Source organism: Pantherophis guttatus, chromosome 5 (genome assembly GCF_059756535.1).
Source record: "Pantherophis guttatus breed Tessera chromosome 5, ASM5975653v1, whole genome shotgun sequence".
NCBI classification, from domain to species: domain Eukaryota; kingdom Metazoa; phylum Chordata; class Lepidosauria; order Squamata; family Colubridae; genus Pantherophis; species Pantherophis guttatus.
The window spans coordinates 5,406,577-5,478,408 of NC_142067.1; the positions used below are offsets into that span (position 1 = coordinate 5,406,577).

Consider the following 71,832-nt stretch of genomic DNA (forward strand, 5'->3'; position numbering starts at 1 on the left):
CTAGAACTCACCGTCTCCTGGTGTTTGGCCCAAAATCACCCAGCCATATTTCATGCCTAAGGCGGAACTAGAACTCACTGTCTCCTGGTGTTTGGTCAAAAGTCACCCAAACAGATTTCATGCCTAAGGCGGAACTTGAACTCACCGTCTCCTGGTGTTTGGCTCAAAATAACCCAGCCATATTTCATGCCTAAGGCAGAACTAGAACTCACCGTCTCCTGGTGTTTGGCCCAAAATCACCCAGCCAGATTTCATGCCTAAGGCGGAACTAGAACTCACCGTCTCCTGGTGTTAGGCCCAAAATCACCCAGCCAGATTTCATGCCTAAGGCGGAACTAGAACTCACCGTCTCCTGGTGTTTGGCCCAAAATCACCCAGCTGTATTTCATGCCTAAGGCGGAACTAGAACTCACCGTCTCCTGGTGATTGGCCCAAAGTCACCCAAACAGATTTCATGCCTAAGGCGGAACTAGAACTCACCGTCTCCTGGTGTTTGGCCCAAAATCACCCAGCCATATTTCATGCCTAAGGCGGAACTAGAACTCACCGTCTCCTGGTGTTTGGCCCAAAATCACCCAGCCATATTTCATGCCTAAGGCGGAACTAGAACTCACCCTCTCCTGGTGATTGGCCCAAAATCACCCAGCCATATTTCATGCCTAAGGCGGAACTAGAACTCACCGTCTCCTGGTGTTTGGCCCAAAGTCACCCAGCCATATTTCATGCCTAAGGCGGAACTAGAACTCACCGTCTCCTGGTGATTGGTCCAAAGTCACCCAAACAGATTTCATGCCTAAGGTGAAACTAGAACTCACCATCTCCTGGTGTTTGGCCCAAAATCACCCAGCCATATTTCATGCCTAAGGCGGAACTAGAACTCACCGTCTCCTGGTGATTGGTCCAAAATCACCCAGCCAGATTTCATGCCTAAGACAGGACTCTAACTCGCCTTCTTTCAGTTTCTAGGATAGCACCTTAGCCACTCGGCCAAATTTGCTGGCTGTCAGTTGGTAAAGGACTCCCCCCCCCCATTTATTTCATTTATTAATTTTCCGTTTGTTTGTTTTCAACCAATTTGTTGGATGTGCGTGTCAATTATTGCCATTCCTTAGTTTCTATATGAGAGGGAGGGCAAATTTTGGTCATGGCTCCTAATATAGAACAGAAGAGGAAGCAGTAGAGGTAGTCCTTGCCTTACGACCATTTGTCTAGTGACCATGCAAAGTTACAACAGCCCTGGAAAAAGTGACTTTTTTCCTCACTTAATGACCGTTGCAGCATCTCCATGATCATGTGGTCAAAATTCAGATGCTTGGCCACTGACTCATATTTGGGGGCGGTTGCTGGATCTCAAGGTCACGCGGTCCCCCTTTTACGACCTTCTGACAAGCAAAGTCAATGGGGGAGCCAGATTCACTTAACAACGGCGCGACTAACTCGACGGCTGCAGCGGATTCACTTAACAACGGTGGCAAGAAAGATGGCAAAACAGGTCAAAACTCACTTAACAACTGTCTTCGCAACAATCGTGGTCGTAAATCGAGGATTAGTAGAGTTGGCGACGGCTGGACGCAAGGGCCAATATTAGGAATGAAACCCTCAATTGTTTTTTCCCAGTAAACGGCCTGCCACGAAGAAAGACGCATGGCGTCTGCGGAGGAAGTTCAAACGTTTTTCCTTACCACCAGCTTCTGTCTCCTGACAGTGTCACTTCCTGATGCCAACCGCAGGATTTCTTCACTGTCAAGAAATCACACAGGCAACCAACACCGTTGGTCATGCAATCGGGGCTCTCTGCGTATCACTGGGGCATCCCTGAGCATGAGTGGCGTAGGAGCCTAATGCCTCCTACTAAGGCAGCATTTAACATCCAGCTGCCTGCAATTACTGCGAGTTCAATTCTCACCAGGCTCAAGGTCGACTCAGCCTTCCGTCCTTTCTAAGGTGGGTAAAATGAGGACCCGGTTTGTGGGGGCAATAAGCTGACTTTGTATAAAACATGCAAAAGTATGAAGGCTATTGCTTAACGCATTGTAAGCTACCCTGAGTCTCCGGAGAAGGGCGGCATATAAAAATAAAATAAATAAATAAAATCCCTGTCCAGTTTGAGCAGCTTATGAAAAGTTCTAACTCAAAGGGGGTCAAACCGTAGCTATTTGAAGAGGGATGAACTTCAACTCCCAGAATTCCCCAGCCAGCTTGGTTGGCTGGGGGATTCTGGGAGTTGAAGTCCACGCATCTTGAAGCATGCCGGCTGGGGGATTCTGGGAGTTGAAGTCCACGCATCTTGAAGCATGCCGGCTGGGGGATTCTGGGAGTTGAAGTCCACGCATCTTGAAACATGCTGGCTGGGGAATTCTGGGAGTTGAAGTCCATGCATCTTGAAGCATGCCGACTGAGGGATTCTGGTAGTTGAAGTCCACGCATCTTGAAGTATGCCGGGTATGGGATTCTGGGAGTTGAAGTCCACGCATCTTGAAGCATGCCGGGTATGGGATTCTGGGAGTTGAAGTCCACGCATCTTGAAGCATGCCGGCTGGGGGATTCTGGGAGTTGAAGTTCACGCATCTTGAAGCATGCCGGCTGGGGGATTCTGGGAATTGAAGTCCACGCATCTTGAAGCATGCCGGCTGGGGGATTCTGGGAGTTGAAGTCCACGCATCTTGAAGCATGCCGGCTGGGGGATTCTGGGAGTTGAAGTCCACGCATCTTGAAGCATGCCGGGTATGGGATTCTGGGAGTTGAAGTCCACACATCTTGAAGCATGCCGGCTGGGGGATTCTGGGAGTTGAAGTCCATGCATCTTGAAGCATGCCGGCTGAGGGATTCTGGGAGTTGAAGTCCACGCATCTTGAAGCATGCTGGCTGAGGGATTCTGGGAGTTGAAGTTCACACATCTTGAAGCATGCCGGCTGGGGGATTCTGGGAGTTGATTCTGGGAGTTGAAGTCCATACATCTTAAAGCATGCCAGCTGTGGAATTCTGGGAGTTGAAGTCCACGCATCTTGAAGCATGCCGGCTGGGGGATTCTGGGAGTTGAAGTTCACGCATCTTGAAGCATGCTGGCTGGGGGATTCTGGGAGTTCTATATATACTTTTTTCAGTGCTGCTGTGACTCTGAACAGTCACTAAATGGTACTACCAGAGCCTTGGTAGTACAGTGGTCTAAAGCATCCTGTTATTAAGACCAGCTGCCTGCAATTACTGCAGGTTCGAATCTCGCCAGGCTCAAGGTTGACTCAGCCTTCCATCCTTTCTAAGGTAGGTAAATTGAGGACCCAGTTGTGGGGGCAATAAGCTGACTTTGTATAAATATACAAAAGGATGAAGGCTATTGCTTAGCGCATTGTAAGCCGCCCTGAGTCTCCGGAGAAGGGCGGCATATAAATCAAATTAAAAAAAAAAAATGAATGGTTGCAAGTCGAAGGCTACTTCTACTAGATCCATGGCTGATGAGTCCATCTTAAAAAGTTGGAAGGACCAGGCCCCAACCCCCAGTTCAATGTCACTTCAATTGAAATGAAATAAAACACAGGTAACGTCATCTAATCGTGTTCCTTTTCTGTAGCGTGAAAACCTCGTACCCCGAGAAAAAACTGTGGAGAAGATTTGGCAGCCACGGCCACCGTTCTTTGAGGTGACACATATTTTTCTGAACCTCTTGTTTCCTTCCCTGGGCCTCATACTTCCAGGTCATAAAGGTGATGGAATTATCCCACAGGCCAGCTTCCTTAGAAAAAGCTGCTGGATTAGCTGGATAAACAATTCATTCTTCCATAGAGCCCGCAACATCCTACATGGCCACTAGAGAGCAGCAAAGAACTAAAGAAGATACTCACCTTTTGCTGCCCTCTAGTGGTGATCTACATCGTCGCAGGCCACATACAGGTAGTCCTCAAATTACATTTATTTACTGAATGTTCGGAGTTAGAATGGCACTGGAAAAAGTGACTCACGATGATTTTTCACACTTATGACCGTTGCAGCATCTGCAGGGTCATGTGACCACAATTCAGATGCTTGGCAACTGGCATGTATTTATGTCCGTTGCAGTGTCCAGGATCATCACCTTTTGCATCCTTGTGACAAGCGAAATCAGTGGGGAAGCCAGATTCACTTAACAACCGTGGCAAGAAAGGTCGTAAAATAGGGCAAACCTCACTTAAGAACCGTCTTGCTTAGAAATAGAAATGTTGGCTTCAATTGTGGGCGTAAGTCAAGGACTATCCGTACAGCTCATCTCTTACCAAAAGCCCTTCCGATGCAACAATGCTAAGCAGTCGTGCTAAAATCTTATCAATAAATAACCATTCTGAATTATTAAGTTATAATGACCGAATTGCATGCCACTTCTTTTCTTTACAATTTTTTAAAGAAAATTTCCATCCTGGCCAGCAAGATTTGTAGGGTTAAAGACATGAAATTTTGCACTCAAAAGCAAGCATATAGCTCCATGATCTACGAGCACATCAGAACCCAATATTTATGTTGCTAAGAAAGACAGATGATAATAATCAGAATAAAGCTGGAAGGAACCTTGGAGGTCTTCTAGTCCAGCCCCGTTCAAGCAGGAGACCCCATACCATTTCAGACAGTGGCTGTCCAGTCTTTTCTTAAAAACCTCCACTGATGACCCACAACTTCTGGTGGCAAGTTGTTCCATTGGTTAACTGTTCTCACTGTCAGGAAATTTCTCCTTAGTTCTAAGTTGCTTCTCTCCTTGATTAGTTTCCACCCGTTGCTTCTTGTCCTGCCCTCAGGTGCTTTGGAGAATAGCTGGACTCCCTCTTCTTTGGGGCAGCCCCTGAGATATTGGAAGACTGCTATCATGTCTCCCCTGGTCCTTCTCTTCATTAAACTAGACATACCCAGTTCCTGCAACCGTTCTTCATATGTTTTAGTCTCCAGGCCTTTAATCCTCTTAGTTGCTCTTCTCTGCACTTTTTCCAAAGTCTCAACATTTTTATTGTAATGTAGTGGCCAAAACTGGATGCATTATTCCAGGTGTGGCCTTACTTTATAAAGCGGTACTAAAACTTAACGTGATTTTGATTCTATGCCTCTGTTTATACAACCAAGGATTGTATTCGCTTTTTTGGCTGCTGCCGCACACGGCTGGCTCATGTTTAAGCGATCGTCGACTAGGACGATAGATGGATGGATGGTGGATGGATGGACAGACAAATGCCTTTGGGGGACTTTGCGTCAGTCTCTGCCTCTCAGTCCACAAACCGGGGGGGGGGGGTGGCCTTCTGGAGAAGATGCTGGATCAGAAGTGAAGAGATCAAGATTCTAGTCCTCCTTGATTGCCCCGGTTCCCTGTTACGCTCTTGTGGGAAAATGCGGGGAGTGAAATATCAGACTTGTAATCCACCTTTTTGCATGAAATTGGGAATCCCGACCTCATAGGAGCCTGAGTGGCGTAGGAGGCTAATGCCTCCTACTAAGGCAGCATTTAACATCCAGCTGCCTGCAATTACTGCGAGTTCAATTCTCACCAGGCTCAAGATTGACTCAGCCTTCCATCCTTTCTAAGGTAGGTAAATTGAGGACCCAGTTTGTGGGGGCAATAAGCTGACTTTGTATAAATATACAAAAGGATGAATGCTATTGCTGAGCACATTGTAAGCCGCCCTGAGTCTCCGGAGAAGGGCGGCATATAAATCAAATTTAAATATATATATATATATATATATATACAAAAGTATGAAGGCTATTGCTTAACGCATTGTAAGCAGCCCTGAGTCTCCGGAGAAGGGCGGCATATAAAAATAAATTAAAAAAAAAAATTCGCACATGCACACCCTAACTTCTTCTTCTCTCGTAACAAAGGCAGAAAAAAAAAAAACACACGCCTTGGAAATTGACAGCAATCTTATTAGCATTTTTTCCTCATCAGGAAGGAATGAATGGAGCGGCTTACACAAATGTTTACAGGCATTGCCAGGTTACAAAAAAGGCCAGGGAGATTTTCCTCCCTCCAACACGCTCCTGTGTGAAAGAGAATTCTTTTGGCTTGCCAACATTTTCTCCTAATGCAAAATCAGCAGAATATTGCCCGGTGCAAACCAGGAACCAAACGAAGACGGTGAAGCAAGAACTCAAAAGAGTTCCTTCGTGTCTGCCGGCTGAGAAAAATAAGGCCTCATTCTGATCACCGGTGTTGTGTCATCTGTGAGTCAAGCATCCCCACCCACCATGGCATCATGAGATGATGTCGTTCTTTTGGTATCGGTGCGAGCCGGGAAACAATTTATATGTTGCCCAGAGAAATTTTCCCACAGTTCCTTCTTCTCCAAATATTACAGGTAGTCCTCGGCGTACGACCACGATCGAGCCCAACATTTATGTTGCTTAAGGGAAACATTTGTTCGGTGAGTTTTTGCCCCATGTTATGACCTTTCTTGCCACCGTTGTTAAACGAATCCCTCCGCTTGTGAAGCCAGTCACACAGTTAAGTGAATCCGGCTTTCCCCGTTGACCTGGCTTGTCAGAAGGTCGCCAAAATCTGATCACATGACATTACAACCGTCATAAATAAACGAGATCTGAATTTTGATCATGCGACCTCAGGGATGCTACAAAGGTAAGTGTGAAAAACGGTTGTAAGCAGAGGTGGTATCCTATTTAGGCACATTTCTGAGGCCTGGTTCGCATGCGCGAAAGGCGGGGCACATGCAAATCAGGCACGCCCGCGCACGAAGCAAGCGTGCAGACGCAGGGCGAACCAGTAGTACCATAATAAGAAACCCACCGCTGGGTGTAAGTCACTTTTTCAGTGCCATTGTAACTTTGAATGGTCACTAAAGGAATAGTTGCTAAGTCGAGGACTATCTGTATTTAGGAGAGAATTGCAGGAAGATTTTTGTGTGCAGGGAGGGTGCAGCTTCCTTGCACCCAAGGCCAAGATCATCATAGAAAATAGTAAAGCTGAAAGGATCTTGGAGGTCTTCTAGTCCAACCCCCTGTTCAGGGAAGGGAACCTTATAATATCCCAGTCAAATAGTTCTTCAGTCTACTTTTGAAATCCTCCAATGATGGAGCACCCACAATTCCGGGAGCCGAGCAATTCCATCAATGAACTCACGATTATGATGGTTATTATTTAAACTTGCATACCGCTCAACTGCCAAGGATCTCTGTGGTTTATATCATCACCCAATTTTCTCACCAAACTCCCCTGGTTTCATCTCAATAAACACCAGAGGAATTTAATTATAGGTAGTCCTTGACTTGCAGCCATTCGCTTAGCGACCGAAGTTTCGACACCACTGAAAAAAACGTGACTCATGACTGGGCGTCACGCTTAATGACTGTTGCAGCATCGCCACAGTCACGTGGTCAAAATTCAGGTGTTTGGCAATCGGCCTTTATTTCTGATGCCTGCAACACCTTTGGGGTCATGTGATCACCAATCGACCCAGAATTCTTCTTGTTGCCTGGGAATTCTGGGAGTTGAAGTCCATGTGTCTTAAAATTGACAGCTGGAGATGTGCCAATGCAGTCCTAGGCTGCGTTAACAGAGGGACAGAATCAAGATCACGCGAAGTGTTAATGCCACTTTATAAGGCCACACTTGGAATACTGCATCCAGTTGTGGTCCCAACGATATATAAAAAAGATGTTGAGACTCTAGAAAGAGTGCAGAGAAGAGCAACAAGAATGATTAGGGGACTGGAGGATAAAACATATGAAGAACGGTTGCAGGAACTGGGTATGTCTAATTTAAGGATTGGGGGTGACATGATAGCAATGTTCCAATATTTGAGGGGCTGCTACAAAGAAGATGGGGGTCAACTTATTCTCCAAAGCACCTGAAGGCAGGACAAGAAGGCACCAAGAGCCTTGGTGGCGCAGCAGACTAAAGTGCTATTAAGTAGCACCAGCTGCCTGCAATTACTGCAGGTTTGAATCTCGCCAGGCTCAAGGTTGACTCAGCCTTCCATCCTTTCTAAGGTAGGTAAATTGAGGACCCAGTTTGTGGGGGCAATAAGCTGACTTTGTATAAATATACAAAAGGATGAAGGCTATTGCTTAGCGCATTGTAAGCCGCCCTGAGTCTCCGGAGAAGGGCGGCATATAAATCAAATTAAAAAAAAAAAAAAATACTGCAAGTTCGAATCTCACCAGGCTCAAGGTTGACTCAGCCTCCTTTCGAGGTAGGTAAAATGAGGACCCGGATTGTGGGGGCAATAAGCTGACTTTGTATAAAAAAAGAACACCACTTAGGGGGGCCCGAAAGCCCTACTAATTAAGCAGGTATATACAAAAGTATGAAGGCGATTGCTTAATGCATTGTAAGCCGCCCTGAGTCTCCGGAGAAGGGCGGCATATAAATCGAACCAATAAATAAAATAAATAAATAAATAAGAAGGATGGAAACTCATCAAGGGGAGAACTAACCAAGTACGAAGAAGACATTTGGGGAACTTTTCAAATTTGCACATGACACTAAAATGGCAGGAATAGCTAACACCCCCAGGGTTTCCTGCTTGAGTAGAGGGTTGGACTAGAAGACCTCCAAAGTCCCTTCCAACTCTGTTACTCTGTTAAACACTGATCTATTGCATCCCAGATTTGGTGAGCTAAAATTTCCAGTTAGCCTCATTCCCTACATCCAGTAGGGAGGTATGCTAGTAACTGTAATTCAGTGCTAACGGCCTGCTTCCAATTTACACCCCCTCTATTTCACTGTATTGCCGTTGCAAACAATGATTCCCCAGAAGCATCCCATTAATTTTAAAGCCCTTCTAAAGAAGCTTTATATTATTGGGAGAGAAAAAAAAAAGCATTTGGGCTTCTTCCAAATCTTTTCTAAATTTTTTTTGCCAACTCTATTTACTGTATGCTGGATTGTAACTCGAGTTTCCCTATCCTCCGTCAATGGAGATCCTATCGCCGTGATGGCGAATCCATGGCACACGTGCCACAACTGGCACGCGGAGCCCTTTCAGTGGGTACACGAGCCGTCGCCCAGCTCAGCTCCACTGCGCATGTGCGCGCGCCTTCTGCCAGCCAGCTAATTTTCGGAATGCGTGGGGGAGCACATGCGGGACACGTGTGTGCATGCGTGGGGCGGGGGTTGTGCGTGCATGCGTGGGGGAGTACGGGGGGCAGCGCACTCCCTCACGGCCTGTTTTTGGGCCCAGGAGGCTACAGGGAGGGCTACTAGGCCCAAAACAGGGCGTGGGGGGGGGGGTCTGGCGCCCCCCCAAGGCCTGTATTTGGGCCCAGGAGGCTGCAGCGAGACCTACTAGGCCCAAAATGGGGCATGGGGGGGGTGAAGCACAGGGCCCCCCCAAATGGCCCATTTTTGGCTGCAGAAGGCCCTATTAGGCCCAAAATGGGGCATGGGGGTTTTGGCGCCCCCCCCCCAAGGCCTGTTTTTGGGCACAGGAGGCTGCAGCAAGGCCTACTAGGCCCAAAATGGGGTGTGTGGGGGGGGTGCAGTACAGCCCCACCAAATGGCCCGTTTTTCGGCCCAGGAGGCTGCAGGGAGGTCTATTGGGCCCAAAACGGGGCATTGGGGGTATGGCCTCCCCCCCAAGGCCTGTTTTTGAGCCCAGGAGGCTGCAGCGAGGCCTACTAGGCCCAAAACGGGGCATGGGGGATGAAGCACGGGGTCCCCCCAAATGGCCCATTTTTGTGCTCAGGAGGCTGCAGGGAGGTCTATTAGGCCCAAAATGGGGACGGGGGGGGTCGCCTGCGCATGTGGGGAGGTGTTGAGGGGGGCACTGGGGGGGTCACATGCACATCCCCGAGGATGCAGGCGGAGCATGGCGGATTGTGCGCGCATGCGCAGGTGGGGCCACATTGCATTATGGATGCCGGCACGCGTATGCGCACGCTTTCGGCACACGAGAAAAAAATTAGCCATTACTGTCCTGTCACAAGAGCCACTTATAAACCTGGTTAACACTCTGAAGCCTAACCTGGTTTAACCACATGCAAATGCCATATTCATAGATCGCACACTCTACCCAGACAAAGAAAGCATATTACAACATATGGCATATGTTGTCCTTACTCATAACCATTCATTTAGTGACTGTTCCGAGTTACAACGGTAGTGAAAAAAGTAACTTAGGACCGTTTTTTTCACACTTACAACTATTGCGACATCCACAAGGTCGCCTGATCAAGATTCAGAGGCTTGGAAACTGGCATGTATTTATGTCGGTTGTGGTTTTCCTGGAGGTCGTTTTCTGTAACCTTCTCACAAGCAAATTATTTCACAATTGTGCTACTGACTTAATTCACTTAAGAACGGCGGCAAGAAAAGTGGTAAAACGGGACACAACTCACTTAACAACGGTCTTGCTTAGCAACAGAAATTTCAGGCTCAATTGCGGCCGTTAAGTCGAGGACAATCGGTATGGCAGTTTGGATCTTCCACTATAAGATCGCACGACATGCTGGATTCACACAACTAAAATTTAAGATTAAAATTTAGTCTCCCATAAACTGAGTTCAACTTTGGGTGAACATGTTGTCATGTTTTTTTGGCCACAAGGTGGAAATGACTTGCCACAGCCTTCTCTTGGGTTCTTCTAATTTCCCAGTCGAGACTGCGGGTAGAAGGTTTCCTGGTGGTCTCCTATCCATATAGAACTCGTTTTAGGGTTTTTTTTCAAGATCAGCCCAAGACAGCTCCGTGCTGCCATCTGTTGGCACAAACTGCTCGGTGTCATTATCCCTTTTTATTGACTTCCCTCCTTCTCTTGATGTATAAGTAGTCCTTGACTTACAACTGGTTGCTTAGCAACCTCTTGGCAGTTGGAAAAGGGGAGTTATGACCCAGTTCCGAAGGTCTGATGGCTGCCTCCTGGGTTGGGTAACTGACCACACTTTGGCCACCTTTAAAGCTTTTCATGTGATCATAGAGATAGTCCTCTACATACAACAGTTCATTTAGTGACCATTCAAAGTTACAACATCACTGAAAAGAAGTGACTTAGGACCATTTTTCACACTTACAACCGTTGTAATGTCTCCATGATAACGTGATCAAAATTCAGATTCTGGGCAACTGACTCATATTTATGACGCTTGTAGTGTCCCGGGATCACATGATCCCCTTTTGCGACCTTTGGAGAAGCAAAGTCAATGGGGAAACCAGATTCACATAACAACCGTGTTACTGATTTAACAACTGCAGTGATTCACTTAACAACCATGGTAAAATGGGGCAAAACTCACTTAACAAATGTCTCCCTTAGCAACATAAATTTTGGACTCAAATTTGAGGGGCTTCAGAGAATACGTTGACCCCTCTTCTTTTGTGGCAGTCCCTCAAATATTTGAAGATTGCTATGGTAGCTCAGGGGCTAAGACGCTGAGCTTGTCGATCGAAAGGTCGGCAGTTCAGCGGTTCGAGTCCCTAGTGCTGCGTAATGGGGTGAGCTCCCGTGACTTGTCCCTAGCAGTTGGAAAGCACATAAAAAATGCAAGTAGAAAAATAGGGACCACCTTTGGTAGGAAGGGAACAGCGTTCTGTGCGCCTTTGGCGTTGAGTCATGCCGGCCACATGACCACGGAGACGTCTTCGGACAGTGCTGGCTCTTCGGCTTTGAAACGGAGATGAGCACCGCCCCCTAGAGTCGGGAACGACTAGCACATATGTGCGAGGGGAACCTTTACCTTTACTTTATCATGTCACCCCTAGTCCCACCTTTCATTAAACTAGACATACCCAATTCCAGCAATTGTTCTTCAGGTGTTTGTTTCCAGGCCTTTGATCATCTTTGTTGCTCTTTTTTGCACTTTTTCCAAAGTCTCAACATCTTTTTTTCTAATGTGATGACCAAAGCTGGATGCTGTATTCCAGGTGTGGCCTTACTAAAGGCTTTATAAGAGTTTTTGTTGCTTCTAACGTGGCAATATTGTTGAGCCGTATTAGTTTTGTTTTATTGCAACGAAGCATGGAACAACCCTGAATGAAAAGCAGGTTAAATATGATTTGTCAAGAACTTAATGTGTTCAAGAAGCACAGCGAGTAAGCCTCCTGCAAGGACAGAAAATTCCCATTCTTGCATTCTCTTGACCCAAGTAATCATTATGCCAGTACTTTTTATCTATTAGAATTAGATTATCAGATTTTTAACTTTCTTTTAAGGTGGTGAATGTACCTAATGTTCCTTCCTCCTGCTGTTTTCCACTTAACAACTACCCTGTGATGCGGGTTGGACTGAGTAGAGGGACTGGCCCAAGATCACCCAACTGGCTTTCATGCCTAAGGTGGCACTATAACTCACAGTCACCTGGTGATGGGCCCAAAGTCACCCAGCTGGCTTTCATACCTAAGGCAGGGCTAGAACTCACAGTCTCCTGGTGACTGACTCAAAGTCACCCACCTGTCTTTCATGTCTAAGGCAGAACTAGAACTCACAGTCTCCTGGTGATGGGCCCAAAGTCACCCAGCTGGCTTTCATGCCTAAGGCAGAGCTAGAACTCACAGTCTCCTGGTGATGGGCCCAAAGTCACCCAGCTGGCTTTCATGCCTAAAATAGAACTAGAACTTAGTCGCCTGGTGATGGGCCCAAAGTCATCCAGCTGGCTTTCATGCCTAAGGCAGGGCTAGAACTCAGTCTCCTGGTGACTGACCTGTCTTTCATGGCTAAGGCAGAACTAGAACTCACAGTCTCCTGGTGATGGGCCCAAAGTCACCCAGCTGGCTTTCATGGCTAAAATGGGACTAGAACTCAGAGTCTCCTAGTGAACGGCCCAAAGTCACCCAGCTGGCGTTCATGCCTAAAATGGGATTAGAACTCACGGTCTCTGGTATACCAGTTTCTGGCATTTTGTTGTTTTTTTTTTCAAACTTACCAAATCAGAATATAATTCGAAATGTTAATTAGGGGAATCCCAAAGTTAAAGAGGAAAGTTGAAAAACAAAAACCAAGAATCAGATTGGAAATCAGGTGATGGGAAATCAGCTTTGTGGCTAAGAAAGCTACGCAGTCTTTTTTTTTCTGAAGTCACGAAGACTCAAAACGCATCTTGAAGGAGATTTTTATCTTTTTAATCTTGATAAGGCCGAGTCGAAAGCTCAGATGCGTTTGAATTTTACAATTTCAAAGTGGCGGCGCCGAACAATTTTGCAGCTGCTTGAATCCTCGCTTTATCCAGTCGCAACTTAATTAAACTTCTTGCTTTTCCAGGCTCTGAGCTCTCTTCAGCTGCGCTCGAATTCCCTTAGCTGGTAGATGAAGACCTTGGGAAAAGCTTGAATATATTCAATTTAGGTAGTCCTCGATTTGCAAACCACAACGAGGACTAGAATTTCTGTCACTAAGCGGAGAGGTTCTTAAGTGAGTCACCCCCGATTTTACTATCTTTTTCGGCACGGTTGTTCAAGGAATCGTGGCAGTTGTTAAGTGAACGATACGGTCGTTAAGTCCCGCGTGCCTTCCGTGCATGCACCTGGCCTTGAAAACGTGGCTAAATAGCACCGGGGCGAGTCAGCAGGCCCACCCACACTCACCGCTACCGCTTTGCCCAAACCAGCCCGAACCGGCTGAATACCACCTCTGGTTGTGCGTGTGAAGAGCGGTGATAAGTTGTTGGTTTTTTTCAGTAGCTTCGAACGGTCACTAAAGGAACAGTCGTAACTCGAGGATGACCTGTGTAACCGGTCTTCACCCAAGGCAGGTTTCATAAGGTTAAAAGGGCCGTTTTTAAAAGCTGACTAAAAATAAAAAAATACTGTGTTTCCCCGAAAATAAGACCCTGTCTTATATTTTTTTGAACCCTGAAATAAGAACTTGGCCTTGTTTTCTGGGAGGTCTTATTATTTTGGGGCACGTTGAGGAAACCAGAGGAAATGGTGGGGACCGGCATCGCATGCATTTAAATATTTTCAGGGAGGGCTTATTTTCAAGGGGGGGGGTTATTTTAGCGCATGCTCTCAAAAGCCCGATTGGGCTTATTATCAGGGGATGTCTTATTTTCAGGGAAACAGGGTAGAATATATACACGAATAAATACATTTTGCAGACAGGGCAGCATTCAGACCTGAGGTTTCAAATTCTCTTTAGTGGAAAAAGGAAAAAAAAAATACAAAAAAAGAAACAGACAGGAAAAAAAAAAAAAGGGAAGTCTCTTCTTTTTTTCTCTCTCTAAATGTTGCACGCTGAGAATTTACAAGAGAAGCATAAACAGAAGTTGGGACGAAGAGCTATAAAACGCACGAATGGGGAAATCGCGGGAACGGGATGACGTCCTTAATATTCTGAACTCCCAGGATGCACTGCAGGTACCGCTCAAACCCCATTCCGAAACCTCCGTGGGGGGTTGATCCAAATTGGCGCAGTTCTACGTACCTGCACATCAAGGAAATGGGATCATTTAGCCGTGGGCCTTATTTTCCAATCAATCACTTATTATCTGCAATCAAAGCTTCCTGTTTACTACAGAGCTGCAGCACCCGACATTCTTTTAAAACTTTCTCAGTTAACAAAATTTTAAATTAAAAAAAACAAACAAACACACCCTAAGAAAAACTGAAGGGAGACAAACTTAAAAACACCAGCTCAGGAAAAAAAATAATAATCTGCAATATTTTATACTAGCTGGACGCCCGTGCTTCGCTACGAAACTATGTGCTCGGGCTTGATAAATTGACACTTAAAAGCCTGAAACTTAATGTAGAATGTGTAACTCCGTAGCATCAGAGCGTGTTAATTAATATAAGGCAACTGGCACTTGGAACAGAGGGGGAGGGATGAAATACAATGGCCCAGCCCACAGGCCGGCTGAGACACGTGCTGGCCACGCCCACGCCCGATTTAGCGAAGGAGTAGCATCAGAGCGTGTTAATATAAGGCAACTGGCAGTTGGAACAGAGTTCTTTTCAGGTGGGGAGGGGGAGTAGAATGTTTAGCTCCTTAGCATCAGAGCGTGTGAATATAATACTGTATATATGAAATACTAATGATCTGATGGTCATTTTGAAAAATCCTTTCTTAGCGAGCACCTAGAAGCCAAGAGGAACATCCGTGCCAAATTTCAAGTTTGTAGGCTTTACGGTTCTGGAGATTTCGTGATTACGGCATGCTTTTATATACAGTATATAGATTTTATATTTAGCAATAGTCACTGGTTTACTACTGAATATATTCCTCTAATACAGTGTTTTTCAATCACGGCAGCTTCAAGATGGGTTTTGCTCCTTTGAGATATTCTCTGCTTCTCGAAAAATTTAAGAATCACCGGCAGAGGAGTTATCTCAGAGGAGTGTGGGGGTTTTGTTTTTTTTTTGCCTTTGCAGATTTTTGTAAATTTGGAAAGAAAGAAGGAAATGATGTCATGGAGCAGAATTGGGGGAGGGAGAGAAAAATGAAGGATAGAGGAAAAGAAAGGGGAACTGTGACAAATGTAAAAATATCTTTAATTTGGTGTCTGGAAAGCTTTGTTATGTCCTCTGACTTGGTTTTTTTATGCCTTCAGTGGAAAACTCAGATCGCCTTTTCAACTTTACCTTCAAGAGGACTTGAAACTTTTCACACTTCAAAAGTTAACAAGCACAGACGGTCCTCGACTTACGACCACAACGGAGCCCAAAATCTCCGTTGCTAAGCAAGACTGTTCAGGGGAGCTTTACCCCGTTTTACGACAGTTCTTTGCCACCGTTGTTCAGTGAATCACTGCAGTTGTTAAGTTAATGACACTGTCGTAAAGTGAATCTGGCTTCCCCATTGACTTCGGTTGTCAGAAGGTCTCAAGAGGGGAGCACGTGACCCCCGGGACGCTCCAACCGTCATAAATACGAACCAAGCATCTGAATTATGACCATGTGACCATGGGGATGCTGCAATGGTCGTTAAGCGTGAAAAATAGTCATAACTCACTTTTTTCAGTGCCGTTTTAACTTCGAAGGGTCACTAAATGAACTGTTGTAAGTCCAGGACTACTTGTAATGTGCTAAGGGCTATTTACGACCCAGATTCAAAATTCCAACCAACTCATGGTTATGTCCAATCACATTTTCGCCGATTGGCAACCCGCCTGCATTTAGTGTAATCCTGTGATCACATGACCAAAATTTACGTTTTGGAAGGAAATCAGGGTTTTACTTCCATTTTCCAGCAAAAATGCCCATTGTTGACAATGGATTTGCTTGACGACTGCGCCGTTTGCTTTATAACAGCCGCCTTCACTTAACAACTGCTGCAAAGAAGGTTGCAAAATCAGGCAGTCATGCAGTGCTCCATTTAGTGGCTGGCATGACTAATTAGGGTCTAATTATGGTCATAAATCAAGGATAGTGTGTGTCCCTTGGTTAATTTTTTTAAAAAAAGGACTTTCTTGTGTCCCACATGGTGGCATTTCGTCACATTTATTATAAAGGGCCATCAACTAATATAAATGTTGGCTTCTGGTAGAATTGAGAATTTATTTGCTTTTTCTCAGATGATTTCCCAAGCTAATGAAAGAGATGAATAATATCTAGGAAATATATCTTACCACTGATAGGTGTCTTCAAGCATCAACCTGTAGAAAAAAACAAAATAATATTTTCTCAACCAGAGGAATGAATTCTAGGAAGTTTGCAAAAATATCATATTTGCACGCTGCCTAGAGCTGACATGCAAATAATATTATAATTAAATTAATATCAATGTTTGAAGTTTTGTAGCATCTTAAAAATGTTCAACTGAAGGCAGCTAGGGTCATCTCCAGCCAGGATAAAATATGGGCTATAACAGTCGTGTGTTTGCGGAATTTTGTTCTACTTTAAATGCGAAGATACTTTAAAAAAATTGAAAAGCATCTTTTTCTGTTCAGACATTGAACGAGTTTCAAAGAGCAAAGTTACGGACAAAGGCGATCATTTTCCCATGCTTGTGAATGATGAATTTTTTTTTTCTTCCAACAAGATTTTACGACAAATTTGTAAAGGAAGACAGGAAAGAATATATCGTAATCTCTCGTTCTATTAATGAAGTCAACACACAGCTGAGTCCGGTAGTGTATGATATTGGTTTACCAGCCTAAGATGGAACTAGAATTCTCCATCTCCTGGTGATTGGCCCAGAGTCACCCAACTGGCTTACATGCCTAAGGCAGGACTAGAATTCTCTGTCTCCTGATCATTGGCCCAAAGTCACCTGACTGGCTTACATGCCTAAGGCAAGACTAGAATTCTCCATCTCCTGGTGATTGGCCCAAAGTCACCTGACTGGCTTACATGCCTAAGGCAGGACTAGAATTCTCCATCTCCTGGTGATTGGCTCAAAGTCACTCAAGTGTCTTGCATGCCTAAGGCGGGAATAGAACTCACCATCTAGTGGTGATTGGCTGAAAGTCACCCAGCCAGTTTTCATGCCCAATGACCGGTTCTCCTGAACCGGTGCGAACCGGCTGAATCCTACCACCGAGCATACCAATTTTTAGCCTGAGGCCTTAATCTTATTCTTAAAATAGAAAAAAAATAAATGAAATGTAGAATTTTTGAAGATTTTATAATTGGGTAGTTCTAGAACTGGCTTGTAATAATTATAGGTAAAGTTAAAAAAAAAAGTTGTCACTTAACATCTATCCCACTTAAGAACAGAAATTTTGGGCTCAATTGCGGTCGTAATGTGAGGACTACACCGAGGTCAGTGGTGGGATTCAAATAATTTAACAACCGGTTCTCTGCCCTAATGACCGGCTGGGTGGGTGTGGCCATGGTGGGCGTGGCCAGGGGGTGTGACAGGCAGCATTCCGCCTCCTGCACCCCCCTGGGAGCAAAAATGGGCCGCAGGGGGGGATGCGCTGCCCCTCCGGCGTCCCATTTTGGGCCTAGTAGGCCTCCCTGTAGCCTCCTGGGAGCAAAAACGGGCCATGGGGGGGGGACGCGCCCCCCTCCCATACCCTATTTTGGACCTAATAGTCCTCCCTGCAGTGTCTTGGGAGCGAAAATGGGCCGTGGAGGGCCTGCGCCAGCCAGCAATTTAACTACTGGCTCACCCGAACTGGCTGACTCCTATCAATGACCGAGGTGCACGTAATACTGTGACTTTAAAAAAATCTGTATTTCCTCCTCTTTTTTTCTTCATCTTTATTTTCATTATATTTTGTGTTCCAATAAAGTTCAATTAAAAAAAAACATGATTAAAAAAAGCAGTAGGACTCAGCCTAAGCGCAAATGGGTTGATTATGTGCTGTCAAATTAGTGTTGACTCTTAGTGACCAGGTAAAGTAAGGCTCAGTGGCTAAGACACTGAGCTTGTCGATCAAAAGGTCGGCAGTTCAGGGGTTCGAATCCCTCGTGCCGCATAACGGGGTGAGCTCCCGTGACTTGTCCCAGCTTCTGCCAACCTAGCAGTTCGAAAGCAGGTTAAAAAATGCAAGTAGAAAAAATAGGGACCACCTTTGGTGGGAAGGGAACAGTGTTCCGTGCGCCTTTGGCATTGAGTCACGCAGGCCACATGACCACGGAGGCGTCTTCGGACAGCGCTGGCTCTTCGGCTTTGAAACGGAGATGAGCACCCGCCCCCTAGAGTCGGGAACGACCAGCACGTATGTACGAGGGGAACGTTTACCTTTTTAAGATGACAGACTAGAGAATTGCAGAGATAAATTGGAACAGAGAAGGCAAGAACTAAGATAATAAAAGGAGAAAGTAAACAACAGCTGAGCTCCACAGGAGGGTGTGTAGGAATCAACCACGCCTTCCATTCCGGCTTTCTCAGAAGGGCAGTATGTGATCAGTATGAGATGGAAGCGCCTGCCAAATGGCTGGGGGAAATCCCTAAGTGCTTTCTGGAATCCCGTGGAATCCCTTTGATGCTGGGCGTGGAGCACTTCTGCAGAAGAATTTGTGAGCCACAGCTGGACAGAAAACAACCCCAGAAAAAAAAAAACAGCGGCGCACATCCGTAAACGTCAACTAGCAAGTCAGAAGTCACAAGGACAACTCCTTTAATTTTGTAACATACGGACGGACTCCATCACGGTTTCAACTGGGAAACGGTGAGCAACTAGACCAGGTTAACAGGTTAACAGAGTTGGCGTTGGAAGGGACCTTGTAGGTCATCTAGTCCAACCCCCTGCCCAAGCAGGAAACTCCACACCATTTCTGACAGATGGCAGTCCAGTCTCTTCTTGAAAGCTTCCAGTGATGAAGCTCCCACAACTTCTGAAGGCAACTTCTGTTCCATGGGTTGATTGTTCTCACTGTCAGGAAATGTCTCCTTATTTCTAGGTTGAATCTCTCCTTGTTCAGTTTCCATCCATTATTCCTTGTCTGGCCTTCAGGTGCCTTGGGAAAATAGTTTGACCACCTCTTCTCTGTGGCAGCCCCTCAAATAATATTGGAAGATGCTCTCATGTCTCCCTTGGTCCTTCTCTTCACTAGACTAGCCACGCCCAGTTCCTGCAACCGTTCATCGTATGTTTTAGCCTCCAGTCCCATAATCATCCTGGTTGCTCTTCTCTGCACTCTTTCTAAAGTCTCAACATCTTTTCTATAGTGTGGTGACCAAAACGGTGCAGTATTCTTAATTAATAATTCTAGGTGTGATTTTATTAATTCAAACCAAATTAATTCCCCCAAATGCTTGAAAATTCACGGAAGCTTGGCATTCAGACAAATGAGCCATCAAAGATAAAAGCACATTTCTACGCCATTCAAAAGGGACAAGAACAAAAAAAACTAAGAAGGAAACAAAACGACCGTCACGTATCATCTCCAGCAGCTTACACCCAGATAAGCATGGATTAAGACAAGACAAACAACCAAGTGGAAAAGAATATCCTAATCAAGGCACTACCAAGGACAAAAACCACATTCCACCAATACCACACTGCAAGCTTCTCTATATAAACAGGGAGCAAACGCCGCACTCATCAGCACTGATAATGTTACGTAGTCGGGTAATGAAATGTCTGTAACTATCTTGCAAAAGAATTTGTGACTCATAGTTTGACATGAAAGGAAAGTTGAAAAAACCCTCCCAAAAAGGAGGCAAGGCCAACCACAATCTGCAGTTCCAAAAAAAAGCATCAGAATACCTTATTTCTCGTAATTTCCCAAAACGGCATGTCCTTCCCTAATCCAAAATTCAGCCGTGCAGAAAAACGGGACTTTGAACATCGCTTTTGAAAAAGAGACTCAAAGAACATCTGCGCTGGAAACACCATACAGTAGTCCTTGAGATACGACCACAGTTGAGCCCAAAATTTCTGTGGTGAAGTGACACATTTGTTAAGTGCTGTTTTGCTCCATTTTACGACCTTCCCTGCCACAGCTGTTAAGTGAATCGCTGCAGTTGTTATGTTAGTATGGCTTCCTCATGGACTTTTGTTACTCTGAATGTCACAAAAGGTTGTTAAGTGAATCTGGCTTCCTCATGGACTTTTGTTACTCTGAAGGTCACAAAAGGGGATCACATGACCCCGGGACACTGCAACTGTCATAAGTACATGCCAGTTGCCAAGCGTCGGAATTTTGATCACGCGACATGGGGATCCTGCAATGGTCATAAGTGTGAAAAACGGTCATTTCAGTGCCTTTGTAACTTTGAAGGGTCAGTAAATGAGCTATTTTAAATCGAGGACTACCTGTATTGTAACCACTAATAGGAGATGGGATCACTAGCAAGCAGATTCCCTATATATCCTCTCCTGCCTGAGCCCCCTGCCTCTTCTTCATCCTATTAATTTTTGACTATCATCTTCTTTTAAAGACCCCGTAATCTCTTGTGGGGTGGAGTCTGGGCAACTGAAGGGAGCTAGCAGAGTGTTTTAATGGCCAGATGCCTTTCCTGTCGCCGATGAGGAGTTTTGTTCAGCAGATATATTCTCCTTGTGCCCAGAGAGAGAAATATCTTCCTCTACCTAGGATCGAACTCACAGCCTCCTGATTGTGGAGGCGAGAGCTCCACCTCTAGGCCACTGCACCGCTCATCCTATTAATTTTTGATGTTTTTCACAAAAAAAACCCTCTTTGGTTACATATCAAGCAGTACCCAGCCCCTTCCCCAACAAGCCAGGCAGAGAAATCCCCACTACCTCCGTAAGCGAGACTGTAGAAAATCCACACGATCTTCTCTCAAACTTCCACCGAAAAGTTCTCCAACTTCTGGGACCAGTAGATCAACCGCTGCTACCTTTTAGGGAACAGAAGGTCAGAGGTTACTCCAAAATCTCTCTCTGTGTGAAGGTACATAACCACCAGGTAGTCCCCAAGAAGCATTTCCTGAATGGTTAAAGGTAAACGTTTCTCCTGTCCAGTCATGTCTGACTGTAGGGGGCAGCACTCATCTCCGTTTCTTGGCCGAGGGAGCCAGCATTGTCCGAAGACACTTCCGTGGTCATGTGGCCAGCATGACTATACACCGAGGTCAGTGGTGGGATTCAAATAATTTAACAACCGGTTCTCTGCCCTAATGACCGGCTGGGTGGGCGTGGCCATGGTGGGCGTGGCCAGGGGGTGTGACAGGCAGCATTCGGCCTCCTGCACCCCCCTGGGAGCAAAAATGGGCCGCAGGGGGGATGCGCCGCCCCCCCGGTGGCCCATTTTGGGCCTAGTAGGCCTCCCTGCAGCCTCCTGGGAGCAAAAACGGGCCACGGGGGGGGGACGCGCCCCCCTCCCACACTCCGTTTTGGACCTAATAGTCCTCCCTGCAGTGTCTTGGGAGCGAAAATGGGCCGCGGAGGGCCTGCGCCAGCCAGCAATTTAACTACTGGCTCGCCCGAACCGGCTGACTCCTATCAATGACCGAGGTGCACGTAATACTGTGACTTTCCCACCGAAGTGGTACCTATTTATCTACTCGCCTTTGCATGCTTTCGAACTGTTAGGTGGGCAGGAGCTGGAGCAAGGGACAGGAGCTCACCCCGTCACGTGATGCCTGGGTCTCAAACCTGGGCTGCCAGCTTTTCAGCTGAAAGGCGTGTTTAGCCGCCAAGTCATTGCGCACCCTTATCAAAATATGATTTCTCTGGCAACAGAAGGAAAGTTGAATTTGAGTACAGGTAGTCCTTGATTTACAACAGTTCACTTAGTGACTGTTTGAAGTTACAACGACACTAAAAAATTTTCACACTTATGGCCATGGCAGCATCCCATGGTCACGTAATTTGCATTTGGATGCTTGGCAACTGGTTCATATTTATGACGGTTGCAATATCCCGGGGGGGGTGGGGTGTGTCACGTGATCCCATTTTGCGACCTTCAGACAAGCAAAGTCAATGGCGAAGCCAGATTCACTTAACAACTGTGTTATTGATTTAAGAGCCTGGTAGCGCAGCAGACTAAAGCACTGTTATTAACATCAGCTGCCTGCAATTACTGCAAGTTCAAATCTCACCAGGCTCAAGGTTGACTCAGCCTTCCATCCTTTCTAAGGTAGGTAAAATGAGGACCCAGATTGTGGGGGCAATAAGCTGACTTTGTATAAAATATACAAAAGGATGAAGGCTTTTGCTTAACGCATTGTAAGCCGCCCTGAGTCTCCGGAGAAGGGCGGCATATAAATCAAATAAATAAATAAAAAAAAACAACTGCAGTGATTCACTTAACAAATGTGGCAAGAAAAGTCTTGCCACATTTGTTAAGTGAATCACTGAAGTTGTTAAATGAACTTGGAACAAAATGGGACAAAACCCACTTAACAAATTTCTCACTTAACAACATAAATTTTGGGCTCAATTGTGGTCGTAAATTGAGGACTACCTGTAAAAACTTAGCCACAGATAGTCCTCGATTTACGACCACAATGGAGTCAAAAATTTCTGTCGCTAAGCGAGACAGGGGCGCAGTGAGTTTTACCCCATGTTATGACCTTTCTTGCCACAAGTGAATCAGTGCACTTGTTAAATTAGTAACATGGGTATTCAATAAATCTGACTCTTCTCCGCTGACTTGTCAGAAGGCCACATGCAACCGTCATAAATGTTGAGTCAGGTTGCCAAGCATCTGAATTTTGATCACATGGCCACGGGGGTGCTGCAGTCGTAAGTGTGAAAAACGGCCACTTTGCTCAGTGCTGTTGTCACTTTGTAAGGTCACTAAATGAACCGTTGTTAAGTCGAGGACCCGCCTGCATTTTCTAAATTGCAAAATTCTGCTCAGGTGGTTTTTACAATAAAGTAGAATTAGTTCAGCTACGTGCGTTCCTGTATGGTCTACCTGGTCAGCTGACCCCCCCCTTACTACCAGTTACCCTTTTCAATTAACCAGTGGAACAGCTCGCCTCAAGAAGTTGTGGCTGCTCCTACACTGGAGGTTTCTAAGACGAGGCTGGGCAACCATTTTTCTGGAATGGAATAGGGTCTCCTGCTTGAGTAGGGGGTTAAACTAGGTTAAACCTTGGGACTCCGAGGTCCCAAAGACCTCCAGCTCTGTCTGTCTGTCTGTCTTTCTCTCTTTCTTTCTCTCTCTCTTTCCTTCCTTCTCTTTCTCTCTTTCTTTCTTTTTCTCTTTCTCTCTTTCCTTCCTCCTCTTTCTTTTTTCCTTTCCCTTTCTTTCTTTCCCTTCCTTTCTTTCTCTCTCTTTCCCTTCCTTTCTTTCTCTCTCTTTCCTTCCTCTTTCTTTCTTTCTTTCTTTCTTTCTTTCTTTCTTTCTTTCTTTCTTTCTTTCTTTCTTTCTTTCCTTCCTTCCTTCCTTCCTTCCTTCCTTCCTTCCTTTTCTTTCTTTTTTTCCACCTTACCTAGCATTAAACAGGCCCCAAATTTATTTATTTATTTAATTTGTATACTGCCCTTCTCCAACAGGACTCAGGGCAGTGAACAGCCACGGTAAAAACACAACATATAAAATTTAAAAACAATTTTAAAAACATTAAATACTTTTGGCCGTCAATTTAAAATAACCCAATTAAAACCAATTATAAATTTAAAACCGTTAAGGATTTAAATTTATAATTGGATTTATAATAAGGATTTAAAATGCAGTGTAAACGTTTGCAGCACAAACCAATTTCCCCCGAAAAGAGAATTTTATTTCATTTCAAAAAAGTTTAAAGAGCGTTAACAAGAAGCGAAGAGGAAATGGGTGCCTTGACCAAAAGGATTTTAATGAATAAGTTCTTACAGTCCTACGAGGTCCATCTTCGTTGTCTCGCATGTAGAAGGGCTTAAGGTCGTAGGGATAGTCGTACACGAAAACAGGAATATCACCGCAGTGTCGCACCAGGTACCTCTCGTGTTCGCTCTGGAGATCCTGCCCCCACTAAGGAAAGAGTTTAAAAAAACACCAAGTTTTAAAATAAACAAACCATGTTAACCACAGGCCGTTTTAGGTTTGCAAACTACTTGAAAGCATTGTGAATGTTCTATATCAGTGAGGGCTAACCTTTTTGCCCTTGCATGCCAGGAGCATGTGTGTGTGTGTGTCAACTTCCAGGCCCACCGGAAGTTGGCAAACGGGCCGTTTCTGGCCTCCGGAGGGCCTCCAGGGGGGTGGGGAAGGCCGTTTTCACCCTCCCCAGACTCCCAGAAAGGCTCTGGAGGCTGGGGAGAGAGAAAAACGGGCCTTCCCCACCACCACCACCCCCGAGGCCCTCCGGAGGCAGAAAACAGCCTGTTTCCCTACTTCTGGTAGGCCCAAAAATCAGCTGGCCGGCACACACAGGCACGCCGGAGCTGAGCTCGCATGCCCACCAATATGGCTACGCGTGCCACCTGTGGCACGCTTGCCATAGGTTCGTCATCACGGTTCTATATTTTCTCAGATTGCTCTGATGATTAGGTTACGGACTTGCATTCAAATCTCCAAAATCAGGGTTTATGAACCTTGCGAAATGTTAAAGCTGTGTGGACTTCAACTCCCAGAATTCCCCAGCCAGCAAAGCTGGCTGCGGAATTCTGGGAATTGAAGTCCGCACCGCGTAAAATTGCTAAGCTTGAGAGATTAGACTGCTCTAAATAGACAGAATAAAAGAGTTGGGAGGGACCTTGTAGGTCATCTAGTCCAACCCCCTGCACAGGCAGGAGACCCTATACCATTTCAGATAAATGGTTGTCCAATCTCTTCTTAAAAACTTCCAGTGTTGGAGCATTCACAACTTCTGAAGGCAAGTTGTTCCACTGATTGACTGTTCTGTCAGGAAATTTCTCCTTAGTTCTAGGTTGCTTCTCTCCTTGATTAGTTTCCACCCATTGCTTCTTGTCCTGCCCTCAGGTGCTTTGGAGAATAGCTTGACTCCCTCTTCTTTGGGGCAGCCCCTGAAATACTGGAAGACTGCTGTCATGTCTCCCCTAGTACTTCTCTTCATTAAACTAGACATACCCAGTTCCTGCAACCGTTCTTCATATCTTTTAGCCTCCATTCCCCTCATCCTCTTTGTTGCTCTTCTCTGCACTCTTTCTAGAGTCTCCGCATCTTTTGTACATCGTGGCGACCAAAACTGGATGCCGTATTCCAAGTGTGGCCTCACCAAGGCCTTATCAAGTGGTATTAACACTTCACGTGATCTTGATTCTATCCCTCCGTTAATGTTAATGTTAATGCCAAATTATTTAATTCGGTTTTATTCTGTTTTAATTTTTGTACTAATGTGTTTTTATCTTGTGGCTGTTCACCGCCCTGAGTCCTTTGGGAGTAGGGCGGTATACAAATCAAATAAAACAAAACATAAAACAATGCAGCCTAGGAAACATTCGCTTTTTTGGCCAATTTACTATGAAACAGCGTCCTGGCCTCCTCCATGCTGACATTTCTGAAACTGCTGAAGAAAAGGCAGATCTTTTGGGGAATCCTTCTCTGATGTTAGGAATCTATCTTTGATGTTCATTGTTATTGTTTTGACCTCGCGGTTTTAGACTCGTTACTGCTTTCATGGTGTTTACTTCTACAGTTTCTGGCTTATCGGGGATGTTTTAAATTGTTCGGCCGTGTTCTGCGTAAGATGTGGAATGTTGTTTTATTTTGTTCCAGCAGTGTAGAAATGTTTAAATAAATAGATACAGTTATGTAATTATACCGATAGTAAAACGGTAAGCTACACACAATAAATACAGAGACGTCCAATTCACAAGGAAAGCATCACCTTGGGAATTGCAAAGATTTGTAGGTTAGGGCGACACAGAATGTACTCTAATCCACAACAGTGAAAGTTGGAACTGGACTGATTATTGTGATGTGGTGCATATATCTGCACAACTGGGCTGCTGAGCAGATGTCCCCCACTTACACAGGTAGTCCTTGACGTATGACCACAATTGATCCCAAAATTTCTGTTGCTAAGTGAGATTTTTAAGTGAGTTTCGCCCCATTTTACAAACTTTGTTGCCATAGTCGTTAAGCGAAACATTGCCATTAAGTTTGTAACATGGTTGTTAAATGAATCTGGCTTCCCCCACTGATAAAAAGGACCAAACTGGCTTCCTGGATACTTGAGATACAAATTTTTATTACTCTCACACTTTTCTATCAGCCTACTAAATATACCTGAGTTTTATCAAAACCCCCATCAAAAAATCTCTGAAAAATACTCACGGCTGGTTTGTAAGTGAATTCTTGCCGACTTCTCTCCAAAATTTCGATAGCATCAGTATAGGACATTCTTTTTAAAAAAAAGGATTGGCGATTATTTTAAAGATTTGTACCCTGAATCCCAACAAAATTATTGGTGTAGTAGGAGAAGAACAGGCATTAATTTGGGGGGGTAGAGTTAAGCATGTCATCAGCTTAGAATCTTTCGCTGTGCCCTCAAAACCATATTGTTCCGCCAGGCTGGGCTATCAATGTAAAGATTTTAATTGGTTTTAAATGGGATTTTAAATTTGGGGTTTTTAAATTGGGCCTATCATTTAATAATTTTAATTATTTTTAAATTTTGTCTGTCTTTGTGTTTTTAATTAGGCTGTACACCGCCCTGAGTCCTTCGGGAGAAGGGCGGTATAGAAATAAAATTAATAAATAAATAATAAATTAATAAATAGAATCATTGTGTTGCCACAAATGTTCTAAGCCAAGGGTATCAAAACTCGATTCCATTGAGGGCCGCATCAGGGTTGTGTTTGACTTCGGGGGGCGTGGTCAGCATGCCATCACTCATGTTGGGGGACGTCTGTGGCGGCCCAAGCGCTCGGCCAGAGAAAACAGGCTCCCGAGCTCCATTTTCGGCCTCCCGCAACCCTCTGCCAGTGAAAACGGAGCTCAGGGGGGCCGCGTGCAGCCCTCGTGAGCTCCATTTTCTGCTGTGACGGCCTCCTGCAACCCTCTGCCAGCGAAAACGGGGCTCGGGAGAGCTGCGCGCAGTCGTCCCATGCTCCGTTTTTGCTGGCAGAAGCCACGCAGGCCGGTCCTTCGCTGTTTCCAGGGTGGCCCCGCAGGCCAGATCTAAGCACCCCGCAGGCCGAATCTTGCCCCCAGTCCTTGAGTTTGACACCTTTGTTCTAAGCCCAACTCCCCTTAAATTCTGCTGTCCCTTCTCTGACGCCAATTTAATATTGAACTTTAGTTAATTAAAAACATTAGACTGTGCGGAAATGGATAGGAAATTATCCTTAAAGATAAAGGATAAAGAGGATACAGAATACTACTTAACATGGGATTTGTTTTACAAATGGTTAGACAGCAGAGGTAGAAATTAGAAGTTGGAAGAATACTACTATATACAAGTAAAGATTGTTATTATTATTCATATTATGTATAGATAAATCGACTCAGACATTACACTGTTTATTAAGCACTCGTGTATGTTAAAGAAAAGTGTACAAATAAAACTTATTAAAAAAAAGAACTTTAGTTAACTAGATTCTTGAGCAAGATTCTCCAAACTTGGCAACTTTAAGATTTGTGGACTTCAACTCCCAGAATTCCCTAGCCATCATTGGAGATCCCTGGGCTTAAGCAATAAGTTTTCTGAATGCAACTTAATGTTTTGATCGAGATTCTAAGATCTTCCTGGTGGTCTCCCATCCAAATCTGAACCAAATCCAATTCCAATCCACTTTTTTCCCAAGACGAGTCAAAATTATTACATACTGAGAAATGTTAAGTCAAAATTACTCATAAATTACACTTGTAAGTTAAGCAACAACGACAAAACACTTTCCACCCCCAAGATACTTACGTTATAAATGGGTTCTTCAGCATTTTTTCTAATTTGGCCTAAAGAGGAAAGGGAAAGGGAAAATTAATAGACAGTTAACGTCAGAAATAGCTTAGTTTTTGAAACAAAAATGTTTTGCGGAAATAGTTGAGACAACAACTATTGCGCAAAGGGATCAAATTGAAAGCAAACAATTTTCAGTTTCGAGAGAAATTGAGAGAAAAAAAAAACGTGAGAAAATTTGAAAAGAAAAAGAAAATTTGCTACGAAAAAACTTAGCAAAATCGAAAGAGTCAAAGGAAAGTAAATTTTGCATCAAGATAAGCCCGGCTGAACCATTTATAATGTGGTTTGAACTAATAAAGCACGTTGCATATAATAAAGCACATTGCCTATACAATTTCAAATATGGGAAAACATTCGTGTACTTTTAAACAAACTATATTGATTTACACAAAAAGCTTGTCTAATTCAGTGTTCAGGGCAGCCAATTAGATGCCCCCAAGAATATGTTCACCGTCAGGAGATGAACAAATTACAGGTAGTCCTTGATTTACGACCACGATTGAGCTCAAAATTTATGTTGCTAAGGGAGACATTTGTTAAGTGAATTTTGCCCCAGTTTACGACCTTCCTTGCCACCCCTGTTAAGTGAATCACTGCAGTGTTTAAGTTGTTAAGTGAATCTGGCATCCCCATTGACTTTACTTATCGGAAATTGCCAAAAGGGGATGACAAGACCCTGGGACATTGCAACTGTCATAATACGAGTCAGTTGCCGGGCATCCAAATTTTGATCACATGATCGCGAAGATGCTGCAATGCTTGTAAGTGTGAAAAATGGTCATAAGTCACTTTTTTTTCACTGATGTAACTTTGAATAGTCACTAAATGAACTGTTGTAAGACGAGGACTACATATAAGGATGTCCCATGTTCGCCAGCAGTATAATCAATGACAATAGTTGTTGTCACAGAAATAATATCCTGTTTCCCCGAAAATAAGACATCCCCTGATAATAAGCCCAATTGGGCTTTTGAGTACATGAGGTAAAATAAGCCCCCCCCCCGAAAATATTTAAACACAGAGCTGGAAATCATGTAAGACGGCAAGAGGAGCCCCATCTTGCTCCACGCGCCCCAAAATAATAAGACCTCCGCGAAAATAAGGCCAAGTGCTTATTTCGGGGTTCAAAAAAATATAAGACAGGGTCTTATTTTCGGAGAAACACGGTAGTTGTTAGTATCTGGATTTTTCTCCATATACAGGGAATCCTCGAGTTATAACTATTTCTTTAGCGAGATTTATGACTGATCCTTGCATTTATGACCGTTGCAGCCGATCATAAGACTGTCATAAGACTGAAATTTGGGTGCACGGTAACCAGTATACCTTTACGATGGTTGTTAGCAACCTGGGATCATGTACAGGTAGTCCTCAACGTACGACCACAATTGAGCCCAAAATTTATGTTGCTAAGTGAGAAATTTGTTACGTGAGTTTTGCCCCATTTTATGACTCGCCCCATTTGTTAAGTGAATCACTGCAGTTCTTAAATTAGTAACCCTTTGTTAAGTGAATCTAGTCTTCCTTTGCTGGTCAGAAGGTCGCAAATATGAGTCAGTTGTCGTAAATATGAGTCAGTCATCATAAATATGAGTCAGTCGACATAAATATGAGTCAGTTGTCAAGCATCCAAATGTCATGGGGATGCTGCAACGGTCATAAGTCTGAAATATAAGTCACTTTTGTCCATGCCGTTGTAACTTAGAATGGTCACTGTTTTAAGTCAAAGACTACCTGTAATCCCCATTTGTGACCATGCTAGATGGCTTCTGACAAGTGGGGGGGGGGGAAGCCAGATTCGTTGAATGACCACATGATTCACTTAACAACTGCAGTGCTTCACTTTGTGACAAAACAAGGCTGTAAAGTTGAACAATCGCCTTGTTTAGTGACAGAAATAGTGTTCCCAATTGTTGTCGTAAGTTGAGGACTATTTGTAGACTGAAAAATCTGAAGGTCCTAGAAAATTATAGATATATTAGAAAAATATTTACCTCATGGCCAGGAGCGATACGTTTATGGAAAAGGGCCGCATCTTGAGGGCAGTTGGAGACAACTCGGTCTGTCACGGTTTTAAAAATATCTTCTATAACCTAAGGAAAAAGGAAGGGGAAAAAAATCAGGTTATAAGAGAAAGAAGCAAGAATATTTCCCATTCCAGACAAGATGATAACCCCCAGTACAGGTAGTCCTCGTCTTACGACCGCAGCTGAGGCCAGAATTTATGTGGCCAAGTATGAAATTTGTGAAGCGAGCTCTGTCCCATTTTGCGACTTTCCTTGCCACTTTTGTGAAGTTGAATTGCTGCAGTTGTTAAAATGAGCGACACGGTTGTTGAGTGAATCTTGTCAGAAGGTTGCAAAAAAAAAAAAAAAAGGAGATCACGTGACCCCGGGAACAGGCCAACGCGTCGTAAATGTGAGACCATGGCCAAGCCTCTGAATTTTGATCATGTGATCGTGGGGATGATGCCCAGGTCATAAATGAAGAAGGGTTGTAAGTCACATTTTTCAGTGCTGCTATAACTTCAAACGGTCACTAAACAAACTGTTGTAAGTCCGAGGACTGTCTGTAGATGTCCCTTTTATAAATAAATAAGTAATAAATCAATTGCAAGAAGGTTTATCAGTCCTCAGCTGCTCCCAAGCAATTTTCCCCAAGTTAGTGCCTGTAGAAATGCTAGACCACAGCCTCAATCTAGGTAGTCCTTGATTTATGACCACAACTGAGTCCCAAATGTCTGTTGCTAAACGAGGCAATTGTCAAGTGAATTTTGCCCCGTTTTGCAACCTTTCTTGCCACCGTTAAGTGAATTGCTGCCGTTGTTAATTAGTCACACGGTTGTTAAGTGAATCTGGCTTCCCCATTGATTTTGTTTGATCTGAAGGTCGCAAAAGCAGATCATGTGACCCTCAAGATACTGCAACCGGCATGAGTACATGCTCGTTGCCAAGCGGTTGAATTTTGATCACATGACCACGGGGATGCAGCGACGGTCGTAAGTGTGAAAAACGGTCATAAGTCACTTTGTTCAGTATTCCTCTACTGCGCCTCAGAGCTGGTAGATGTAAACATGTCACACTTTTTTATTTCCCAAACAAGAGAGAGAGAAAGAGAGGGAGGAGAGGGAGGGAGAGGGGGGGAGAGGGAGAAAGAGAGAAAGAGAGAGGGGGAGAGAGGGAGAGAGAGGGGGAGAAGGAGAGAGGGAGGGAAAGGGGTGACGGAGAAAGAGGTGGGAGAGGGAGAGGGGAGAGGGAGAGAAAGAAAGAGAGAGGGAGCAAGAGGGGGAGAGATGGGGGATTGAAAGAGAGAAGGGGAGAGAGAGAAAAAGGGGGGAGAGAGAGGGAGAAAGAGAGAGGGGGGGTTGAAAGAGAGAGGGGGAGAAGGAGAGAGAAAGAAAGAGAGGGAGAAAGAGGGGGAGAGATGGGGTATTGAAAGAGAGAAGGGGGAGAAGGAGAGGGGGAGAGAGAAGGAGAAAGAGAGTGGGGAGACAGGGACAGGGAGGGGGGAGAGGGAGAGAGGGGGGAGAGAGGGAGAGAAAGAGAGAGGGGGAGAGAAAGAAAGAGAGGGAGAAAGAGGGGAGAGATGGGGGATTGAAAGAGAGAAGGGGGAGAAGGAGAGGGGGAGAGAGAGGAAAAGGGGGAGAGAGGGGGAGAAAGAGAGAGGGGGGGTTTCTGTTGCACTGTGTGAGAACGGGATGGCGAACTTGTGGCTAAAAAACGCTTCCGTTTCCTCGAAAGAGGAACTTTCCATTCCACAAACTTCCACCGTGAGCAAAACTACACGGTCAACAAAAGCCGGCAACTATTTCCATTCATCTCTGCTGAAATTAATTCCAGGAAACCATTTTTTAAAATTGTAAAAAACCCTTTTATTTTTCCAGCGAAGAGTGGTAGGTATCCTAGTCCTGGAATCAGCAGCATGAAAATGGCTAGCATGAAAAAAGGAGAACAAGAGAGATATATACAAGTAGTCCTCGTCTTACGACCGCAATGGACCCCAAAATTTATGTCGCTAAGCAAAACAGTCGTTAAGCGAGCTTTGCCCCATTTAACCACCCTTCTTGCCACAGCAGTGAAGTGAATTGCGGCAGTTGTTAAGTTAGTCGCGCAGTTTTCAGTGAATCGGGTTTCCCCATTGACTTTGCTTGTCAGATCGCAAAAGGGGAACATGTGACATCGGGACACTGCAACAGACATAAGTACATGCCAGTTGCCAAGCATTTGAATTTTGATCACGTGGCAAAACAGCTGAGAGCAAAACAGCTGAGAGCCGGGAGGCCGATCCAATCAACTTGTGCTAATTAGGCTGTGCTGAACCTGAAAGGAGCTGTTTCTTCTTGCTGCTTGCTGCAAGGAGGTAAACTGCTGGGAGGCAGAGGCCAAAGGGTGGGGGCCAGTGGGTGGGCGGGGCTACATTCGGTGTATAAGACGCACGCAAATTTTCACCCCCTTTTAGTGGGGAAAAGATGCGTCTTATACTCCCAAAAATACGGTAAATTAAATGTGTAAAACCTGCAACCCTCACACCCAGAAAAAGCTCTATTTAGGATTTCTCCCGGGAAATCTTACCTGCATTATATCCTGAAGCGTGTCCACAAAAAATAATTCGGCCTCCACCATATAAAACTCGGCCAGGTGTCTGCGGGTTCGAGAATTGTCTGCTCGGAAGGTCGGTCCAAAAGTGAACACTTTCGTAAATGCTCTGCAAGGTGTAAAAGAACACAAAACAGGATGAGCTGCTGCGCGCTGGCTACTGTGCAATGATGCTGAGACACACCTGAACATGGAAATGATCACATACAGGTAGTCCTTGACTTAGGACTATCCGGTAGCCAGATAACCTGAATCTTTCTTTCTGAATCTTAGCAAAGTTTTAAAGCAGGTGACATGGAATGACATGAGAATAGTCTTCCAATGGGTTGCCACAGAGAAGTGGGGGTCAACCTGTTCTTCAAAGCACCTGAGGGCAAACAAGAAGCAATGGATGGAAACTAATCAAGGAGAGAAGCAACCTAGAACTAAGGAGAAATTTCCTGACAGTGAGAACAATTAATCAGTGGAATAACTTGCCTCCAGAAGTCGTGAATGCTCCAACACTGGAAGTTTTTAAGAAGAGACTGGACAACCATTTGTCTGAAGTGGTGTAGGGTTTCCTGCCTAGGCAGGAGGTTGGACTAGAAGACCTCCAAGGTCCCTTCCAACTCTATTATACTGTTAGAACTAAGGAAAAATTTCCTGACAGTTAGAACAATTAATCGGTGGAACGACTTGCCTCCCGAAGTTGTGAATTCTCCAACACTGGAAGTTTTTAAGAAGAGATTGGATAACCATATGTCTGAAGTGGTGTGTTCTGCCCCCAACCACACACACACACACCAACAGACGTTCAAGAGTTAAAGACCAAACCAGCCGGCAAAATCCTTTTCCTTATGATAACGGAACTTGGCAACAACCTAGTGGCTCCCTGCCAAGAGTTTATTATTTACAAAGAGGAGAGATAACTTCTCCCCACTTCTGATACATCAAAAGAAACAGCTTAATAATTACGGAGTTAATCAAGTCCAGAGATAATCCAGCAAAGTCTATAGCAAAAGTCCGGCAATGCAGAATGGCATGGAAGCTTTCAGCTTTGTTTGTCACAAGGTTTGACTGGCCACCACGCTCCCTTTTATATCCTGTGGGGTGTGGTCCAGTGACTCAGCCTAATCTCGGGCACGCCTTTTCTTCTGTTGCGCGCGCTTTATCTCTGCGACGCTGGCGTGGATCCAGCCAAGACTCATTACCCTCATCACTGTCCATCTGTGGCTGCGTGGACGTACTTGGCCCCGGCCCTATCTCTTGCCCTTCGGTGGACACCGAAGGCATTGCCAGAGAGGAGGGTCCTGGAGAGGGAGGCCTTGCCAACTCCTCTCCTTAACTCTCAGAGTCCTCTCCTGCCGATGACACAGGCTCTGGTAACGGAGCCACAACATAGTGTAGGGTTTCCTGCCTTGGCAGGGGGTTGGACTAGAAGACCTCCAAGGTCCCTTTCTTAAGGGATTATTCTTATAATCAACAAGAAAAGCAATTAAGGTAACCAATGCATGAGAGATTCTGAAGACAAGACAAAGGAGGAACTGGAAATATCAAGACTTGATCCTAGAGAAAAATAGACAGGGCACAAAAGAAAGAAAGAAATGAAAATGCGACGTGGGGAGGTTATGCTAATTGTAGATATGAAAAGAAGCACCTGGTGAAATGAGGATGTCAACCAGAAAAAATAAATAAAATGAATATACAGGAAATTGATTACTGCAAAAAAAAAAAAAAAAAATGCTGAGCGCAAGAAAGCCGTGTAATGTATGGGGGAAAAGAAAGAATGGGAAAAAATGCGATTAATATATAATTATTCCCAGAATGAAGTCCACGCATCTTAAAAGTTGCCAAGTTTGAAAAGCACTGATCTGAACGGAATGAAATGAGGATTGAAAATGGAAAACAAATACAGGAAGGAAGAGAGAACGGGTTGAGAGAAAAACTGGGTTGGCTGAAGTAATGAAACTCTTCAAAAACTGGAAAGTTTAAAGGAAGGCAATATACAGATTTAACAGATTGACAAGAGCTGGAAGGGATCTTGTAGATCATCTAGTCCAACCCCCACCGCTCAAGCAGGAGACCCAGAGTTGGATATGACTTGGTTGTTAGGCTACAAAGGTGAGATATAAACCAGGTTTAGCTACCTTCCTTCTCTTTTTTTTTACCTCATGGATTTCAGGTAGTCCTCGACTTACGACCAGAATCAGGATCAGAATTTCCACTGCTAAGCAAGGTGGTTAAGCGAGCCGAGCACTGGTTTTACCTTTTTTTTAGTCGTTGGTCGTTAAGTGAATTGCTGCAATCATTTAAGTGAATGACTGGGAAGGGCTCAAACTGGGATCATGTGATCTCTGCATGCTGCACCCGTCGTAAATACAGGGCAGTTGCCAAGCTCCCAAATTCTGATCGCGTTGACTGTGGAGATGCTATGATGGTCGTAAGTAGAAGGACCGATAGTAAGATGTTTTTTTTCAGTGCTGTTGTATTTCCCAATGACAGTCGTAAATCGAGGACTACCTTTAATCATTCCAACATGGCATTGGTACAGATCCAAATAACATATTAAAGCAAAAATTCTTCATTTAACGACGAAACAGATTTCCTTATTCAGAAGACGCTTCTCAGACGATAGGGGTTGAAGAAATGAAGATAACAGCTTTCTTCCTATTTTACTATTATCAATTACTACATTTAATTACTTAAATGACTACATTACACAATACGTTTTGTATTATTATTTTTGTATTAATATTATTATATTATTACTATCAAGAGCCTTGATAGTACAGTGGTTTAGTGCACCCTGTTATTAACACAGCTGCCTGCAATTTCTGCTGGTTCGAATCTCTCCAAGGCTCAAGGTTGACTCAGCCTTCCATCCTTTCTAAGGTAGGTGAAATGAGGACCCAGTTTGTGGGGGCAATAAGCTGACTTTGTATAAAATATACAAAAGAATGAAGGCTATTGCTTAACGCATTGTAAGCCGCCCTGAGTCTCCAGAGAAGGGCGGCATATAAATCAAATTTAAAAAAAATAATAATCCAAAATATGTGTAGGTAGTTCTCGATTTAAGACCACAATGGAGACCAAAATTTCCGTTGTGAGCAAAAGAGTTCTTAAAAGAAGAGTTGTGTCCCATTTTACGACCTTCTTGCCACAACGGTTAAGTGAATCACTGCAGTAGTTCAGTTAGTCACACGGTTGTTAAGTGACTCTGCATTCCTCACTGACTTTGCTCGTCAGAAAGTCACAACCGTCATAAGTACATGCCAGTTGCCAAGCATCTGAATTTTGATCCTGCGATCATGGAGCGGCTGCAACGGCCGTTAAGTGTGAAAAATGGTCAAAAATTGCTTTTTTCAGTGCCGTTGTAAATTTTAAACAGTCACTAAACGGATGGCCGTAAATCGAGAACTAACTGTGTCTTTAAAAATATGTTTTTCTCCCTAAAATATCATCCACATCCACCTAATTTGTCTGTTATAATCCATTAAAGGTTGAGTTGAAGATCTTAGAAGTGGCATTTTGTCTCTGATTGAAGGAATTCTCTTCAAATATATATATATAATATATATCCAGTGGTGGTATTCAGCCGGTTCGGAATGGTTTGGGCGAAGCAGCACTATGCCGTCCTATTTAGCCACGTTTTCGGAAAAAACAGGCTGCATAAAGCCCCAAAAATGGGCCGCAAAAAGCCTAGAAAAAGCCACTCCAAAAGCCTCGAAAAAAGGCCAAACCCCCCCCAAAAACAGGCCGACAAAAGCCTCAAAAATGGGCCAACAAAAGCCTTGAAAATGAGCTGAAAAAAGCCCCCAAAATGGGCCGAAAAAAGTCTCAAAAATAGGCTGCAAGAAGCTTCAAAAACAGACCGAAAAAAGCCCCATAAAATGGGCCGCAAAAAGCCTAGAAAACGCCACTCCAAAAGCCTCGAAAACAGGCCAAAAAACCCCCCAAAACAGGCCGACAAAAGCCTCAAAAATGGACCAACAAAAGCCTTGAAAACGAGCTGAAAAAAGCCCCCAAAATGGGCCGAAAAAAGTCTCAAAAATAGGCTGCAAGCAGCCTCAAAAACAGACTGAAAAAGCCCCATAAAATGGGCCGCAAAAAGCCTAGAAAATGGCCCCCCAAAAGCCTTGAAAACAGGCCAAAAAAAGCCCCCAAATGGGCCAAAAAAGTCTCAAAAATGGGCCACAAAAAGCCTCAAAAACGCCCCAAAAATGGGCCGCAAAAAGCCTCGAAAGTGGGCCAGCAAAAACCATGAAAACGGGCTGAAAAAAGTCCCCAAAACAGGCCAAAAAAAGCCTCAAAAATAGGCTGAAAAAAGCCCCGGAAACAGGAAAAGGCCAGAAAAAAGGTAGGCCAAAAACTTTTTTTGTTTTGTTTTCCTCTTCTAAATGTAGGTGCGTCTTATAGTCCAAAAAACACGGCATCTATAGCTCCTCTAAATTTAGTTTGCATTTGATCTATTTAGAAGACCTCTTGTTTGTTTGGGGTTTTTCAAAATAAAAAAGGAACAAGTTGTTGAAGAACAAAGTGTGAAGCACAAACCCAACATCCTGTATTGTACATCGAACAGCCTGTTTATTTATTCTACCGCGTGACGCTGTAAACAGGCCGAGGTGACATCAGAGTAGAGATTTTGAACAACGTTAAAAGAATTAGCTGGATTATTTTACTGATTATTACAGGTGGTCTTTACAACCATTCGTTTAGTGACCATTCGAAGTTACAACGGCACTGAAAAAAGTGACATATGACCGTTTTCCACACTTACGACCAATGCAGCATCCCCACGGTCACACGATCAAAATTCGGACGCTTGACAACTGAGTCGCATTTACGACGGTCGCAGTGTTCCGGGGTCACGTGATCCCCTTTTGCGACCTTCTGACAAGCCAAGTCAAGGGGGAAGCCGGACTCACTTAACAACCGTGTCACTAACATAGCAGCAGTGATTCATTTAACAACTTGGCAACTTGGTCATTAAATGGGGGCAAAACTCAACTGTCTCACTTAGTAACAGAAATTTTGGGTTCAATTCTGGTCATAAATCAAGGACTATTGATATCACAGACTAAAATCATGCTTAAAATCCCATGAGCCATACCCACTCATGACTTCCAAATGGAGTTGTCCGGAAACTGTGAGAAACGCTGGAATATTGAAGAAGTGATTTTCTTCTCCGGGTGTTTGCTCTTCATTTGCAGGCTGCAGGAATTAAATAGTAGGAAAAAATTACAATTAATCCATTCTGGAATTGGGTTAATCTTTCCCAAAAAGGCAGCCAAACACCAGCCCTCCGAGTATTTTTAAACACGTGGCTTGCGAAGGAATGTACTGAAATCAAAATAAATAAATTTAACAGTGTAGCCTAGCAACGAGTGTGAAAAAGTCACCTTTTGTCTTAAAAAAGATCAGCTCTTCAGAAAGAGCTATACAGCAGGGGTGTGAAACTCAAGGCCCGGGGGCCGGATCTGGCCCACGGGGCCACCCTGGAAACAGCAAAGGACCAGCCTGCCAGTGAAAACAGAACTCGCAAGGGCCATGTGTGACCCTCCCAGCCCCCGTTTTGGGCCGTGACGGCCTCCTGCAGCCCTCTGCCAGCAAAATTGGAGCTCCGTTGTCACTAGCAGAGGGCTGCAGGAGGCTGTTGTGGCCGAAAATGGAGCCCGGGGGAGGGGGGGCACACCTGAGCTCCGTTTTTGCAGGCAGAGGGGTGCAGGAGGCCATTGCAGCCGAAAACAGATAAAAATTAGAAATAAAAGTAGATGAGCAAAATATAGAAAATACAGTTAATAGAGTTAAGCAAATTAAGAAGAGGATGTAAAGTATTAGATATTTAATGTATTGGTATTAAGTTAAGAACAGAATAATGAATATGATTGTAAATTTTAACTGTTATTGCACAAACATTGGTACCCAGATGACACACTGTTTAATGGAAGATGGATTATTTGTACTAAAATAAAATTAAAATAAAATAAAATAAAAAGAAAGGTCATAAAATCAGGCGAGAGTCACTTAAAACCAGGGGTGAAATGTTCCTGGATCGGACCGGATCGCCTGATCCGGTAGCGATTTTTCCCTGTGGTTCGGCGATCCGGTAACAATTGCCGCCCGGGTGTCATTATTTCCTGGTTTTAACCAGGAAGTGATTTTTTTTACCTTCTGCGCATGCACAGGTTTTGCGCAGGAGGTGCGCGCGCACACATGATGCGTCCGCGCGCTTTCGAACCTGTAAGGAAGGTAAGTAGATTTCACCCCTGCTTAAAACTCCCGTCTTGCTTAGCAACAGAAATTCTGCTCTCAATTGGGGTCGTAAATCGAGGACTTGCATGTAGGCCGGGAAGTCTGAAGCACCTCAACCAATCCTCTTTTCTTCCAAGCCGCCGAACTCGTTCGGCCAGCAAACAGTGCCAAAATTTAAGCCAAAGAAGGCTGGTCTCTCATTTTGCAAAGATAATCGCTTGTTTATACAAAAGGTTGGAAGTGACCGGATCAGAAGAAAGAGGCGGCTCAATGGAATGGCTTTTTAGAAATAAAATAACTCTTTAAGAAAAAAAAAAAGCTTCTATCCAACCCTTAAGACATTTGGCATACCCGGTGTGTTTGTGTGTGTGTGTGAATTGGTTCATTTTCGCTCCGGGAGCAATGAAACCTGCTAAGCATGTTAATTTAACGTTTTCATAAATTAAGTTCATCTGTTTTAAAAATCGAGCGCTGGGAAAAGAAAAAAAAACCTTTTGAGTTTTGCCCTGCAAGGATTTTATTGCTCTGATTTTTCTGACTGTCCCCTTAAACCAGGGGTCTCCAACCTTAAATACCCAAAGAGCATTTTGGACACATTTCCCACAGAAAAGAAAACACCGGGAGCCACAAAACCTAGGTGGGTGTGGCCAACTTAACATCACTCACTCCCACCCAGTCACATGACACAGACACACTCACACCCAACTATGCCGACCCAGGTTTTGTGACTGGAAGGGGAGCGTGAGGGGTAGGTTTAGCCGACAGGGAGCCACAGCAAGGGGACGAAAGAGCCACATGCGGCTCCAGAGCCGCGAGTTGCCGACCCCCGCCTTAAACCATCATCGATGTCACAGACGAACAAAGAGCAAGGAGACTCTTCTATACGTGCAGAGACACGAAACGACAAACAAGAATCCAAAATTTTGCATCCAAATGAAGGAGACGAACGGAGTGCCAACCAGAACGGGCAGCGTGTGAGCCGTAAGCCAGCTAATTACCAGTTTCGATGTTGTGATGGGCCTGAACGAGGCGGGAAGCCAGATCTGCCGTGTGGATGTAGCATGGAGACTGAGAATCTCTCTCTTCCTAATATTTATTTATTTCTATCCTGCCTTATTTTCAGAAATAACTCAGCAGACATATCCAACACAACTTCCTCCACTTCTTTTCCACACAACAATCTGTGAGGTGGGTTGGGATGAGAGTGAGAGGCACGCTCAGCTGGTTTCATGCCTAAGTCTGTACTAGAACTCACAGTCTCCTGATGATTGGTCCAAACTCACTCAATTGACTTTCATGCCTGAGGCGGGACTAGAACTCACCGTCTCCTGATGATTGGCCCAAACTCACCCAGTCAGCTTTCATGCCTCAGGCGGAACTAGAATTCACTGTCTCCTGATGATTTGCCCAAAGTCACCTAGTCGGCTTTCATGCCTAAGGCGGGACTAGAACTCACAATGTCCTTGTGATTGGCTCAAAATCACTTGGCTTTCGTGCCTAAGGATGAACTAGAACTCACAGTCTCCGGATAATTGGCCCAAAGTCACCTAGTCAGCTTTCATGCCTAGGGCGGAACTAGAACTCACAATCCTCTGGTAATTGACCCAATTGTGACCGGACACTCAGTTGTTAAGTGGTTGTGAAGTGACCATGCTTAAGGACTTCCTCCATTTTTCCTTCGTTTTCCAGACCTGTGACGGTCATAAGAGTGAGGACAGATTGCCAAATTCCCTTATCCTAACTGTCTTAACTGCGAACGGTTGCTGTACGAGGCAGCCACTAAATGAGGACAACCTGTGCCATTTTCCAAGTGAGCTATCCAGGGTCTATATTGCGATGGGCGGCTATAGAAATTCAATAAATACAGAAATAATGTTATATACAACTCAAAAAAACAAAAGAGATTAAAAACCCCTTTTAAAAGCCAGACAGGTTCATAGACACCAGACGCGCTTATTAAATTGCAAATCGAGCTAATAGACAATTTGGCAAGAGATTAAAAGCTTCACAGCTGGACGAAAACATCTGGGAAGACGATAAAAGTTTGCAGCTGTCAACCCCATCCTTTCTAATCCCTCCCCTCTTTTAAAGTTTAGTTTCTAACTCCGATGGCAAAAAAACAACAAAACATAAATTCATTTTGTTGCAAAACGAAGGCTTCCTTTGAAGGTTTCCAAGATCCAACCACAACTTTCAAATACAACAAGGAACGGGGGAAAAAAATCAGCTTTTTTTTTTTGTGTGTGTGTGTGTCCTTCTTTTAACACCCCACCTGGAAATACAGCTGGGGGGAGAGAAAAATAAGTTTGCTTTCTTTTTTTATTATCTTTCCGCAGATTCAAAACCGTTCCTTGATCTTTTGAAACATTCCTGTATCCCTATCAGTCCTCGCTTTTTTTTGAAAAGACAAATCTGGAACTTTCTCTTTAAAGACATTAACAACGTTGAGGATCTCGTGATAAAAAGAAAGGCCTATATAAGTCTTTGATAAAACTTCCAGACAAGAAAAAAAAAAGATTTTACTTCATGAAGATAAGCTGGAAGGAGTGACTTAAACTTAATGAGTTAACTGGATTTTCCCTGTGCTTGATATGTGCAACTGAAAAGAAGGTTTAACCCAACATTTGAAAATGTAATTTTTTTACATTTGCTTAAGTAATTTTTAAAGGAGGCAAAAGATATTGTAAATGTATTTGAGAGCACTTGTATGAAGAGAAAGTTAAAGAAAATGATGTACCAGTTCAAAGAAAACTGTGTGTTAAAAAGAATGTTTATAAAAGAAAACAATATATATTATTCTACAGTAGTGGCCAAAATTGTGGAAACCTTTTGGTAAAAGTATATTTTCTAAAACTAGCTAATAACAGCGATTTTTTTTTTGGGAGTAATACCATAAAATTATATATCAGTGGAAAGATAATTTAATCAAGAATGTAATGCAATCACTTTTATGAAGGATTTGCTCTTAGAATAGCAGTTACAGTATAAAGAAGAAAAGGGAAACACGTAGAAAAAACGAGATGTACAAAAATCACCACCATAGAAAAAAATGGCCACAATTGTGGAAACCTTTTGGAAAAAGTATATTTTTGAGGTTTGATGGCTAATAACATCACTTTTTTTGGGGGGGGGGAGTTTCAAGATAATCCTATTCCACTGTTGGAATGGCCTGGGAATAGCCCAGACCTTCACCCAATGGAAAATCTATGGAGCCAACTAAAGAAACTTGTTAGTCAGAAGCGACCCAGCAATAAAACCCAGTTAATAGAAGCCATCATTCCATCTTGGTTTTTTGTTTTGTTTTGTTTTAATTTGATTTATATGCCGCCCTTCTCCGGAGACTCAGGGCGGCTTACAATGCGTTAAGCAATAGCCTTCATACTTTTGTATATTTATACAAAGTCAGCTTATTGCCCCCACAAACTGGGTCCTCATTTCACCTACCTTAGAAAGGATGGAAGGCTGAGTCAACCTTGAGCCTTGGAGAGATTCGAACCAGCAGTAATTGCAGGCAGCTGTGTTAATAACAGGGTGCTTAGACCACTGTACTATCAAGGCTCTGATGTAGGTTTCACATTAGAACAGCTGCAGAACTAAAAGACGTGGTTCACTCCATGGGAAGATGTTGTAAGGCCATAATTCATGCTAAAGGTTACCCAACTAAGGATTAACTGACGTGGGGATCATTTTTTGTATAGCTCATTTTTTCTATGGTGATAATTTTTGTATATCTCGTTTTTTTCTATGTGTTTCACTTTTCTTCTTTATACTGTAACTGCTCTTCTAATAGCAAATCCTTCATAAAAGTCACTGCATTACATTCTTGATTAAATTATCTTTCTATTGACATATAATCTTATGGTACTATTTCAAAAAAAGGCGGTGTTATTAGCTAGTTTTAGAAAACACACTTTCCCCAAAAGGTTTCCACAATTTGGGCCACTCCTGCAGTAGTCCTTTAATAAAAATAAAAATTTAATATTTTTAATATTTTAGGTCTGCCTTTCTATAAGAGGACAGCAAGTTGCTCGCTGAAACGATGCCGCTTGTAATCAAATCGATCAGAAACATTTAAATTTGTAAACAGCAGGAAGAAAATCTAATCTAGAAGGCAAAGCTTGAACGCGGACATCTTATCCAAGTCACAAATATTTTAACGGACTTTTTCAAGATCAGAGAAGTTAAGGAGTCATTGCAGCTAAACCAGCTGATCTAAGCAAGATTTTTGCTGCAGCAGGAAATGCTCAGAGATGGAAATGGATAGGAAAGCTGGCCAACATGGTGTAACCACTGAGAAAAACTCCCCTGTTTTTACAACTGCTCTTTAGATGTATATTGGTGCTATCGTTCTAGGTTACAGGAAAGGCTGCAATCAAACCTGAAATTTCTGCCGTTTTGTCCCGTTTTACGACCTTCCTTGCCCCCGTTGTTAAGTTAATCACTGCAGCTGCTAAGTTGATAATATAGTCGTTAAGCGAATCTGGTTTTCTCACTGACTTTGCTTGTCAGAAGGCTGCAAAAAGGGATCATGTGATCACCCCCCCCCTCCGGGACACTGCAACCGTCATAAATACGAGTCATTTTGCCAAGCATTTGGATCACGTGACCATGGGAATTGCTGCGATGGTCCTAAGGGTGAAAAAACGGCCGTAAGTCCCTTTTTTCCAGTGCCGCTATAACTTTGAGCACACGGTTATAAGTCCAGGACTGGCTTGTACTCTTCTATAATAATAGGTTATTTTATGATGTATTTTTTTGTCTGCCTTTGTTAGAGCTAGATCCGACCCCAGGGGGGGTCAGTCTAGATGACCTCTGAGGGAACCCTTCCAGCTCTGATATTCTATGAATCTGGATGGGGAAATGATAGCAGTTGCATACCCCCCAAAAGCCCGAATCCTGGTCCTGACAAAACCCCTTTTATTAAACGAACAGTGAATTCTTCTCATTCACATCCAGCGAAGTCTTTCAAGGGAGAATTTACAGTCACAGACCTTATCTGTCTTGGAGAGCTGCCAGGCTGATATCTTCAAAACATGGCAAGGAGTCTCGGAGAGTCCCGAACCAATTAAGCGAATGAATTGTCACCTGCAAACTCCACTCCCCTTTCGCTCCTCTTTTATTCCCTCATTCATCGTCCACCTGTGGCTTTACTCCTGAGTCGACCCTTGTTCTTTAGCTGTTCCCTTCGTCTGGCAACTCTGTGCATGCGAACACTGGGAACAGGATCCAGCTGTTCTTCTGCCCCACTGATGTCTGACTCCGAAGGCAGCTGATAACTGTCAGACGGCCCTGGATCCCTCTCTACCTCCGACGCAGAGCCCTCGTCAGAGCCTTCCCCAGACTCCAGGACTGGCCCACGTTCCTCCCCAACCTCCTCACTGTCCGAATCTGCTGCCAGTTGTGCTGGCTCCTGGCAGGCCACAACAAAAATGCTACTGTACCAATGGGCATTGAGTGAGACCAAATGTAGGAGGCTCGGTGATCCAGACTCTTACCTTAAGTTTGAAGACTTCGCCCGCACCCTCACAGTCATTGGCAGTAATTATCGGGGTGTGTATATGGGTGTACCCATTTTCCTAAAAGGAAAGAGAAAGAAAAGGGAGAGAAAGAAACAGAGTTATTTTGATCCCGGCTGATTTGAGATTTAAGAATGGTTTATCCATTCATCAAGTGGAACCTGGCCAGTAACAGTTTAACAGATTAACAGAGTTGGAAGGGACCTTGTAGATCATCTAGTCTAACCCACCGACCGCCCAAGCAGGAGACCCTACACCATTTCTGACTGACATTATGCAGACTCCATCAGAGTTGGGCAGCTATTAAAAATGTAAATGATTTTGATTTATTTTGCGCTGTATGGCACATCCACAAAGCTGATGCAATCAATGATATTCAGGGGTGAAATCCAGCAGGTTCTGACAGGTTCTGGAGAACCAGTAGCAGAAATTTTGAGCAGTTCAGAGAACCGGCAAATACCACCTCTGGCTGGTCCCAGAATGGGAATGGGGATTTTGCAATATCCTTCCCCTGGAGTGGGGTGGGAATGGAGATTTTACAATATCCTTCCCCTGGAGTGGGGAGGGAATGGAGATTTTGCAGTATCCTTCCCTTGCCATGCCCACCAAGCCACACCCACCAAGCCACACCACACCCACCAAGCCACGCCCACAGAACCGGTAGTAAAAAAATTTTGGATTTCACCACTGATGATATTTAACAGTACAGATAATCCTTGGCTTACGACCACAATCGATCCCATTTATGTTGTTATGTGAGAGAGTTGTTAAGTGATTTCCCCCCCTCCCCCATTTTACGACCTTTTTTTGCCACATTTAAAAGTTAACCAACGCGGTTGTTAAGTGAATCTTGCTTTCCCCGTGGACTTCGCTTGTCAGAAGGTCGCAAAAGAAGGTCACACAATCCGGGGGGGCTCTGCGACCATCATAAATATGAACCACTTGCCGAGCATTCGAATTTCGAACACGCGGCCACCGGGTTGCTGCAACGGCCGTTAAGGGTGAAAAACAGTCATAAGTCATTTGTTTCAGCGATGTAATTTGGAATGGTCACTAAATGAACTGTAAGTCGAGGACTAACTGTAATAAATGACATTATGCCTACAGACCCAAATATAAGTTTAGCTAAAGCATCAGCAAATATATAAATATAATTATTTTTCCAGCAAGAACTTGAAGGTGTACAAATGCTGCCCTCTGGTGGTCGAATGTATGAATATTCTTTAATTCACAACTGGGTTAATTTATTTTAAGACCGCCCCATTCAAAAGGAAGAACAGCTAATATATAATAATATTATAAGGCTGGTGCAACACCTGTTCTTGCTCACCTATGGTGAAGTTTGGCTAAAAACACAAGTAGCCCTTGAGTGACAACCATTCGTTTAGTGACCGTAGAAAATTTTCACGGCACTGAAAAAAGAGATTTATGATCGTTTTTCACATGAACGTAGTGGCCTCTCCCATCGTCGTGTGATCAAAATTCAGATACTTGGAAACTGACTCATATTTATGACGGTCATAATATCCCATGGTCATGTGATCCCCTTTTGCAACCTTCTGACAAGCAAAGTCAAGGGGGGGAGGGAGGGAGGAAGGAAGATGGAAGGAAGGAAAGAAGGGTAAAAGGAAGGAAGGAAGGAAAGAAGGAAGGAAGGAAGGATAAAAGGAAGGTAGGAAGGAAGGAAGAAAGATGGAAGGATAAAAGGAAGGAAGGAAGGAAGAAAAGATAAAAAGAAGGAAGGTAGGTAGGAAGGAAGATGGAAGGATAAAAGGAAGGAAGGAAGGAAGGAAGATGGAAGGGTAAAAGGAAGGAAGGAAGGAAGGAAGGAAGATGGAAGGATGAAAGGAAGGAAGGAAGGAAGATGGAAGGATAAAAGGAAGGAAGGAAGAAGGAAGGAAGGAATATGGAAGGATAAAAGGAAGGAAGGAAGGAAGATGGAAGGGAGGAAGGAAGGGAGGGAGGGAGGAAGGAAGGAAGGAAGGAAGGAAGATGGAAGGATAAAAGGAATGAAGGAAGATGGAAGGGAGGAAGGAAGGGAGGGAGGGAGGAAGGAAGGAAGGAAGGAAGGAAGATGGAAGGATAAAAGGAAGGGAGGAAGGAAGGGAGGGAGGAAGGAAGGGAGGGAGGAAGGATAAAAGGAAGGAAGGAAGGAAGAAAAGATAAAAAGAAGGAAGGTAGGTAGGAAGGAAGATGGAAGGATAAAAGGAAGGAAGGAAGGAAGGAAGGAAGATGGAAGGGTAAAAGGAAGGAAGGAAGGAAGGAAGATGGAAGGATAAAAGGAAGGAAGGAATATGGAAGGAAGGAATATGGAAGGATAAAAGGAATGAAGGAAGATGGAAGGGAGGAAGGGAGGGAGGGAGGGAGGAAGGAAGGAAGGAAGGAAGGAAGATGGAAGGATAAAAGGAAGGGAGGAAGGAAGGGAGGGAGGAAGGAAGGGAGGGAGGAAGATGGAAGGATAAAAGGAAGGAAGGTAGGAACAAAGGAAGGAAGGAAGATGGAAGGATAAAAGGAAGGAAGGAAGTTGGAAGGATAAAAGTAAGGAAGGTAGGAACAAAGGAAGGAAGGAAGGAAGATGGAAGGATAAAAGGAAGGAAGGAAGATGGAAGGATAAAAGGAAGGAAGGAAGATGGAAGGATAAAAGGAAGGAAGGAAGATGGCACAGTGGTTATTAGGATGCAGTAATTCACTGCTCACTACCAGGAATTCGATCCTGACTGGCTCAAGGTTGACTCAGCCTTCTGTCCTTCCGAGGTGGGTAAAATGAGGACCCAGATTGTTGGGGGCCAGAGGCTGAGTCTGTAAACCGCTTAGAGAGAATTGTAAAAGCACTGTGAAGCGCGATATAAGTCTCAGTGCTGTTCCTATTAAGCAGGCATGATTTTCTGCTCTCCTGAACAACCCCTTCGATCCAATCCAGAAGGCCAATTCATCTTGCAGTCTGCAGTCTCACAAGCCCCAGTGGGGCCACCGAGGATGTCCACCTACTGAAGAACCCCAACTATTATCTGCAGGAGCCCAAGGAAGATAATGCACCATTATTTTTAACAGCCAGTTTGATATAGAGGTTAAGGCATCAGGCTAGAAAGCAGGTGACTGTGAGTTCTAGTCCCGCCTTAGGCAAGAAAGCCAGCTGGGTGACTTTGGGCCAATCGCCGGGAGATTGTGAGTTCTAGTCCCGCCTTAGGCAAGAAAGCCAGCTGGGTGACTTTGGGCCAATCACCAGGAGATTGTGAGTTCTAGTCCCGCCTTAGGCAAGAAAGCCAGCTGGGTGACTTTGGGCCAATCGCCAGGAGATTGTGAGTTCTAGTCCCGCCTTAGGCAAGAAAGCCAGCTGGGTGACTTTGGGCCAATCACCAGGAGATTGTGAGTTCTAGTCTCGCCTTAGGCAAGAAAGCCAGCTGGGTGACTTTGGGCCAATCACCAGGAGATTGTGAGTTCTAGTCCCGCCTTAGGCAAGAAAGCCAGCTGGGTGACTTTGGGCCAATCACCGGGAGATTGTGAGTTCTAGTCTCGCCTTAGGCAAGAAAGCCAGCTGGGTGACTTTGGGCCAATCACCAGGAGATTGTGAGTTCTAGTCCCGCCTTAGGCAAGAAAGCCAGCTGGGTGACTTTGGGCCAATCACCAGGAGATTGTGAGTTCTAGTCCGGCCTTAGGCAAGAAAGCCAGCTGGGTGACTCTGGGCCAATCACCAGGAGATTGTGAGTTCTAGTCTCGCCTTAGGCAAGAAAGCCAGCTGGGTGACTTTGGGCCAATCGCCAGGAGATTGTGAGTTCTAGTCCCGCCTTAGGCAAGAAAGCCAGCTGGGTGACTTTGGGCCAATCACCAGGAGATTGTGAGTTCTAGTCCCGCCTTAGGCAAGAAAGCCAGCTGGGTGACTTTGGGCCAATCACCAGGAGATTGTGAGTTCTAGTCCCGCCTTAGGCAAGAAAGCCAGCTGGGTGACTCTGGGCCAGTCACTGCCCCTCAGACCTAGGAAGGAGGAAATGGCAAACCAGTACCAAGCTTGGACAATCTTGCCAAAAAAAAAAACCCTGCAGGAGCTTACAAGGAGGTCATCAGAAGTCACGACTGACTTGAAGGCAAATACAGAAAAAAAAAAATCAATTTTAATGGTGCAATTCTTGTAGAACCAGGAACTTCGGATGGCCAAAAGATTTAGCGTTGTCACAAGTTTCAAATCACTAAAATGTTCTTGTATAAGGAAAGCCAGGTTGTTGTTTTTTTGGCAACTGTTGCTCTGAATGTTTTTACGTTTTAATTGTTAATTACTTCATACGCACCTAGACGTGCTTATGAAGCTGCTAACGGAGCAGGAAAACTTAATCTATCTTAATCTATCACAGCCTAAAATCAGCAAAACGGTTGCACCTTTTCAGCCGAACAAATTTGATTAAAAGGCACACCTTTTTTTTAGCTCGCGAAAGCGTCTGCTTTTAAATCAAATTTGCGAGTTTGAGAAAGGCGTCACCAGACAGCTGATTTTTGAGCTAGCTAATGAACCGATAAAATTACATATGTAATATTTACCGATTATCCAGTCCTTGTCAACTCTGAGCCACAACATAAAATTGAATTTCTCCATAATAAGCTCTTCCTAATCAGGTTCTTCAGATCTTCATATATTGACATAAAATACATTTAGCTAAATTAACACACGAGTGTAAGAATCTATCGGGTCGGCCTTGACTTATAATCATAATGGAACCTGCCATTACAAGTCATCAATTGTGACGGTCGTAAAGCAGGTCACGCACATGACCGATCTGGTTTGACAACTTTTTTTTTTTTTTTTTTTTTGCAGCGGTCATGAAGTGAACACCAGAGTTGTTAAACGAATCCATTGTTTGCTATGGGGTGTTTTTGCTGAAAACCTGAGGTAAACAAAATTTTACTGAGGTAAACAAAATTTTTGCTGATTTTCAACAAAATTGTGGTCACATGATGTGGGATGCTTAAAACACCTGTAAATGCAGGCTTGTTTCCAAGGGCCCAAAATGCAGTCATATGATTATATATATATTGTGTGTGTGTGTGTGTCAGAATTTCAAAACCAGATTCTAAAGTACAGGCGGTCCTTGACTTACAACAGTTCATTTAATGACCATTCGAAGTTACGACGACACTGAAAAAAGGACCGTTTTCCACACTTACGACCGTTGCAGCATCCCCATGGTTACGTGACCAAAATTTAGACGCTTGGAAACTGACTCGTATTTATGACGGTGCACTGTCCTGGGGTCATATGATCTTTTGCAACCTTTTGACGAACAAAGTCAATGGGGAAGCCAGATTCGCTTAACAACCGGGTTACTAACTTAAGAACTGCAGTGATTCACTTAACAACGGTGGCAAGAAAGGTCGTAAAATGGGGGGGGAATCAATAAATCTTGCTTACCAATAGAAATTTTAGGCTCAATCGGGGTCATAAGTCAAGGACTACCTGTATATGGGTCTCCCAGTTAGCAGCCACTTCTATCAATGAATTGGCAGCTTTATGATTTGATGGTCATACATCCTGTGGCAGGCAGTTCCCAAGACCGGAATTACCTTGAAATAGGAGTGGATCGCTGCTGTGGCTTCACTGCGTACCCGCAACAGGGCGCCCAGTACATTGCTTCTGCATCGGACATGAGGCAGCTCCCGGAGATAATCCAGAGAGTGATGGACTTTGTATTTCAGAGGGAAGGCCTAAAGAAGGGAGAATGTATACAAAGAACATACAGAGGCAGTTTGGTCTAGTGGTTAAGGCACCTAAGCTAGAATACAGGTGACTGTGAGTTCTAGTCCCACGTTAGGCATGAAAGCCAGCTGGGTGACTTTGGGCCAATCACCAGGAGACGGTGAGTTCTAGTTCCACCTTAAGCATGAAAGCCAGTTTGGTGACTTTGGGTCAATCACCAGGAGACGGTGAGTTCTAGTCCCATGTTAGGCATGAAAGCTGGTTTTAATTTGAAATTAATTTTAACTGGGTTGTTTTAAATTGTGGGCCGAAATTATTTAATATTTTTAAAACTGTTTTAATTTTTGTATGTTATGTTTTTATCTTGGCTGTTCACCGCCCTGAGTCCCACTGGAGAAGGGTGGTATAAAAATAAAATAAAATAAAATAAAATAAAATAAAATAAAATAAAATAAAATAAAATAAAATAAAATAAAATAATAAAATAAAATAAAATAAAATAAAATAAAATAAAATAATATAATATAATATAATAAAATAAAATAAAATAAGTAAAGCCAGCTAGGTGACTTTGGGACAATCACCAGGAGACTGTGAGTTCTGGTCCTGACGTAGGCATGCAAGCCGACTGGATGACTTTGAACCAATCAGCAGGAGGCGGTGAATTCTAGTCTCTCCTTCGGCATGAAAGCTGACTGGGTGACTTTGGTCCAATCACCAGGAGCCTGTGAATTCTAGTCCTACCTTTGGCATGAAATCCAGCTGGGTGACTTGGGCCTATCACCAGGAGCCTGTGACTTTTAGTCCCACCTTCAGCATGAAAGCCGACTGGGTGACTTTGGGCCAATCACCAGGAGACGGTGAGTTCTACTCCCGCCTTCGGCCTGAAAGCCGACTGGATGACTTTGAACCAATCATGAGGAGACTTCACGTTCTAGTCCCTCCTTAGCCACGAAAACCAGCTGGATGACTTTGAGCCAGTCCCTCTCTTTCTCTCTCAGAGCAACCCTCCTCACAGGTTGTTGTTGTGGGAAAAATAGGAGGAGGAAGGAGTATTAGACACATTCACAGCCTGGAGTTGTTGGTAAAAAATAATAAAGGTTGGGTAAATAAAGATAAAAGCTTCCCCTCGCACGTATGTGCTAGTCGTTCCCGACTCTAGGGGGTGGTGCTCATCTCCGCTTCAAAGCCGAAGAACCAGCGCTGTCCGAAGACGTCTCCGTGGTCATGTGACCGGCATGACTCAACGCCAAAGGCGCACAGAACGCTGTTGCCTTCCCACCAAAGGTGGTCCCTATTTTTCTACTTGCATTTTTAAGGTGCTTTCGAACTGCTAGGCTGGCAGAAGCTGGGACAAGGAACAGAAGCTCATCCCGTTACGCGGCGCTAGGGATTCGAACCGCTGGACTGCCAACCTTTCGATCGACAAGCTCAGCGTCTTAGCCACTGAGCCACCGCATCCCTCAGGGTCCATATAAACGAACAAATAAACACAGTTATCTTTATTCAAGGATAAGCTATCTGAGCCTGCAACTGAATTCCTTTGCAGAAAAGACTTGCAGCATAAAACCTAGCTCCACGGGAGAATAATTGAATAATTCCCTCACCAAAACGTCACAAGGCCCCACCACACGAATATCCTCCGCCGCCAACTCCACCTCTTGTCCCTTGTGTGGACTTTTCACCAGCTTCCCTCGCACTTCCACGGAACTGCCAAAAGTCAGCGTCCTGGAATGAAACCACAAAACGTTTTACGGCAAAACGTCGACCGAAGGACTTCGAATCAGTGGGGGGGTTTTCTGAAGCACAAATTCTCTACAATTTCAGACAAATGGATTTCCAATTTCTTCTTTAAAAAAAAACCCCTCCAAGGATGGAGCACCTATAACTTCTGGAGGCAAGTCGATCCACAGATTGATTGTTCTCACTGTCAAGAGGAAATTTTTCTTTATTTCTAGGTGGGATCTCTCTTTAAGGATCTTCCATCTGGTGTTTGTCCTGACCGACAGATGCAATGAATCAGTGGAACTCCTTGCCACTAGAAGTTGTGGATGCTCCATCCCTGGAGGTTTTTAAGAAGAGACTGGACAGCCACTTGTCTGAAATGGTATCGGTCTCGGGGCTAGAACAAGGGTGTCAAACTCCAGGCCTGGAGGCCAGATCTGGCCTGCATGGTTCTTAGTTCTGGCTCGCGTGGCTGCCCTGGAAACAGTGAAGGATTGGCCTGCGGTGCCTCTGCCAGTGAAAACTTTGCTCGTTGTTGTTGTCCGCCAGCAGTCTGCAGAGCTGGCAGCGGAGTCGGACAGTGAGGAGGCTGGGGGGGGGGAACATGGGCCAGTCCTGGAGTCTGGGGAAGGTCCGGATGATGGCTCTGCGTCCAAGGCAGAGATGGCGCCAGGGTCATCTGGGAGTGATGCCTGGACTCCAGAGCCTCCAGAGTCAGACATCAGAGAGACAGAGGAACAGGAGGAGCCTGTTCCTAGTGCGCGCATGCGCAGAGCTGCCAGAAGGCACAGTTAAAACAAAAGGGACAACTCGGGAGTAAAGTCTGGAGATGATTGGCCCCTCCCATAAGGTTTAAAAGAGGAGCAAAGGCACATGAGCCCTTTGCAGGAAGGCAACCTTGTTAATTCTGTTCCCAGTCGGCATCTCTGATTCTGGAATCTGTGTGGCTTTGCCAAGTAGGTCTTTGGCAGAGTGTCAAGGGAGATAAAGGTTGGTGATTATCCCGAAGGACTTTTTGCAACTAATTGGGACTCAGCTGTGAATGAACGTAATTCACAGCTGTTGCAATGATGTTGGGACTACTCGTGCGTTTTAAGGACTCAGGAAACCTAGGTCACAACACTCATGAGGGCTGCACATGGCCCTCCCAAGCTCCATTTTTGTTGGCAGAGGTCTGCAGGAGGCCATTTTGCAGTCGAAAACAGAGCCTGGGAGGGCCGCGCGCTGCTCTCATGAGCTCTGTTTTCGCTGGGAGAGTGCTGCAGGAGGCTGTCGCAGCTGACAATGGACCCAGGAGGGCCACGCCGCCCCCAGCTCCCCCGAGGTCAAACACAACCCTAAATGCGGCCCTCAATGAAATCGAGTTTTACACCCCTGGAGTAGAAGACCTCCAAGGTCCCTTCCATTTCTCTGTTATGCTGTTGTGGCCCGCCAGTGGCCTGCACGGATCGTGGCTGATCCCGATGAAGAGGAGGCTGGTGTGGTGTCGCGCCAGCAGCCGGCACAGCCGGCGCTCGCGTCGGACAGCGAGGAGGCTGAAGAGGATGTGGTGCCAGAGGCAGAGACTCAGCCAGGGCCTTCAGAACCTCCAGAGGCTCCTTCCAGTGGAGAGAGCGAAGTGGAGGAGCCTCTCCTCAATGCTCGGGCACGCAGGGCTGCCAAAAGGCAGGAGTGGCTACTCAGGAGGAGGAGGTCTACTCGAGAGTAGGGTTTGAGGATAATTGGCCACTCCCTTAGCCTATTTAAGTTGCACGCAGCTAGTGCTTATTATCAGAGTATTTTGGTTTATCATATCTTGTTTTCTGGGCTGGTTGCCAACCTTTGCCGGTCTTGTTTATTCTTGCTACTTAATAAATTTGATAAGGACCATTGGTGTGTGTCAATATCCTCGGAAATCCGGAGCTGGGGCAGAACATATGCTTTGTTTGCATCCTAAAATAGTGTGGGCCCACCCCTCGGCCCCATCCAGCTACCCAGAGAAGATGACTCAACCTGGACTCCAGACGTGGATCTCCCACCACCTGGAGATACTCCAACGAAGAGCCATCGCTGACATGGAGAAACAAAACCCCTTTCTGAGACCGGACCGAACGGACCCAACCCTGGATAGAAAAAAAAAGCAGGAATGAATTGGATCTCTAGCCCAGGAGTTAGTTTAGTTTAGTTTGATTTGATTTATATACCACCCTTCTCCCGAAGGACTCAGGGCAGTGAACAGCCACAAGATAAAACACATAAATACAAAATTTAAAAGCAAACTAAAACCGAATTAAACAATTTGGCCGCAGGGTGGATAAAAATCAATGATTTTTTAAAAAAAAATCAAAAAAATCAGATTTTTAAAAATTTAAATCGGATTTTTTTTATTTAAATCGGATTTTTTTTAATTTTTATTGAATTTATTTTAATAAAAGACTTTTGAGGTAAAAATCTATCGTAAGATAGTTTTCTATTTAAGATACATAAATAATTTAGTTTATTCAGCATGAAATGGAGCTTACTTATGTCGCAGGAGGCTGTATATTCTGCAACACTGGGACTATCGGTGAGTCAACAGTGGGTCAAAGGAGTAGCAGAGATGACAGTTGCTCTTTAAAAATTATGATTTAAATCGAGTTGATTTAAATCAAGCCTTTTTACTAGTGATTTAAATCATGATTTAAATTGTGATTTAAATCAACTCGATTTAAATCAAATGCACCCTGTTTGGCCGAAGACAGATTTAAAACACCCCACTAATTAAAACAAATTAAAATTTGTATTTTAAAAAGGGAAAAAAGGGAAAAATTAGGCCAGGCCCGCCTGATGGAATAAAAAGGTCTTGAGAGCGCGGCGGAAGGTGCGTAGATCCGGGATCCTCCGTATCTCCGGGGGGAACTCATTCCAGATAGTAGGTGCCCCCACAGAGAAGACTCTTCCCCTGGGGGCCAGCCGCCAGTCGACATTGTTTGGCCGACGGCACCCAGAGGAGCCCCTCTCTAAGAGAGGAGGGACTTAAGACAGAGCTCTAGAGCTGGAAAAAGATTTTTTAAAATATAGTTTCATAGTATTCTTTTCTATAGTTTTATTTTTTAATCTTGTAAGATGCCCAGAGTTACCCTGCGGTTAAGATGGGCAGCCAATTAGATAGATATAGATAGATAGATAGATAGATAGATAGATAGATAGATAGATAGATGATAAGATAGATATAGATAGATAGATAGATAGATAGATGATAAGATAGATAGATAGATAGATAGATAGATAGATGATAAGATAAATATAGATAGATAGATAGATAGATAGATAGATGATAAGATAGATAGATAGATAGATAGATGATAAGATAGATATAGATAGATAGATAGATAGATAGATAGATAGATGATAAGATAGATATAGATAGATAGATAGATAGATAGATAGATGATAAGATAGATAGATAGATAGATAGATAGATAGATGATAAGATAGATAGATAGATAGATAGATAGATAGATGATAAGATAGATATAGATAGATAGATAGATAGATGATAAGATAGATAGATAGATAGATAGATAGATGATAAGATAGATAAGATAGATAAGATAGATAGATAGATAGATAGATAGATGATAAGATAGATAGATAGATAGATGATAAGATAGATAGATAGATAGATAGATGATAAGATAGATAGATAGATAGATAGATAGATGATAAGATAGATATAGATAGATAGATAGATAGATAGATAGATAGATGATAAGATAGATATAGATAGATAGATAGATAGATAGATGATAAGATAGATATAGATAGATAGATAGATAGATAGATAGATAGATGATAAGATAGATAGATAGATAGATAGATAGATGATAAGATAGATAGATAGATAGATAGATACATAGATGATAAGATAGATATAGATAGATAGATAGATAGATAGATGATAAGATAGATAGATAGATAGATAGATAAGATAGATAAGATAGATAGATTGATAGATAGATAGATAGATAGATAGATGATAAGATAGATAGATAGATAGATGATAAGATAGATAGATAGATAGATAGATAGATAGATGATAAGATAGATAGATAGATAGATAGATAGATGATAAGATAGATAGATAGATAGATAGATGATAAGATAGATAGATAGATAGATGATAAGATAGATAGATAGATAGATAGATAGATGATAAGATAGATAGATAGATAGATAGATAGATGATAAGATAGATATAGATAGATAGATAGATAGATAGATAGATGATAAGATAGATAGATAGATAGATAGATGATAAGATAGATATAGATAGATAGATAGATAGATAGATAGATGATAAGATAGATAGATAGATAGATAGATAGATAGATAGATGATAAGATAGATAGATAGATAGATAGATGATAAGATAGATAGATAGATAGATAGATGATAAGATAGATAGATAGATAGATAGATAGATAGATAGATGATAAGATAGATAAGATAGATAGATCGATAGATAGATAGATAGATAGATAGATAGATAGATAGATGATAAGATAGATAGATAGATAGATAGATAGATAGATGATAAGATAGATAGATAGATAGATAGATAGATAGATAGATAGATAGATAGATAGATAGATGATAAGATAGATATAGATAGATAGATAGATATCTGCCACCTACCTGAATTTTAACATCATGTCCAGTTGGATCTTGGACCTCCAATGCCTCCCGGATTCGGAGCAGCCTGGGGGCCACAATACTCTTTGCGGATGGAACCGAGGAGGAACAGCGCCGAAGAACCAAGCGGGCACAATGGGCCCCAAACATCTAGCAGTTTAAGAGACAAGCGGGAAATAAAATGCAAACTTAACAGAATGACAAAGAGTTGGAAGGGACCTTGGAGGTCTTCTAGTCCAACCCCCTGCTCAGGCAGGAGACCCTTATGCCATTTCAGACAAATGGCTGTCCAGTCTCTTCTTAAAACTTAAATCTTTTGCACACAAAAGCGCAAATGCCCAGAACAAGAGGGTATCCAAATCAAATGATATATGCAAAAGTACCCAAGATTATCATCTTAACCTTGAAATAAATAAGGAATAATTTTTCTTTCTCTTTCCTTTCTTTCTCTTCTCTTCCTTCCTCTCCCCTTCCTTCCTTTTTCTTTTCTTCCCTCCTTTCTCTCCTCCCTCCCTCCTTTTTGTTCCTTCCTTCCTTTCATTTACTCTCTCCTTCCTTCCTTCTCTTTTACCTCCCTTTTTTCCTTACTTCATTCCTTCCTTCTCCCCTCCCTCCCTCTTTTCCTTACTTAATTCCTTCCTTCTCCCCTCCCTCCCTCTTTTCCTTACTTCATTCCTTCCTTCTCCCCTCCCTCATTTTTCCTTACTTCATTCCTTCCTTCTCCCCTCCCTCCCTCTTTTCCTTACTTCATTCCTTCCTTCCTTCCTTCTCTTCTTCCTTCCTTACATACTTCCTTCCCTCCTTCCCTCCTTTTCTCCCTTTCTCTCCTCTCTCCCTTTTTCCTCCCTTCCTTTCCTTCTTTCGCTTTCTTCCTTCTTCCTTTTTTCCCCTTTCCTTTCTTCCTTTTCTTCCTCTTTCTTTCCTTCCTCTCTCTCTTTCCCCGTCTCTTCCTCTCTCTTCCTTTTTCTCACCACAAAACCAACTCAGCTTAAAGTTTACACTAAAGTTTAAAACTAAGCTAAACTTATACTAAACTTTATTGAAGCCTTATTGATTTACTTTTTCTATTTTTATTTTGATACCTTTTTCTACTTTGGATTCCAGTTCCTCTGCAACCCACTTTCTCCAAGCGGGCGCCCCACAGTTAGGGATACCCCAAGCTGCAAAATGCCAGGGAATCACTCGAAGGAGCAAAGCAATGCAATGAATCCCAGCTCTCTGCTGCTCTCTAGCGCCCGTCTGGATGGTTGCAGCTCAAGCATAAACCCCAGCATGCCCAACCGCCCGCGCATTATGGGTTCTGCTTCTACCCCGCATTGCCCCACCGCAAAATTGAATTTCTGCCCCCCCGACTGGCTGCAAAGCGCTTCAATCTGATGCAAACCAGGAATTGCAAAGAATTCTCTCCTCCCCCTTTCAGCCCCAGGACGGGTCGCCCGGCACCCAATGAGAATGGAGAGATGGGCTGTAGGTCAGCCAATCGCGAGAAAGAAATTCTTTGAGGAAGTGACGCCTCTCGCAAGCGCGCTGGCTCACGGGCGTTGTAGTTCGTGGCTTCCCCATCACGGGAAGTCGGGAGGAGGCGGGCGGCGGGCGAATGAGAGAATGAACGAATGAATAAATAAACATTTTTACTTTGCAACACAATAAATAATCTGACCTATATTGTACATGGAGATACATATAAATAACAAATGAGTAATCTAATAATAACAATAAAATGATAATAAAGCCACAATAAATGAAGAATAGAAACATAAACAAATTTTAGTCATATTAATTATATCATATAGTATATCATATAATTAAAATAATAAGCAATATATTAACTAATACACATTCATTTAGTAATTATAATTCCATATATTAATTTTTTTGTTAGGGTTAGGATTGTATTTATTTGTTCATATCTCACCTTTATTATCTTTATAAATAATTCCAAGGTGGCATACTCACACAATTATTTATAAAAACTTTATTACACGGCAATGATAATAAGAGAAATAGAAATAATAGAATAGAAATAATAGAAATCCCCACAAAGATTTTGTTCCACCTGTCGTGGCAATGAAGTACAGATAATTCCTTGACTTGCAACCACAATTGAGCTCAAAATTTATGTTGCTAAGCGAGACCGTTGTTAAGTGAATTTTGATCCGTTTTATGACCTTTCTTGCCACAGCTGTTAAGTGAATCGCTGCAGTAGTTAAGTTAGCAATCTCCTCTCCTCTGCCTTCTGCGCATCTACGCGTCAAGCACAGGACCCAGCTGTTCCTCCTCCTCCTCATCAGCCACCTCCAGACCTGGGGGCTGTTGAGTCTCCATTGGAGGGCTGACGGATGGCTCAGGCTCTGCCTCTGTTTCCCTTTCTGACATCTCCATTCCCTCTTCCCCCTCGGAGCTCTCAGGCTGCCTTGATGCTGACCCTGACTCCCACGCCTCCTCCTCCTCTTCCTCTGATTCGGCAGCTGGAGGGGCCGGCGGCCAACAGGCCACAACATCAACAGGGAAGAAAAATTCACTTCTGACAAGCAAAGTCAACAGGGAACCGTGTGTGACTAACTTAACAACGGCAGTGATTCACTTAACAACCCTGGCGAGGAAAGTCCTCAATTGGGGCAAAACTCACTTAATGGATGTCTTGCTCAACAGCGTCCATTTTGGGCTCAGTTGCAGTGGTAAGTCTTCAATATGGAGAACTTGAAATCTTTGGTAAAGTGGCAACCATGGGGTTTTAACCAGTGGTGAAATCCAATTTTTTAAAATACCGGTTCTGTGGGTGTGGCTTGGTGGGCGTGGCTTGGCTTGGCTTGGTGGCATGGCTTGGTGGAGATGGCAGGGGAAGGATACTACAAAATCCCCATTCCCTCCCCAGTCCTGGGGGAAGGATACTGCAAAATCCCCATTCCCTCCCCATTCCTGGGGGAAGGATACTGCAAAATCCCCATTCCCTCCCCACTCCTGGGGGAAGGATATTGCAAAATCTCCATTCCCACCCCACTCCAGGGAAAGGATACTGCAAAATCCCCACTCCCTCCCCACTCCAGGGGAAGGATACTGCAAAATCTCCATTCCCTCCCCACTCCTGAGGGAATGATATTGCAAAATCTCCATTCCCACCCCACTCCAGGGAAAGGATACTGCAAAATCCACATTCCCTCCCCACTCCAGGGGAAGGATACTGCAAAATCCACATTCCCTCTGCACCCCTGGGGAAGGATACTGCAAAATCTCCATTCCCTCCCCACTCCTGGGGAAGGATACTGCAAAATCCCCATTCCCTCCCCACTCCTGGGGAAGGATACTGCAAAATCCCCATTCCCTCCGCACCCCTGGGGAAGGATACTCCAAAATCTCCATTCCCTCCCCACTCCTGGGGGAAGGATATTGCAAAATCCCCATTCCCACCCCACTCCAGGAAAAGGATAATCCCCACTCCCTCCCCACTCCAGGGGAAGGATACTGCAAAATCTCCATTCCCTCCCCACTCCTGAGGGAATGATATTGCAAAATCTCCATTCCCCCCCACTCCAGGGAAAGGATACTGCAAAATCCACATTCCCTCCCCACTCCAGGGGAAGGATACTGCAAAATCCACATTCCCTCTGCACCCCTGGGGAAGGATACTGCAAAATCTCCATTCCCTCCCCACTCCTGGGGAAGGATACTGCAAAATCCACATTCCCTCTGCACCCCTGGGGAAGGATACTGCAAAATCTCCATTCCCTCCCCACTCCTGGGGAAGGATACTGCAAAATCCCCATTCCCTCCGCACCCCTGGGGAAGGATACTCCAAAATCTCCATTCCCTCCCCACTCCTGGGGAAAGGATATTGCAAAATCCCCATTCCCACCCCACTCCAGGAAAAGGATAATCCCCATTCCCTCTCCACTCCTGGGGAAGGATATTGCAAAATCTCAATTTCCACCCCACTCCAGGGGAAGGATACTGCAAAATCTCCATTCCCATCCCACTCCTGGGGAAGGATATTGCAAAATCTCAATTCCCACCCAACTCTGGGGCCAGCCAGAGGTGGCATTTGCCGGTTCTCCGAACTACTCAAAATTTTTGCTACCAGTTCTCCAGAACCTGTCAGAACCTGCTGGATTTCACCCCTGAAATGCTTGGGAGGATTGGATATATATTTTGAAGATTAACCTACTGTATAACTCGAAGAGTAATCCTGCCATTTTTTTGAATGTCAAAAGGGAGCTAGCCTGGCATTCTTTCCTAACGAAACAGATGGTTAAAATGCATAGAGATTTAAATTAGCATGCTAATCAAAGCTAACAGTTTGTATACCCTGGATATGAAAAAAGAAAAAAAATAGGCATTTAGAAGCTTTAAGCTCCTTAGTGAGGACATTTTTGGAATTGGCTACTAATCCCCTCCTCTCCAGGGTTTACTTAATCCTGGTCAACCGACAATACAATTCCGGATTAAAGATTTTTCAACCCTAGCAAAATAGAGATTAGCTTCACAGTTGTTTTCTTTTAAAGACTTCATTCCTTTGAGCTTTCTCCAAAACCTGTGTTGTCCTCCAGGTATCTGCCCACTGAAGATGGAAACCTTGCTAGAAAGAGTGCAGAGAAGAGCAAGAAAGTTGATAATAAGGCCACACCTAGAGTCCTGCATCCAGTTTTGGTCACCACACTATAGAAAAAAGATGTGGAGATTCTAGAAAGAGTGCAGAGAAGAGCAATCAGGATGAAACATACGATGAACGGTTGCAGGAACTGGGCCTGGCTAGTCTAGTGAAGAGAAGGACCAGGGGAGACAGGAGAGCATCTTCCAGTATTTGAGGGGCTGCCACAGAGAGGAGGAAAGGGACTCAAGCTGTTTTCCAAAGCACCCGAAAGCCAGACAAGGAATAACGGATGGAAACTGAACAAGGAGAGATTCAACCTTAGAAATAAGGAGAAATTTTCTGGCAGTGAGAACAATCAAGCCATGGAACAGAAGTTGCCTTCAGAAGTCGTGGGAGCTTCATCCCTGGAAGCTTTCAAGAAGAGACTGGACTGCCATCTGTCAGAAATGGTGAATGGCCTCCTGTTTGGCGTGGGGTTGGACTAGATGACCTACAAGGTCCCTTCCAATTCTGTTAATCTGTTAATATGATTTGGGGAACAGGACTAAACCAGGGGTGAAATCCAGCAGGCTCTAACAGGTTCTAGAGAACCGGTAGCGGAAATTTTGAGTAGTTCAGAGAACCGACAAAGACCACCTCTGGCTGGTCGGGAATCCTCTGTATCTCGGGGGGCAATTCGTTTCAGAGGGCAGGTGCCCCCACAGAGAAGGCTCTCCCCCTTTTAGTGCTATGAGTCTATTTTCTGTGTTCTATCATGTGAGTCCCAAGAATGAAAAGACCGAAGAGGAACCGTTGAAGACAGAAGTGAGAAAAATGAAAGGGTCCCCCCCACAGAGGTGTGTGTGGGGGTCACATACCGTAACAACCAGTTCGCCCAGCACCGGAAATCTGAGCACACCATCCGCGTATGTGTGCAGCATCACAAAACACGGGAATTTCTGTGTGCGTACCACACATGCATGAAGCATCAGAAAACACGGGAATTCAGCGGCATCAGCCCACCATTGCACACACAGCCCACACGAAAATGGGGTTTCTCTGGCTAAAACTAGCTGTGTAATCAGTCCTCCATGGTCATCTGAAGCCAAAGTCTACAATGAATTTTTATTTACAAAAGCCGTCAACCATCTAATTTAATTTCTCCCCTTGGAAGGAAACACTCGTGGGATCTACAAACTGCTATTATTATTTTTTTAAGCATTTAGGAGGCCTAAAACATATGAAGAACGGTTATCGGAGTTAGATATGTCTAGTGCAGAGGTCAGCAACCTGCAGCTCTGGAGCCGCATGTGGCTCTTTCACCCCTCTGCTGAGGCTCCCTATCATTCAAAATATCACTCACAACCGCCAATGTGCGACACTTGCCAGCACGCAATTTACTGAGCTTTTCAACCCCTGGTAGGCCAACCATGGATAAATCCACGAAAAGAAAAGTTTCAGAAGAAAACAGAACATTTAATTTGAATACAGATGCTAGTTTTGTGGCCGCTTAAGAATTAGTCAGGCACGGGAAGGGTTTTGTGGCTCCCGGTGTTTTCTTTTCTGTGGGAAACGGATCCAAATGGCTCTTTGAGTGTTTAAGGTTGCAGACCCCTGGTCTAGTCTAATGAAAAGAAGGACTAGGGATGACATTTTATTTTATTTATTGAATTTATATACCGCCCTACTCCCGAAGGACTCAGGGCGGTGAACAGCCGAATAAAATACATATAATATAAATGTTAAAAAACCATTAAAATACAATTAAATAATTGGCCCGGCAAACAAAATTTAAAACACCCCAAATTCATAAGACAAGTTTAAAATTTAAATTTTTTAAAAAATGTTAAAAACAATTTAAAAGAGAGGTTAGGCCAGGCCGGACTGCTGAAATAGAAAAGTTTTAACGGCACGGTGGAAAGCGCGTAGGTCTGGGATCCTCCGTATCTCCGGGGGGAGCTCGTTCCAGATGACGGGTGCCCCCACAGAGAAGCATGATAGCAGTCTTCCAATATTTAGAGAATAGAACAGAATAACAGAATTGGAAGGGGCCTTGGAGGTCTTCTAGTCCAACCCCCTTAGATAGGAACTCTATATTATTTTAGACCAATGGCTGTCCAGTCTCTTCTTAAAAACTTCCAGTGTTGGAGCGTTCACAACTTCTGGTGTCAAGTCGTTCCACTGATTAATTGTTCTCACTGTCAGGAAATTTCTCCTTAGTTCTAGGTTGCTTCTCTCCTTGGTTAGTTTCCATCCGTTGCTTCTTCTCCTGCCTTCAGGTGCTTTGGAGAATAGCTTGACTCCTGAAGAGCTCCCACAAAGGCGAGTCGGTCAAAATATTTTCCAAAGCACCAAAAGACTGTTGGAAGAAACATCCTTCTAGGTTCTGCTCCAAGTGGGGAAACAGACACTGGAAACATGGAGACTGCTTGGAAAGATGGTTTAATGGTGGACAGGATCACATGGCTTGAGTTCCTGAACAGAAAAGGGGCAGATACAGTAAATCCTCGGGTTTTTATGCTCTCTCTGGCTCTGCATTTCTTGGGGCCCCGAAAGAGTATCCTGATTGGTTGTCAGACTCCCAGGGGGTGGGGGCCTTGCTGGTTGATGGTCACATGTGGTGAGTTTCTGCTGCTATTGTGTAGAGGGCTAATCCTATCTTTGTTGGATCTTTGGCACTTCCTACTATGGCTCTGCCTGAAGGAGGTAGATCTTTGTTATGTAGAATCGACTGGCCCAGGCCTTAATGGCCCATTGACAAAGGGTGGGGGGCAGGAAGGTGGGAACTGCTTTGCAGGGCCGGATTTAGATGAAAAGAGGCCCTAGGCTATTCCACTTATGAGGCCCTTTCACCTATAGTGAAAGTGTAATTTTAATTTTGCTAACAATTTGAATGTAGGCCCCTCTTGATCTTGAGGCCCTAGGCTGAAGCCTAGTTAGCCTATAGGAAAATCCGGCCCTGCTGCTTTGTCTGTAAAATATGCTTCTCCATTTCTCATCCAGGGAAATATACTATTCTGCCTTTTTCATATTTCCTAAAATATTTCACTCTTCCAGGAAAGGGGTGGGTGCTAACTTCCTACAAGACAAAGCAAGAAACTTCATCTTTTGGAGATTAACCAAGGAAAGAAGCAACCTAGAACTAAGGAGAAATTTCCTCACGGTGAGAACAATCAACTAGTGGAACAGAAGTTGCCTTCAGAAGTTATGGGAGCTTCATCACTGGAGGCTTTCAAGAAGAGATTGGACTGCCATCTGTCAGAAATGGTGTAGGGTCTCCTGCTTGGGCAGGGGGTTGGACTAGATGACCTCCAAGGTCCCTTCCAACTCTGTTAATCTAATCATGATTAAAGCAAACAATCTTCATTTTACAACAAAACAGGTTTCCTTGTTTAGAAGACGCTTCCCAGAAGATAGGGGTTCAAGGAGTGAAGAATGAAAACTTTGATAACAGCTTTCTTCAGGGGTGAAATGTAAAATTTGTTACTACTGGTTCTGTGGACGTGGCTTGGTGGTTGTGCTGAAATAATGTGACTGGGTGGGCGTGGCCAACTTTTTTTATTTTTTAAACTGTTCAAAGCATTTTTTCTACAACCTCTTCCGCCAAAAAAATGCTTTTAAAAGTAAAACAAACAAAAAAAAAAGCCTCTGATGATCGCGCGGCTCAGCTGGAATCGTCAGTGGCTTTTCAAACATTTTTTTCTGTAACCTCTTCGGCCGAAGAGATGGTTTAAAAAAATGCTTTGAAAAAGCCTCTCTGCCGATCAGGCAACACAGCTGGGATCGTCAGAGGCTTTTCAAAGCATTTTTTTTTTTAATCACTTCTTCGGCCGAAAAGATTGCAGAAAAAAATGTTTGAAAAGCCACTGACGATTCCAGCTGAGCTGCGCGATCATCAGAGGCTTTTTTTTTTTTTTTTACTTTTAAAAGCATTTTTTTGGCGGAAGAGGTTGTAGAAAAAATGCTTTTAAAAGTAAAACAAAAAAAGCCTCTGATGATCGTGTGGCTCAGCTGGGCATGGGGGGGGGGTTGCAGGGATTTTTGCTACCGGTTCTCCGAACCACCCGCCGTCATCGCTATTGGATCGGGCGATCTGGTCCGAACCGGGTGCATTTCACTCCCGGCTTTCTTCCTATTTTCCTATTATCGATTAATTACCTAAATTACTATATTACCCAATACATTTTGTGTGAGAGGATGGATAAATTCCACCGGAGGCTTTCAAAAAGAGACTGAACAACCCCTTGTCCGAATGAGGGTCTTCTGGTTGAGCAGGGGGTTGGACTAGAAGACCTCCGAGGTCCCTTCCAACTCTACTACAGACAGAGCCTGTAGTACAGTGGTCTAAAGACCCTGTTATTAAGAACAGCTGCCTGCAATTACTGCAGGTTCGAATCTCTCCAAGGCTCAAGGTCGACTCAGCCTTCCATCCTTTCTAAGGTAGGTAAATTGAGGACCCAGTTTGTGGGGGCAATAAGCTGACTTTGTATAAATATACAAAAGTATGAAGGCTATTGCTCAACACATTGTAAGCCGCCCTGAGTCTCCGGAGAAGGGCGGCATATAAATTAAAGCAGCAAAAAAAAAATTAAATTAAATTAAATTAAAGCAGCAAACTCTTATTATTTTACATTCTGTTTTTGAAGAATGCCCTTCATCTTTCAGAGGCAACATACCAATCCCCGAAAGATGGCAGTGTTACACAATGAAAGAACAAAACTGTCTGTGCAAAAAAGAAACTTTTATCTCCGGAGAGGGTTTTTGTGTTTTGCATCTAAACCTTTCCTCTCGTATTTGTAAGACGATATTTTCCCAGCCATCTCTTCTGTTTGGAGAATTGCTGCAGAAACACAACACCTTCATTAACTTCCCTTGTATTTTTTTTCTAAAGCAAAGCCAGTGCTGATTACATTTTATGGACATTTTAGAAAAATCCGTGCTTGGCCACTTACTAGCCCTCCAGATATATATATATACAGCTCAGTAGAATCACATCTACTTGGTTCTGGGCTTTTTTCCTTTCTGACACCTAGCAAGCTCTAGAAAGGAAAAAAGCCCAGAACCGAGTAGATGTGATTCTACTGAGCTGGAGCTACAAAAAAACTTTGGCTACGTAGGGAAAACCTGGCTAGAAGAAAAACACACATAAACCCTACGAAGAAGTAAGAAATATATATATATATATGTGTGTGTGTGTGTGTGTGTGTGTGTGTGTAGTTAATATTTCGGGTTTCTTCCCGTGTAATTGTGGATATATCCCTAAAAGGTAGAAGCAACGTTTCGACAGAATCTCATCTCATCTGCCATCATCAGGCTTATGAGATATATATATATATATATATAGTTTCTGGGCTTTTTTTTTCTTTTTCTGGCAGCCAGCAGACCCTTTGCTGTCCATTGGGAGACTAAAGCCTCATCAGTTAGCCACACCGAAAACAAAGAAAAATAAATATTGTTTGTGGCAAACTTCAACCAAACTTGACTCAGACAAACATGACCCCTACATGACTCCATGGGAGTCTGACAACAGTCAATAGAATACATGTTCTTGCACAGGAACAGGAAGTTCAAGTGCAAAGCCCAAGGGAAGATATAAATACCACCCCCTCTCTCAACTCCTTGTAGTCAGCTGCCCAGGACCTCAAACCCATGTGGTTCTGATTCACCATTAAACCACCTTTCCAATCAGCCTCCATGTCTCCAGTGTCTTTTTCCCGGCTTGGAACTGAACCAGATGGATATTTCTTCCAACACCTATAATTGTAGAAAATATGGCCACCAACAAGACCTGTAATTTAACAATATTAAACTGGGAGACTGTGAGTTCAAGTTTCACCATAGCCATGATGCCAGCTTCCAAGCAAGTTAGGATGGCTCTGGAGGGAAATCAGCCTATGGAGCTATTTTTGCTTTGAAATGAAAAGTGGGCAAACAATTTCCAAGTCGAAATATTCCCCATTTTGAAGACCAGGACGCTTGTTTCGAGTTTGACACGGTTTCTTCCAATCTTACTGGAAGTCTTCCAATGTTGTCGTGATCATTCCTGCCGTCTTTTTGCTTGCTTCAAAGTGGAGCATTCAAGCTTTGGAGCTCTTCCAGAACGATTGGAAGAGTGTTGGCAAACTTCCAGCGAGGTTGGAACCATCAACGTTGACCTCAAAACATTTCAAAGACAACATGTTTTGCATATCGCTATTTTTGAATGTAGCGAAAAGCTCGTAGCGTGTCTATGTCCATTTTTCATTTCTTCATTATATCAGCCTTACTTCGGTCTTTAAGAGAGAGAGAGAGAGGGAGGGAGGGAGGGAGGGAGGGAGGGAGGGATGGAGGGAGAGAGATGATAGAAATAGATATAGATGATAGCAATAGATAGGTATAGATAGATATAGATAGGAAGGTAGGAAGGTAGGAAGGTAGGAAGGTAGGAAGGTAGGAAGGTAGGAAGGTAGGAAAGTAGATAGATAGATAGATAGATAGATAGATAGATAGATAGATAGATAGATAGATAGATGATAGATAGATAGATAGATAGATAGATAATAGATAGATGATAGATAATAGATAGATGATAGATAGAGACATATGGATGGATAGTTGATAGATTGATTGATATATGGATGATAGATAGATAGAAATAGATAGATAGCAATAGCACTTAGACTTATATACAGGGGTGAAATCCAGCAGGTTCTGACAGGTTCTGAAGAACCGGCAGCGGAAATTTTGAGCAGTTCGGAGAACCGGCAAATACCACCTCTGGCTAGCTCCAGAGTGGGGTGGGAATGGAGATTTTGCGGTATCCTTCCCCTGCCATGCCCACTAAGCCATGCCCACCAAGCCATGCCACGCCCACCAAGCCAAGCCATGCCACGCCCACCAACCCACGCCCACAGAACCAGTAGTAAAAAAAATTGGATTTCACCACTGCTTATGTACCACTTCATAGTGCTTTATAGCCTTCTCTAAGTGGCTTACAAAGTCAGGATATTGCTCCCAACAATCTGGGTCCTCATTTTACTGACCTCAAATGGATGAAAGGCTGAGTCAACCTCGAGCCCATCAGGATCGAACTCGTAGCTGTGGGCAGAGTTAGTCTGCAATACCCATTTTAACCACTGCACCACCATAGACATAGATAGATTTAGATTATAGATTATAGCTAGAGAGACAGAGAGAAAAATTGAGATTGATAGATATAGAGAGATGATAGATATGGTAGATAAATGACAGATAGATAGATAGATAGATAGATAGATAGATAGATAGATAGATAGATAGATATGGATTGATAGAAATAGAGATAGATGATAGATAGATAGATAGATAGATAGATAGATAGATAGATAGATAGATAGATAGATAGATAGATAGATATGGATTGATAGAAATAGAGATAGGTGATAGATAGATATGGATTGATAGAAATAGAAATAGATGATAGATAGATAGATAGATAGATAGATAGATAGATAGATAGATAGATAGATAGATAGATGATAGAGATATAGACAGATTTATGTATTCATTCATTCATTCATTCATTCATTCATTCATTCATTCATTTATTTTGTTGCATTTCTATGCTGCCCAACTCCCGAGGGATGATATAGATATACATAGATATAGAGGATAGATATACAGTAGATAGATATAGATTTAGAAGATATAGATTATATCTAGATATATAGTGATATACTGTAGATAGATATTTAGATAGTAGATATAGATGGCTGGCTGGCTGGATGGCTATACAGACAGACAGACAAGGCTAAGCTAGGCTAGGCTAGACTAGACTAGAAGCTGGAAGGGACCTTGGAGGTCTTCTAGTCCAGCCTGCTGCTCAAGCAGGAGTCTATACCATTTCTGACAAGTAGATAGATGGCAGGCAAGCAGGCAGGCAGATAGATAGATAGACGATAGAAATGATAGCTAGTTAGACAGGCAAAGCAAGAATATAAATATAATATATACTTCAGAATCTTATGGACGACAAAAAACATCTCACGTTTTCTTACTCTGTTCTGTTTGTCTCTCTAAATTACATTTGGTATTCTTTACAGTAGCATTAAAAGCAGTGGTGAAATCCAAATTTTTTTACTACCGGTTCTGTGGGAGTGGCTTGGTGGGCATGGCATGGCTTGGCTTGGTGGGCGTGGCAGGGGAAGGATACTGCAAAATCCCCATTCCCACCACACTCTGGGGCCAGCCAGAGGTGGCATTTGCTGGTTCTCCAAACTACTCAGAATTTCCGCTACCGGTTCTCCGAACTACTCAAAATTTCCATTACCAGTTCTCCGAACTACTCAAAATTTTCGCTACCGGTTCTCCGAACTACTCAAAATTTCTGCTACTGGTTTTCCGAACTACTCAAAATTTCCGCTACCAGTTCTCTGAACTACTCAAAATTTTCGCTACCAGTTCTCCAAACTACTCAAAATTTCTGCTACCAGTTCTCCGAACTACTCAAAATTTCTGCTACCAGTTCTCTGAACTACTCAAAATTTTCGCTACTGGTTCTCTGAACTACTCAAAATTTTCGCTACTGGTTCTCCAAACTACTCAAAATTTCTGCTACCGGTTTTCCGAACTACTCAAAATTTCCACTACCGGTTTTCCGAACTACTCAAAATTTCCGCTACCGGTTCTCCGAACTACTCAAAATTTCCGCTACCAGTTCGCCGAACTACTCAAAATTTCCACTACCGGTTTCCAGAACCTGTCAGAACCTGTTGGATTTCACCCGATTAAAAGAATTGCAACCATCCTCCAAGCCACCGACGAAGCCTTAAAACGGGTTTGTTTAGGTGTGTTTGATCTAAACATGAACTACTAGGCCAAGCAAAGTTGCAAATTGGCCTCAGCAAAAGAACCAAGCCAATCTATGAAATATGATGGCAGGCAGGCAGACTCCTCAGCAATCTCCTGTGAGGCTCAGGAAGGTAGTTAGGACGGCCTTGATTTTAGCTCCTGGAGGAGGAAAAACTGGAAGATGGATCGCTAGTATTCATCAGGGCCTCCGTCAGACACTATTTTAAATATTTTAAGCGCTTCTTAAATTATTGGTTTTCTTCTTCCTAGGGTGCTCGGGATTGTATTTCTGGGAAGGCTGATTGTAATTACTCCTGTGTGTCATTCGCCTGGTTTTTGTGTGTATATTTATTCGCTGGGAAATCAGCACGGATCTGGAGACCGAAAGCTGCTAAATAAAACCAGCCCTTCGGCTGAAAGATTTATGCGCTCCCCCCTTCCCTCCCTCCCGTCTTCAGAGGCGTCTCTTCGGCAAAGTTGTTGAAAGGTAACGTAACTATTGATGAAAGCTTTTCTTTTCTTTCTTTTGGGAAAATGCCTGAACTCTCCCGATTCAGCTTGCTTCGTTTGAGAACGGCGGAGGCCGCTGAGTTTATGAATCAGAACCATTTCCGTTATTCGGATTAATAAAGTCAGCGGAAACAAAAGATTGAAGAGATGATGAAACCTTTTCATCAATATTCCAAGGAACATCTTTCTTTGTTTCTTTGTTTCTTTGTTTCTTTGTTTCTTTGTTTCTTTCTTTCTTTCTTTCTTTCTTTCTTTCTTTCTTTCTTTCTTTCTTTCTTTCTTTCTTTCTTTCTTTTTCTTTCCTTCCTTCCTTCCTTCCTTCTTTTTCTTTCTTTTTCCTTCCTTCCTTTTTCTCTTTCTCTCTTTCTTTCTCTCTCTCTCCCTTTCTTTTTTTCCTTCCTTCCCTTCCCTTCTTTTTTTCTTTTCTTTTTTCTTTTTCTCCTTCCTTCCTCTTTTTCTCTCTCTCTCTCTTTCTTTCTCTCTCCCTTTCTTTCTTTTCCTTCCTTCCCTTCTTTTTCTTTTCTTTTTCTTTTTTCTTTTTCTCCTTCCTCCCTCCCTCCCTTCCTCCCTCCCTCCCTCCTTTCTTTCTTTCTCTTTCTTTCTTTCTTTTTCTTTCTTTCTTTCTTTCTTCTTCCTTTTTCTTCCTTTTTCTTTCTTTCCTTCCTTCCTTCCTCCCCTCTCTTTCTTCTTCCTTCCTTCCTTCCTTCCTCTTTCTTTCTTTCTTTCTTTCTTTCTTTCTTTCTTTCTTTCTTTCTTCTTCCTTTTTCTCTTTCTTTCCTTCCTTCCTTCCTCCCCTCTCTTTCTTCTTCCTTCCTTCCTTCCTTCCTTCCTTCCTTCCTTCCTTCCTTCCTCTTTCTTTCTTTCTTTTTTTTGTCAACTCAAGGCAGCAAACATATCCAACCCTCTGTCTTCTTTTTCTCCTCACAACAACAACCCTGTGAGATAGATTGGGCCACGAGAGGGGGGACTGACCTGAAATCACTCAGTTAGTTCCTAAGGCGGGACTAGAACCAGTGGTAGGATTCAGCCGGTTCTCTCCAGATCGTGCGAACCGGTAGCAGCAACTGCGGGAGGCTCCGCCCACCCGCTCTGGCGTAATGCACGACTACTGCACATGCGCAGAAGGATGTGTGCATGCACAGAGGTGGTGCACATGCACTCACATTTGCTAACCGGTAGGGAAGGTAAGTGAATCCCACCTCTGACTAGAACTCACCATCTCCTGGTGATTGGCCCAAAGTCACCCAGCTGGTTTTCATGCCTAAAACAGGACTAGAACTCACCACCTATTAGTGCTTGACCAAAAGTCACCAAGCCAGCTTTCATGCCTAATGTGGGACTAGAACTCACCGTCTCCTGGTGATTGGCCCAAAGTCACCCAGCTGGCTTTCATACCTAAGGCAGAACTAGAACTCACCGTCTCCTAGTTTCTTTCAACCTTCAAACTGGCCTTATTTTACAGTACCTTCCAAATTTTGCAAAAAGATGC

At 43.7% G+C, this 71,832-nt stretch overlaps 1 protein-coding gene across 3 annotated transcripts; it reads right to left on the bottom strand.

Annotated features, from left to right (window-relative positions):
- Nucleotides 1–14,014: 14,014 nt before the first annotated feature.
- Nucleotides 14,015–57,903, bottom strand: NARS2 (asparaginyl-tRNA synthetase 2, mitochondrial). Of its 3 annotated transcripts, XM_034405169.3 has the most exons (15): nucleotides 57,541–57,903; nucleotides 56,462–56,608; nucleotides 53,798–53,907; nucleotides 51,688–51,808; nucleotides 49,948–50,088; nucleotides 44,377–44,457; nucleotides 37,740–37,840; nucleotides 32,627–32,759; nucleotides 30,050–30,148; nucleotides 28,011–28,048; nucleotides 26,429–26,495; nucleotides 24,023–24,160; nucleotides 20,998–21,095; nucleotides 16,465–16,491; nucleotides 14,015–14,321 (listed from the first exon to the last, which is right to left on the bottom strand). In XM_034405169.3, the coding sequence occupies exons 2-15, from the start codon at nucleotides 56,606–56,608 to the stop codon at nucleotides 14,177–14,179; spliced, it is 1,446 nt and encodes a 481-aa protein (XP_034261060.2). In that variant the 5' UTR covers nucleotides 57,541–57,903; the 3' UTR covers nucleotides 14,015–14,176. The 3 variants fall into 3 exon arrangements, with proteins under 3 accessions (XP_034261060.2, XP_087751892.1, XP_087751893.1); XM_087895766.1 differs by lacking the exon at nucleotides 53,798–53,907 and having other exon boundaries at nucleotides 57,541–57,896; XM_087895767.1 differs by lacking the exons at nucleotides 53,798–53,907; nucleotides 56,462–56,608 and having other exon boundaries at nucleotides 57,541–57,856.
- Between the last annotated feature and the right edge of the window lie 13,929 nt (nucleotides 57,904–71,832).

Excerpts from the sequence above, each read along its gene's own strand:
- NARS2 (XM_034405169.3), bottom strand. The coding sequence starts at position 56,608 with ATGTTTGGGGCCCATTGTGCCCGCTTGGTTCTTCGGCGCTGTTCCTCC. Across the intron at positions 32,760-37,739 it reads CATTTGGAAGTCATGAGTGG|AGCATTTACGAAAGTGTTCA; the intron begins GTATGGCTCATG and ends TACACCTTGCAG. Across the intron at positions 14,322-16,464 it reads CTTGAAGACACCTATCAGTG|GTACGTAGAACTGCGCCAAT; the intron begins GTAAGATATATT and ends CTTGATGTGCAG.